This window comes from Pollicipes pollicipes, unplaced genomic scaffold (assembly GCF_011947565.3).
Source record: "Pollicipes pollicipes isolate AB1234 unplaced genomic scaffold, Ppol_2.1 Scaffold_4740;HRSCAF=5597_pilon_pilon_pilon, whole genome shotgun sequence".
Classification (NCBI taxonomy): Eukaryota; Metazoa; Arthropoda; class Thecostraca; order Pollicipedomorpha; family Pollicipedidae; genus Pollicipes; species Pollicipes pollicipes.
This window is the reverse complement of record NW_023596545.1, coordinates 20,570,273-20,642,019: the sequence shown is the minus strand read 5'-3', so window position 1 is coordinate 20,642,019 and position 71,747 is coordinate 20,570,273. Positions and strand designations below refer to the sequence as shown.

General features: G+C 50.7%; 3 protein-coding genes across 3 annotated transcripts in view; 1 reads left to right on the top strand and 2 right to left on the bottom strand.

Moving 5' to 3' along the window:
- Rcd5 (microspherule protein Rcd5) overlaps positions 1–73 on the top strand; it is a gene marked incomplete at its 5' end in the record, with an annotated part of 8,488 nt that extends 8,415 nt beyond the window's left edge. Inside the window, one exon of the mRNA XM_037220971.1 lies at positions 1–73. This exon is cut by the window's left edge and continues 395 nt beyond it.
- Positions 74–201: 128 nt separating this feature from the next.
- LOC119098641 (complement factor D) lies at positions 202–8,240 on the bottom strand. The gene is made up of 5 exons (XM_037221614.1): positions 8,075–8,240; positions 4,758–5,033; positions 4,229–4,356; positions 3,016–3,586; positions 202–1,398 (listed from the first exon to the last, which is right to left on the bottom strand). The coding sequence occupies exons 1-5, from the start codon at positions 8,154–8,156 to the stop codon at positions 1,067–1,069; spliced, it is 1,389 nt and encodes a 462-aa protein (XP_037077509.1). The 5' UTR covers positions 8,157–8,240; the 3' UTR covers positions 202–1,066.
- Positions 8,241–37,401: 29,161 nt separating this feature from the next.
- On the bottom strand, positions 37,402–60,182 carry LOC119098042 (uncharacterized). The gene is made up of 9 exons (XM_037220970.1): positions 59,957–60,182; positions 44,367–44,519; positions 43,156–43,305; positions 42,354–42,485; positions 41,356–41,517; positions 39,161–39,373; positions 38,705–38,770; positions 37,757–37,836; positions 37,402–37,663 (listed from the first exon to the last, which is right to left on the bottom strand). Exons 1-9 carry the CDS (start codon positions 59,981–59,983, stop codon positions 37,402–37,404), a joined length of 1,245 nt encoding a protein of 414 aa, XP_037076865.1. The 5' UTR covers positions 59,984–60,182.
- Between the last annotated feature and the right edge of the window lie 11,565 nt (positions 60,183–71,747).

The window sequence follows — 71,747 nt, the reverse complement described above, 5'->3', positions numbered from 1 at the left end:
TCCACGTCTTCGAAAACCGGCCTGGGCTGGCCTACTTGTGTCTGTTCCCACGCAAATGCATCTACAGAACTTATTCGTCGTTGCATACCTTTGCCCTGCACACTGGATGACAAAGCGAAGACGCAAGAGGTTGGCCGTGCTGTGTGGTGAGGACACCCGTGTGCGCGACGTATTATCCATGTGGCAGCTGTCGCTACGTCAAATCCAGGGCACTGACACGACACTGGACTGGGGTTCTCAGGGCATTCGCGCACCCCAGCAGTGCTGAAAACTTAGCGGCGAGGGTGCGAAAGTTTTTGAAAGGCAGGTTTTGGTCGTACCGCCAGACGAGGTACGATATAACCAGGAGCTTCTGACGACGCTGAAAAGTCAGACAACCCTTCATCATTTGATTCACTGGTGCTGAACGTGCACAAAATCGTGTGCAGTGACCATGGTATCCGCTAAAACCCACGTAGACGTGATATCTTGTCAGATAAGTGACGCGGCATATATTCCATGCGATATAAGGAGCATTGGCTTCATCGATCTTTTTTTAAACAGTCCTTCATCCACGGTGACTGAAAAACACGATGGAAACGGTCCATGGTCCACGTACTTCGAAACAGAAAGCTTCTCAGTAGTTGTATTGGTGTCGCTTAGATGAGGTTGTTTACGTTGCCAATTGCTTTCATGCCTTTTGATTGAGCTTGCTCGTTCCACCAGTTGTACTAATGCCGTTTGGTTGAGATTGAGCTCGTCTTTGTCCTGTCCACCGTTGGCGCTCCTAGTGGACATCGATTACACAGCTGCTTTGGACGGAACTAATACATGGAAAAGCCGTGGACACGCGGGGCACGTCAACATGAGGCCTGTTGAACAATGGACACCTTTGTCGAAGGCTAAACGAACGAACGGCGCTCAAGGTCTGGCAATGTCGCAGCACAACAAAACAAGCGTGGCAGTCACGCAGCACAGCTGGCATCTTGGTGCCATATTTGCTGACACCTTACGCCCAGCACCAGCTCCGTCTTCCCGCGCCCTCCACCAAAGCCCCAGTGCCTGTCCGCCCTAGTCCACCCCTAGTCTACGCATGACCCCCGAATACGACGCTATCGATCCAGTCGACGTAGTGCGCCACGCTCGTATACAACCCGGGTACCCCGCGCGTGGCGCAGCCGACGCCTGCCGACACAATTCCGGCCAGGCGCGTGCCGCGCTCCGTCAGCACGGTCATGGGCCCGCCGGAGTCGCCCTGGCAGGCGTCCTGCTCGGCGCCGCCGGCACACAGCAGGCCGTCCGTGATGCCGTCGGGCAGCAGGCGTCCGCTGCCCGGTTGGTCGGCGTACGCCCGCTGGCAGCGGTCGTGCGACCACACCGTCAGGTTGCCGCCCTGTAGCACGTCGCTGAAGTCGCCACCTGCCGGGGCACGGCGCCGGTCACGAGGTAGCGTTGACCGGATGGCCTGGTGGCCGCACACGGCGCTTGGCTGCGGCGGCCGTCTGCAGAGGGGAGGTAAGAGGATGCCTGAGCAGCGGTTCCGATACTGTGACAGGTTTTTTAAGCTGGGCCGATTGGTCTGTGAAGTTCAAGGTCTTATTTTGGGTCAATAGGCAGCGGGCCTAACTTACACGGACATTTGACATGCGCTCGGGTGGGAGTTCAAATTGACCCCCCGAAGGTTTATCCAGAATGGTTTCCGAACGGCCCGGCGTAGCCGCGCCAAATTTTGCATGGCTGTAGACAATTGAATAGCGGATTGCTTGGTAAAAAGTTGGATGTACCTTGTAAGGTCACTGACCTGTGGCAGGTCAAAGCCGGGCCACGGTCTCAGTGAAGTCAATTTCTAGGGAATCGTTCAATCTGATGCAACAACGGAGTGTTAGAGGAAGCCAAACATCTCTGCAATGCTTTCTTAGCCAATACAACAACTGAATGAGCAAACTGCATTGACATAAGGTCAGGTATGAGGGTCAGACCAAGGTCAATACCAACCTATCTTATTACTGTAGGACTTGCTCTATGGGATAGCTTCTGGCGCTCATTTCCAAGTTAATGATAGCAGGAACCGCACTCTACATCTTCAATGGACTTCTTGGAGGTCAGAATAGGTCATTGACCCAAAGTGACCCCGGTCAACATGTGGTTTTTAAGATAATACTGTCAAGCGTAAACTTTGTCGCTTATTGAAATGCAAAACTCAGGGCAGTCTTGTATGGTGTTGGTGACCACGACTTTCAAAAGGTTAAACAAGGTCACTGACCTTAAATGAGCATGCAACCTTTTGCTTAGAAACAGTTATCTGGGTTCGGGGACACTGGCGACGAACCTAGAATTTTACCTTGTTTGACCTCATTTGACCCGAAAGTCATGACCAAGGAACCCCAAACTTTGACCTAAGTGAGTTCACGTACAGGTCAACATAACCTGTGAATTTGGTGTTTCTAGCTCCCTCAGTTCTCGATCTCTCGGGGGGGGGGGGGGGTCAAATTGACCCAACCCCCACCCGAGCGAAGGGTATCCAGCCAGCCACCCGGGCGCGTGTTAAGGTTGTAGCCAACGTTCCACACTACTGAGACGACGCCTGTAGCGACCTTATACTAAGGTGTGGTTATGTTCAATGTTTTCATCACGTGCCTTGTTTCGGTGCAAACAAATTCCATGGAAAAGAGCCTGCACAAAATTAAAAAGCAGATAGAAAGTGCCCACTAGCAACTGCCATCCCTGCACCAAGGATGCCACCCACACCGCTCGTTTTCCGAAGTCCGGATTCACAAATAAGCCGCCCACAACTGCCTGCATCCGTCAGCAAATGCGCACGTGGCACTCTGTTCAGCTTCAGGCCCGCTCCGGAGCGCCTTGGCTCGCCCCGGGGCGTCTCGGTTAGCCCCAAAGCGCCCCGGTCCGCCCCAGACCGTCCCGCCCCGAACCAGAGCGTCCCGGCCAACCCAGCCAGCCACAGAGGGCCCCGACCCAGCATAGAGCGTCCTAGCCAGCCCCAGAACGCCCCAGAAACGGGACGCCCCAGAGCCTCACCGAACTCGGTGGCGCCCCAGCCGGACACGTGCGTGGTGATGTTCTCCAGGCTCCTGACACCGTCATACAGACAGAAGGGGCGCACGAATTCCCCGAACGCCACGTCGCGGTCCAAGTGTAGCAGGGCCAGGTCGTGGTACACGGCCGGCGACTGGTAGTCGGGGTGCGGTGTGACGCGCAGCACGCGGTACTCGGCCGGCGCGCCGTCCTCCGCCGACGCCAGGTCGCGGTCGCCGAGCCGCACCACCTCGGGCGTGCCGGCCATAAGGCAGTGCGCCGCCGTCAGCATGTGGCGCGACGAGATGAGCACGGCGCCACAGGTGAAGCGCGACGGTGGCGTCTCCGCCAGCACCTCCCGGAACGCTGCCAGCAGCTCGGCGCGCGTGACGCCGGGCGCGGCCGCACCCGTCGCCACATTCGCCAGGTACTCTTGCCAGATGGCCTCGAAGCCGGCCTCTTCGGCGGCGGACTGAGGGGAGCGACGGTGGCGCCGCGTGCCGTTCAGTCGACCCAGCACGTCGTTCAGAGGGGGTCGCGGCCGAGAGCTCGGCTCGCTTGGAGTGATCACTGTCTGGAAATCGGGTACACGCACTTGGTCGATGATACAGTCGAGTCTCGAGCGTTTGAGCACTGACCCTGAGACACGAGAGGATGAGCAGACGCGAACAGAACCATCAGCTTTGCTCTTGATATCGAGCGGGGGCGTCATATCCACGGACCATTCTTGAATACAAATGGCTAATTTTGGGGCCAAAGGAGTTGAAGTGTGCTTTTATTTTTGGTTCGGGTGGGATTGAAGCCTTTTCCGCCAGAAGCGACCATTGCAGAGCTTTAGATAGATGAGCAGAGGTGAGTGCCGGGTAATGCTGCGGCTATCTGGGGGTTCTACGATACCGAGACTAAGCTCGCGCAAGGAAACCTCTGGACTGGGTGCGGGCGCTCCGCCGGGGCTGCCGCCACGAGGCGCACTTGGGCCCGCCTATGTTGGCTACTGCAGGTAACTTGCCCCGATAAGATGGGGCTGCGGGTTCCAGCTGCGGTTTAGGAGCTGTCACTGGCCAAAAGCCACGAAGGGTAGGTTGTCATGGCCGCTTAACATTTTTATTTTCATCCTGCCGTGTATGTAAGAACACCATAACTAAGAGTGTTCTGTCAGTGCTACTGGGGCGGGGGGGGGGGGGGTCCAAAAGGCATTAACCAAACCATTCCTTACCATTCCCGTTATCACAGACGGCTTGGGTGCGCTCCCGGTAGCTGCGAAGATATCCGTTTGCGGCGCCTGCGTCGATTCCCTCACTTCGCGCCGCGTGCGACTACCTGGTGCCTTCTCCCCTCCGCACTCTGCCATACCAGCGAAGGGGACGCCAGAGAGGTTAGACATGTTCACATTAACGCGCTCTATTACACTACCGCTGTGAAGTGAACAGCAGTTGTGTCTCTGACGCACACTAATATTCCATGGGCCAAGGCAAAAGTTGTCACGCAGGCATCAGCCGGATGGGACCGTGCCTGTCATGCGTTGCACTAATTCATTAAGCACCCCTCTGCCCGGCCCGAAATTGCATTTCAAGGTAAATTACATGAAGATTATGTACAGCCCAAGCCACAGCTGTGAATAATACGTATTAGTAAAACAAATATTTACGCTGATTTATTATTAACTAGCACTACCAGTCGCCTTACGTTTGCACACCACACAGTGACCGCGGTCCGGCCCAGCCCGTGCCGCAGCACGCACGTACCGAACGGCGGGTCCAGGAGAGTGCGTCGTGTGGGCGACGGGAGCGTGTTCGGCGCAGAGGTGACGGCGGCGGACGGCGCGGAGGTCGCCGCCGGCGTAGAGGTGGCGGCGGCGGACGGCGCCGCCAGCGTTTGGACAGGACCCAGCCGCGAGGTGACACGTACACAGCAGACGCGGGTGCCGGGACAGCCGGGGCTGGGGCCGCCGGCGCATGAACCGGCCGGCCGGCAGTCGCCCTTGAACGAGTCCGGTGTGATGCAGTAGTCGGGATACAGACCTGGGCAGACGGGCGTGCCGGGTCAGGCACGCGCGTGAGACACGGCAGGCAGGTGTCAGGAGTCACGTGTGAGCGGGCAGGCAGGTGTCGGGAGACACGTGTGAGCGGGCAGGCAGGTGTCGGGAGACACGTGTGAGCGGGCAGGCAGGTGTCAGGAGACACACGTGAGCGGGAGGCAGGTGTCAGGAGACACGTGTGAGCGGGCAGGCAGGTGTCAGGAGACACACGTGAGCGGGAGGCAGGTGTCAGGAGACACACGTGAGCGGGAGGCAGGTGTCAGGAGACACGTGTGAGCGGGCAGGCAGGTGTCAGGAGACACACGTGAGCGGGAGGCAGGTGTCAGGAGACACACGTGAGCGGGAGGCAGGTGTCAGGAGACACGTGTGAGCGGGCAAGCGTACAGGACTGTTGTACAGGTGTCGGGAGACACCAAGACAGGAATCGGAGTGAGGTCATGTGTTTATTTGGAGCCACTTGCACAACAACATGTTCACTGTTATGGAGTCATAAGAAGTGGTGCGCGTGTCCAGAAAATGCTGCGACATATTCTAGCTTTGTGCAGGTGAACGTTCACGAATGACACTAATGCATGCAAAGGGGTAGTTGCATCAGTCGAGGGGCGAGGAACTGAGGGAGGTGAAAATTTCGAAAACTGCCTTTATTTTCCCGCAAAAATCAATGTTTCCCAGGATTCAACCCATTTAACTCCCGATTTTCGCAACTAACGACAAGGCTGGATCGTGGGTGGGGGAGGGGGGGAGGGGCAACCGGGTCATGCCCCCACAGGATGGCCGCCAAATTCGGGCGAAATGAAATTTTTGAACTATTAAATAAAAGGTGCGCAACGTTTTCTAAGGTGCACGTTTTAAGTCTGACGTTCTAGAACGCCCCTTTATTTAAAACAGCGGAATAGGTCAGTTTGGCAAAGTTAAGAGTTGCTCGACTTTATACCACAAGATGGCGTCAGGATTTCGTCCATTATAATCCAAACACATCCTCTTTGTCCCACCACTATTCTTCGGTCCTCACGGCAGTTTGAAGGTCTCACACCAGCATTTAATAATGTTCCACCTATATGACAATGCTTTCGCTTGATCACCATACATGCAAGAGAATGGTGGGTCACGGAAACGGTGTCAGGTATCATAACTACCAGATCATAAAAACTTGGGCGGAACAAATCAGAAAAAGTCATCAGGCGGAATTGAAAATAGTAGCTGAGAACAGCCCTCAATAAAAGGATAGAAACGGAAAGGCGATCGCAAAGTTAAGCATGGCTACTAAAAGTTAAAAGCTGATATCATCCCACCTATATTTTACCGGATCACAGGATGCGGTCCATGTGGCCCCCTGTCTGCACTACTGTATGCATGTCCTGTGTAAATGAGGTTTCCAGTTCGTCTCGTTGCGTGATATGCTGCGTGGCTCGGCAGCCGCCAGAATCGTTCACCCACACACTGGGTTAGTTTTGGTTTGGGTCCAAGCCTCAATTACATAACATGGATCCGTGCCAGTCTGCGGTCAGGGTGCAGGTCTGTTGGCCGCGAACGGAGACCGACATGCTAAAGCCGCAGAGAGATTACACAAGTAGACGGTGAAGACCCCCAACAGTCCCTCAGAATCGGAGTGGCCATAGCCCTCGGCTTAACCACGGGATAAGTAGAGAGTCGTTGGTGCTTTACGAGGCACTCAGATCCTCCCTTCTATCCTCTTTTTGGCTTAATCCTGCATCCTCGCGACGCCCCCCTGGCTGGTCCGAGGCAGGCTGCATGCACCATCCACGAGCGGGGCCAAGGGGCCCAATGTGGGGTTCCCGTCCGGGTGTTTCGTGCGCACTCCACAGAAGGGTCACTGCGCGGGCTTAGTCTTGGCTGTTGGGTCCCAGGCGTGTGTAGCCCTGCCCCACCATAATCCATTCTCCTTCATATCATAGCCCTGAAATGGTCACCACTGGTCGAAAGGGTTCTAATCCAAATACCCAGCCACCAACGGCGCATTTAGCTGGCATCGTTTGCCTCTCACCCTACTAAGAGGGGCGGGCGCCATAGGAAATCAAAGCCGTGCCCCTTGCTCCCCAGACACGCAGATTAACCACTACACTGTTGGTGCCCTGCAATAAGCATGATGGTGCACGCCCCCTCTCATTGCGTTTTAAGCAGCGATTCCAGCCGCGAAGTCCTGAGGTCGTTGCCGAACAGCGGACTAAACTATTCGTAGCGCGCAGTGTTGCCGGTGGGACGTCACGAAGGGAACACCGCAGTGTTGCCGGCGGATGTCACGAAGGGAACACCGCAGTGATGCCGGGGATGTCACGAAGGGAACACCGCAGTGTTGCCAGGGGATGTCACGAAGGGAACACCACAGTGTTGCCGGGGGATGTCACGAAGGGAACACCGCAGTGATGCCGGGGGATGTCACGAAGGGAACACCGCAGTGTTGCCGGCGGATGTCACGAAGGGAACACCGCAGTGATGCCGGGGATGTCACGAAGGGAACACCGCAGTGTTGCCGGAGGATGTCACGAAGAGAACACCACAGTGTTGCCGGGGGATGTCACGAAGGAAACACCACAGTGTTGCCGGGGGATGTCACGAAGGGAACGCCACAGTGTTGCCGGAGGGACATTGCGATGGGAACACCGGAGTGTTGCCAGGGGATGTCACGAAGGGAACACCACAGTGTTGCCGGGAGATGTCACGAAGGGAGCACCGCAGTGTTGCCGGGAGATGTCACGAAGGGAGCACGGCAGTGTTGCCGGAAGGACATCACGATGGGAACACCGCAGTGTTGCCGGGGGGACATCACGAAGGGAACACCGCAGTGTTGCCGGGGGACGTCACGAAGGGAACACCGCAGTGTTGCCGGAGGGACATCACGATGGGAACACCGCAGTGTTGCCGGGGGAACATCACGAAGGGAACACCGCAGTGTTGCCGGAGGACGTCGCGAAGGGAACACCGCAGTGTTGCCGGGGGACGTCACGAAGGAACACCGCAGTGATTCCCTATCACGATGGGAACACCGAGTGAAACCATTCTCACCTTGAACAATGCCGCTGTTTGCTTGCGCAAACCAGCCTGCAGACGCCAGCAACAGCGCGCCCAGCTGGAGCATGAGGGCCATGGTGCGGGCTCCGCCGTCGCGCAAGCGGCCCACCGCTCGGTGCCGGCCGTGTAAGTGAACTGACCGCCTCGCCGCCGTCTTGGAGAATCCCGTATCCGGGCCGCCGACTTCGACTCTATCCGATCTGCCGCGGCATGTCGTTTGCAGCGTGGCTGCCGCCGCTGGTGATCTTTTATTATTCAAGGACGGGGGCGACAAGGGAGTTCCCCGACAGTTCCCGGGTCTGTCTCCTGAACACAATGGCGCGGACAGAGCCGCCATTGGCGAGCTCAGCGCCGTGTTTTTGGTGAGGCTCTTTTCATGACATCTCTTTCCTGATTTTTTTTTTTTTGGCGAAATGCCCAAAGCTGTACTGCTTCCTTCAGAAACGTTTAGGGCCTTGCGTCAGCCCTCCCAAACCGCCGCCCCTCCCCATCCCCCCCCCATCCCCCGTCTTGTGGTGGCACGAATGGTGTGAAATAGCGAGATCCCGGGGTCCTAAACTTTAACTGATCGCCTTCCCTTGTCTTTTGCAGCAGTATATTCTGCCAAGTCTGACTGACTCAGGACAGCCCATTTAGCTGTGGCGATGACGTCTGCGCATCTGCTGAGTGGAAAACGTTACAGATGGGAGCCTGTTTTCGGTGCGGTAATGCATCCACTGCCGGGGGCCATTGTCGTATGCGCAGTTGCCGCGGACTGCAAACCCACGCAACGAGAAATGGGCGATGGAGAACAGTGAATCGCTTTGACAGTGAGCCGCACTCCTGGACAAAAGCGAGTTACTGGTGGGTGATGTGCCATGTGTGGTGTGATACAAACCATGTCATGACAGCAGCGGGACCCTTCATGACGTACCCAGGTGATAACAAAACATCAGCAATAAAACCCCTCGAGAGCCCATGTGGATAGGTCTCAACAATGCATTGAAAAGTCCATATTGCAGCAACAAATCCAAGATCTACAGTGCTTGCAAATTGCTTCACTGTAAGTGTGGCGAGAACCGCATCGATTTGAATTGACGAAGCGAGCGATTTGGGATGATTTAAGATAACGCGCGCTCGGGTGGGGGTCAACTTGATTCCCCACAGGGTTTTCCCGGAATGATTTCCGAACCGCGCGGCGTAGCCACGCCAAATTTTGCATAGCTGTGGACATTTGAATAGCGGATCGTGGGTTACTACAATTTGTTATGTACATTGTAATGCCGCTGACCTACGGTAAGTCGAAATCAGGTCTTGGATTCAGAGAAGTCGATTTTAGGGAATCGTTCAGTCTGATGGAACAACGGGGTGTTAGACGAAACCATGCATCTCTGAGATACTTTTTAGGCAACGCAACAATTTACTGACCAAATTCTTTCGCCTAGGGCCAGATAAGAAGGTCAGACCAAGGTAAAAACCAACCTGTTTCATTACTTTGCTTGGGTTAGTTTCTGGTGCTGATTTATAATTTATTAATCACAGGAACCGCATAAGACATCTTCCATGACTTTTTGCAGGTCAGGAAAGATCGCTGACCTAAAATGACCTACGTCAACATTTTATTTTTAGGAACACACTGCCTAGTGCAGTCTTTGTCTTTTATTGAGATGCAAAACTCAAAGCAGTCTTCTATGGTTTTGGTCACCATGATCTTCGAAGGGTAAACAAGGTCACTGACCTTGAATGAGCATGTGACCTTTTGCTAAGGACAGGTGTCTGGGTTCTGTGGACTCTTTGAAGACCGACTTGGAGTTTGACCTTGTTTGACCTTATTTGACCCGAAGGGCATGACCTAGGAGGGTTAAACTATGGCCTAAGTGAGTTCACGTGCAGGTCAACGTACCCTGTGAATTTGGTATATTTAGCCTTCTTAGTTCCTGAAATCTCGGAGGGGGTCAAATTGACACCCCACCCGAGCGGAGGATATCCAACCGGCCACCCGGGCGCGTGATAATGGTAAGCTTGAATAAAGCATTGCAAAGAAAGGCAAATATTTTAGATAAATGTTGACCTTAATGGGCTGAGATTCAAAACTGAGCATAGTTTGCGTGCCTCCGCCTCGCACGGCCAAGGCCCCAGTGTTAAGCTTGCGAAGTCATGTCTTTAAAAGTCGACACTAGCCGCTCCGCGGTTTTTATCTGGCCCACAGGCGGTGGGCGGTTTTCATATCGCACAGAAGGGGTGCCCTGCGCGGTCGGTGCCATGTTTTTACCAGCCCTATCCGCTAAAATCTGACACCCATCCTCAAAACGGATATGAATATTGATGTGAATATTTGTGTATATATATATATATATATATATATATATATATATGCGTTCATACATATGCATGTGTGTGTGATAAAAATGATATAAGTTTCGTGCTCTTCTTCAAAATGTTCGGATCTAGTGCCGCGGCAAAGCCATGACCACTAAGTCTGGACATGCCTTTGACCTGCTATCTTCAGTTTTTTGCAAGTTGCATGTTCCCATGTTAATTAAATAGACTAAATAAAGCTCTGGCGATATTGCAATGCTGCATCAAGCTCGCCTGATGGAACGGCTTGCGTGCAAATACCTTTATAGTATTACAAGACAATATCTCGCATATTGTGCTCTGCGCCGCGGACACGGTTCGGAAGAGCGACCAGCAGCCGCAAAGGTAGAGGACCGTCACAGTCGCGGTTGGCCGAGCCGGGTCACTGAAGCCACACAACCTCAGGCTGAAACTTTGGCGTGATGGCAATGACGGCAAGGCTCAGTCGCGGTCTGCAGTCTCGCCCCTGACAGAACCAGAACCAAAGCTATGATTTAGAGTTCAAAATGACCCAGTGTGGCCGTTTACGGCATTGCATGTCCTTCGACGCCATCTGAGGGAGCACCTACCTGGGTCTCACTCGACACCGGTGTGTGAACGAGCCGGCTGGGCACCTCCGCGGTTTCGTAATGCTGATGGTGTCCGTGAAGGTATGCCTTAACAGCCGTCTTGATCTCACAGGACCTGTGTGGATGGCCTTCGTGAAGCCAAGGGAACTGCTTCATGGAAAATCGCTTGCCGGTTCCTGTTCCGGCCTTATCCCTACAGCGTTTGCGAAACAACCTGAGCAGCGTGGTTGGGTTCAGAATGTTAAAACTCACAGATTTGTGAAAATCTTCATAACGGGTGATTGCGTCATATCGATGTCAGTCTACATTTTTAATGGTTTGCATGTGAATAAGTAACATGTGTTCTTAAAAAAGGTTGAGTATAAGGTGCTGATCCCCAAAACACCTCCCTTTTTGGCGGGCGCATTTGTTTTTATTTTGAAAACGGAGCACCAAGTACACCCGTGCTTGGCGCTTGCCCAGTGCTCTTGTGCAATGTAAGGCATTGGAGGCATGAAAAAGGAATCAAGGTGACCTTAAAACAGTTGAATATGCGATATTCATTAAAAATGTTGCACTTTGGAAATATGCACATATACACATATAATGCAGCTTATTTAACAGATATTACGTATGCTGTTATCGTGAGGAAGTCACCTTAATTCCCTTTCAATAGGACTTTCTTATATTAAACTTGCTTATTGAACGCTCTTTAGCTGTTTAATGCTTCCATGCTTGCAATGCTAGCGTAACAAAAGTTAAGGAACTGGCAGCCTTAGCCATAGCATACCTTGATCAGTAAATATGGTTTGAAATGAAGACTCGACAAGACAAGACAAGTCAGATATGCAACAATTACAGTGGAAGGCATGAGCATGGAAAGTGCGGCTCGTCATTCACTATCCGTCTGATTTATTTCTACCTATTATGTACGCTATGTAGGCAACACTACAAACGTATCTACGATACCACTCGGCGATACAATGAGTGAACAAACAAGTCGTAATCTGAAATCGCACAACCACGCCAAAACCGTGTTCACCGCAAACCGGCGTAGCGGCAAATGCCTTGATGCTGCACATTTAATACAAAACCTGATTTTTGTGCTGCAGACGCCAACCAACGTTGCTCTATTATCTCTAAACCTTCCATAACCTGTCAAGTTACATTTCGATGCATCGAGTCAGGGCAAAAGACATAACAAACTTTATTGCGCAGAATAGGAGCTACGCAGTACTGGTACAGCGTTGCAGCGGGGTAAGCACGTTGTTTGCAAGTTTGTTGTGCAATTTTACGATATTTTCTAAAATTGCTGCTTTGGGACGTTCTAGCTTTGGGTTCTAGCTTAGCAAAGAACATGGGAATGGTTCGAGGGCTCTATGGTGCTTTATTTTTCCGTAAATCACTCTTGCAACCTTCTGCAACTTTTTGCAACCGGCTGGAAAATTTGCACTCGGGATCTTTAATGCCTAGTGAGAACAATGAAAGTGGCTTTAGAACGCTATCTTAATTCGTTAAGCAGCAGACCGCTCTTGCGACATTCTGCAACTTTCGCCACATTTTCCCATATCCTGTTGTAAGGTCTCTGGTGTCTTGCAAGACTACTGAAAGTAGTTTGAGAACACTCCCTTTTCATTTGATGCTAGAAATGCCCCCCATATGTTAAGGCAACCTGGCCGTCTAGCAAGAAAACTGCGCTGAGTAAAGTAAAGTAAAGCTGCACCCCGCGCTCCTTCCAGATGATATACAAGTGTGAGGCTGGCCAATGCCGTGTGAGACACGCGGGTACTTCACTGCTCAGGATGGAGGATGAGGTTGAGTTAGGGACATAATGATATCGCGAGGAGTCCGTGGAATGGCGCATCCCCTGCTACCCCTACTTGACGAGACTTGGGTTACGAACGCCCTGTCGGGCATCTCGCCTACTCCACCAGTCTGTCTTCGATTTCAATATCAGCTGACTTTAAATTCAATTCTAGTTCGTCCATCCCTACCCTATGCTGAGCGGCCGTTGCTTCCACTGGTGCTTAAAAGTTATAACCTTGCATGCAATTTCATACATTGCCCTCCCCCCTATCATCATACGCTGCGCTTCCCCGTCGTATCGCTAATCAACCTCGGCCCCACATATTTGCCCTACTAGTCTCCCTATGTGGCACACAGGGTCGGGATGGAGTACTGTTGCCCAATATAGTGCCAAATTTGGGGGTTTGGGAACCTTGAGCCCACGTTTGCAACCTTCATTCCTGCTAATCTCGGATGTTGGGCTCTCCCACGCAAGGCGTTCGGGTTCATTCGGGTGAGGGATGAAAGCGTATAGCTAAACGTCTCTTCCGCTAATCCAAGAGGCTCTTATCCTTAGTGTCGCTTAGGTAGCGTCCTTGCCCCTAAGGAGGGCCTGCCCCTCACGCAGGAATTACCTGTCTGGGATCTTACGCCGTCTTCGCCGAGCACGACATCTTTCGTAAACGTCTTTACGAGAACCTCGTGACGACCACGCCGAGTCGCGCCTTCCACAGATTCTAGTGGGCACCGTCCCGGTTTTGTAAGAGCCAAGCGGACTGTTTATGCCAGTTTCAGCTGGCAAAGGGAGTGACAACAGCGCACAGCTAATACGCTGTTGTCCTGTGGCCCGGAGTGGCTCTTCATCCGTAGTATCGCCCAAGCTACGTGCTGCCCCTAAGGAGAGCCTGCCTTTCCCAATCCCAGCCACAAAACGGCTTACTGGCAGGGATTTTATACCGTCTTTGCCGAGTGCGACATCTTTCGTAAACGTCTTTGCGAGAAACCTGTGACGTCCATGGGCCGCACCTTCCATAAAGTCTTACGGGCACCGTCCCTGTATAATGAGAGCTCCTCTGACTGGCATCCTCTCCCTTTTGAATGAGGTCAGTCTTCCGACGTGATCACTTTTGCTCTGACGGTCAAAGTCCCACATCCTTTTCCTGCAAGGTCGCCAACGTCGGCAAATATTATGGGCATGGAAGCCCTGCATACATAGTTGTCTTTGGCCTCACGCGCCCGCTAGGCTGTTGAAAGCATGTCCAGATTGTGTCTTTGGCTTATCCACGGTAGCCTGACGCCATCGAGAGGATGCTTATTTCCTACAATCACTTCCGAAGATCGTGACCATTACATTGCATTCGAATCCAAGTTATAACGGGGCTAGTTACAGGATAATTATTTCGGGTTAAAAAAGCCCAGTTAATAATTTCTAGTGTCATTGACATGACTCGCGTCCACTGACGTGCGTGTCACGCCATAATTATGTCACGTCTTGTCATGTTGAAAGGGTGTCATGTCCGCAGTTTCTACATGAAAAAAGCTCTCAAAGAATTTAATGCTACATTTCGCCGATAACGTAAAAAGGCCGTTAGCAATCAGTGCAAAACAGCCTACAGAAGCCAGAGGAAACAATTTTAGGTCCGGCCAGGTTTTGAACGCACGACTCTTAAATTTGGCACTTGACGCGTTACCGTCTCTGTCACAGAAGCCGCAACAGATTCGGTTTTTGTGATTGTAGGCACGTTGATCTGGATTTTTTTGTCATATAGTGGTTGTCGACAAGATAAGACACTTCAAGGCTGCTTGCATATGTCTTGAGCTAATCTCCCATGGTGAAATGCTCAGCCCTCAAATCGGCAATAACGTGCAAGGTGGTTCAGATGCTTTTATGCTTAATGTCCAACATTTCGAAGTTACTGGCTTCAGTTTAGTATGGAAGTTGGCCCTTTTCTAGCGTAAAACGGAAATAGGGGCGGGGGATATGAAGGAATGTGGGAAAACATCACCGTTCGCCATATTTGAAGCCACTCAAGGGAGCCAGTGACCTCCATGTGTCACTCATTCTATACCTTTAGATGACGGAAAGCGTTTTGATTTCGTTGGAGTCCATCACAAGTTAGTCCTTCATGTTAAATGACCTGCTAATTGTCCTTGTAGGCTGGTATATTCTGTCCTCGTGGCAGCTGTGGACAAATGCCACATGACATTGACCCAAGTTTTAGGAGTTATTACATGCTTGGTCCCAGTCCACCTGACCTGAGTGTGATTTGTTACTGTTGTGACCATCAACAAGTAAGCACATGATATCTGATCAGACTGTTGCCTTAAATATAGCAAAATTGAGTCCTATGACTTGACGGAAAATCAACTGTCCTTCCTTATGACTGGTTGGAAAGACTTACGCCTACTCGTTAAGTCAGCTACAATGGATTCAACACAGCGTATGACTCATGAAATCCCTCATAGTCTACCTCTCACATGATGACCGCTTCTGGACAGGTAAAGCTCAGGAATCTCTTTAAAAACAGTGCACATTGCAAGAAACAGTGCCATGTTTCATCCAAATTCATGGCTCCAGTTATCCACAATGATGCATGCTATTGCCGAAATTACGGACTGATAATATCAGAACAGCGTGCAATATCCGTCATTTCTCTCACCAAGTTAGGTTAAGAGCTTTGCGTATCGGAGGTAACCAGCTCCTTGTCAACTGAAGTAAGTCCGTCATTCTTGACCCTAGTTTTCTGCAAACCTTGGCTAGCCAATTAATTTCTGGCGAATCCGAGTATACGTTTAACGGCAGATTTACGCTAGAACTGCTTGCGCCGCAAACAAAGTACTGTGTTCGAACTAGCAAAGTCCATCTTCAAACCTATGTTGGCGTGAAGACTCGCACTGGCTATGAAGTTAACTGGTGCATGCCAACTAGATCTTGACGCAAGACTTAAATGCGGTTTGTTTACGCCACGTCCATGCCTTGTTTGAATTCCTTGCTTTCTTCCTTAAAATCACGAACTGCTCATGAACCTGCATTAAATCTAATTCGCATTCACGCATCTATGCACTCGAACGCTCGTCGACATGCACGTAGTACATTTCCTGTCCGCGATAGTTCCTATGACATGATCTTGTATGTAATGCGACCCGAACCGGTTTCGTACCACTGGTCAACTCTATTATAACCTGCCCCTCCCCCCACCCCTTCCCGGCTCTCTAACGCGCGCCCATGCCGTCGCCGAAACAACCTACAAGTAGGTAATTTACATAGTGTCACGCGCCGGGCTCATATTCTTGTAGAATACGCCACAGAAGAAGGGGTGCAAATGGGAGGGGGGGGGGGGTTAGTCAGTAGTTAGCTGGTTGGTAACAGAATACGGACACAAGAGGGCAGACGTTTACTGTTCAAAGTTTCTGCTCTCCGACTTGCATTATGAGGTCTTGTGCCGACTGTAGAGGGTCGGGTGCTGCCGGAAGCCCACAGAAGTGCGCCGGTCAGGAGCACGTGTCCAGCTGGTCTCTTCGTTGAGCTGCTCTCCTCCGTCGAGCTGGTCCCTCCGACGAACTTCTCTCCTCCATCGAATCCCCTCTGACACGCTACGATCCCGCCGCTTTTCCTCTCCTCTAGCGACCGCCTTCTCGACTCCGCCACCGGCGGCCGTTCGCCTCCCCGAAGCCCCTCCCATTCTTCTCCTATTGCCTTCAAGGCGCTGAGTTAATCGCTGAAGCCCCTCCCATTCTTCTCCTGTTGCCTTCAAGGCGCTGAGTTTATCGCTAACGTTACTTTCGTCAGCAGTTGCATGTCGACGCTGTGCCAGCAGCAGCAGCAGCAGGTGCTAGCGCCCTGGCATCCAGAGCATCGACCTCTCGGCCCGCAGCCAGATGTTAACCGGGAATGGATACGCTAATGTTGCCCGGCTGTGTCGTGGTGAATGCTCTCCTACGATTCGCGTCGGTCATCCTCCTGTTTTTCGTTTTCTCCCCAAGCCGCGGCGGCCTACCGAACCTTTGCGATCCCTGGCGTCTGGGCCTGATTTCTGAGCGTCGGCTAACTTTTCTGCGGATGTAGCAGGGAGGTTGGATATATAGGTATATACATGCATAGGTATTTTGAATAAGGACATCTTTTCTGTGTTTTGGCGCGCAATTTTATAAGCAAAAAAGTAAGCTCCACCTTACACTTGCAGTGCTGTGGATCAGCGATCGCGAGAACCCTTGTTTGGCAGTTGAATGCTAATTGAGATGTGAGGTAAAAATTTATGGAATCTATTTCCGGTGCAATGTATTTTGTCAGCATTTGGGTCTGAGATGTCCTGAATTGGTCACTGTGTTTTTTTATTGCATCCGGTTATCTGTACCGTCTACTTTCGTTCAAAAGTGGTATATCATAATTTTGGGTAAGCGTTATAGGTTCCTATATAGGCAAACATGACCCAAAATACTTGTACTGATCCGCAGGGTTCATGTATGGATGTGGCATGTGTTGCGTGCGATCTAGTTTGTTAACCAGGCATGTTATCTTGATTGTGTAAATGTAGTCTAAAAACGCATTCCATCGGATGTTGATGGCCAAATCCTTCGGAGTATAGTATGCCTTAAAACGTCATAACAGTCAGCTTGTTGGCTTGCTTGTTGTTTTTTGTTGGCTTCTGAAAGAGCATGTCCGCCATCGGCATTAAACACTTGAGCTGTTATATTTGTATGTTGTACATAATACACGTTATGCTATATACATTGATGGCAATGCTTACAATGCTCAGCCTGCTGCTTGACCGGAGGAAATATGCTCGGTTTTGGACGTGGTGATTGGTGGTGGGCCATATCTTGTTATCTGAGTTTCCTAGCTCTTGCTGTAAACTCCAATTTTTCCTGTAAAGAAATAGTCTTTTAGTACGCGTCCGAGTGGCCGGTTGAATACCCCTCGCTCGAGTGGGGGGTCAGTATGACCCCTGAGATCTAAAAAACGCCAAGTAGCTAGGGACACCAAATTCCCAGGGTGAGTTTGCCTGTATATAAACCCACTTGTGGCAAACTTTAAGGTCCATAGGTCATGGCCTTGGGGTCAAATAATGTTAAACGAGGTCAGTCTCTAGACTAGTGTCCAAAGTGCCCCCAGATCTCATGCAACCGCCGTGAATCTAGACACCTGTTTTGAGCAAAAGGTCAATGACGTTTATTAAAGTCATTGACCTTGTTTGACGTTACTAAGGTCAAGATAACCAGAAACCTGCGGGATTGCTCCTATTTTGCCATTAAACTAAGCGGCAGGGAATACGATAGGCGGTATGTTCCCCGGTCATTGTGGTCCCTCCAGTTCTTGGGGCCTCCTCGGACACTGCCTCTCACCGACCCGGAACCCCTTGCCAACGGGGTCCCCCGTTAGGTGTTGTCAGGCCCTCACAGACGCTGGGGCCCGGCTTATGTAAATCGCCGGCTCCGGCGTTTTCCCTGCTTGGGAAGTGGCCCATCAGGCCCGTGCCAATACGGAGCCTGTTGTGCATTACTGGTGGTATCTGACCAACATATAGGCCCTTATCGACTGACGGGCCCCTGATCAGCGCACAGGGTCCTCCGCCTGACATTGAAGTAACCGGCCCTGCAAGCCGAAGCCACTGAAAACGACCTCCGGCCGGCCTATTGGCTTCTTAATCGTAGGCCCCGACCGTCCCTTAATCGTAGGCCCTTCGCGTCCCTCGGAACCTGAAGGGAGGCACGCACTCTCTGTGCACCCCCTGCCTGCGTCACTGACCCTTGGCACTGCACGATGTCTCGCGCGCACGAGCACCGCACCAAACCTCTACCCTTCAGCGACGCGCAGTTTGGCACGATGTGACTGACCGAATACCGATTGGTTTACACCGGTTTTCGCTGAACCGCGATAGCTGGTGTTCTGTTTGGCGCGGCATGAGTCGAATGCTGATAGGGACGAGTGTTCTTCATGCGGATCATGCTAAAAACTAAGCCAACGGAGGCGCAGCTTTGAAAAACATTAGTGTATGGTAAGCCGTATGCATCTTAGGATGTATATATTATATATCCATGTGTCATACAGCTGCATATATATATATATATATATATATATATATATATATATATATATACATTGCATGTATGTATTGGTGTATTGGTGGAGTATGTCCAAATTGGCCGCGCATTTCAGCAGAGGGAGGTCACTATCGTTTATTTACATTCCCGCCATATCCGTCAGGTTTTTGCGACGTTGGACTTGTAAAAGAACAGCAGTCTCGACTGGTCCTTAACGTCATCGTGCTTAGCACTCAGCTGGTCATTTTAAAGCCGGTTGTCATCACATTGCGGGAATCTATTGCGGGAATCAAAATGACTGCACACAGCTCTGAAAGAGAATGACCCGACGCGCAGGATCCCAAGCCGTGTGAGCGGCCTCTCCCGGCAGGCCTAAAACGCACTCCCTCCATTATACTCGGCCCCAGCGTGCCCAGCTTCCGTTGGAGTGATCCGTCCGACCTTGAACCGCTGAACCTCCACAGCCGCTGCCGAGGTCATGGCACGGGTAACCGCGAGCAGCGGCGAGGCCAGGTGGGACATGGGGGCGCACGAAAAGCCGCACAACCACCTTACGCCCTTACCGACAAGCAAAATAATGTTTCTGACAAAAATGACAGACTGCATTGCAGTGATTCGTTATGCGGTATTTGTGACCACAACCTGATGAAAAGAAAACAATAAGTAAAAAAAAACAGACCAGATCATTATGTGAATACGAATAACCGCAAAGCAACCAGCTCTACTGGCCTTAATCATTTCAAAGCGAACGCTATCCACTAAGATATGGCAGGATATGCCAGATCCCCGCCGCCGCCTCAGCTGGTTCGGCATCAACCGTATGCAGCAACCTCCCGGACACCTGGCTGCTGGCCGCCGGCATCCTAAAAATGCGCGTATGATTCTCCACCACCGCCTCTTCCTGCCGGCCTGTCGTGCTGTCTTCGTAAAGTTGTTTGCCATCAACAGGGTGAATATGTTCAGGCCGGGCGTCTCTGTTCGTTTGGGAGGGAAGCACTCGTACATTGCATGCAGTGTTCGAGTGCCCGCTTGGAGAACTGCGTGTGAGTGATAGAACGGTTCGTCATGTCAGACAGGTAGAACACTGCCTGCTTCAACCCTGCCAGTGAGCCATTTATCAGCAGCGGTGGTGGTGATTTGGTGTTTAAGGGCGCGTCGGCATCGGGGCCATTTTGCGCCCACTCGATGACGGTTATCCACCTCTGAGACGACGCTATAAGTGTGTTGTCAACTAATAACAGGCAGCATCACCGGCACACACTGAGGGATAAGTGAAAATAATATCAAAGTCAATGTGTGCTAAAAATGCGAGTATATATCCAAGTTCACTACATGGGCCTCGACCCAGTAACCGATGAAAGGGCGCTAGAGGAAACAATCGTCGCCTCTCCGTCTCAAGGCGCCAGCATGAGACGAGTTCTACCGACAACCGATCCCCATCATCTATCACACCGTCACACGTCCTTACGCCTCAAGTAAAACGAGTGTGTTCCATACGTATGACCCAACCAAAGCCTTTAAAGGGCGACCGCCTGGAAACGGCTTCGGCGATGGGAAGATTCCCAATCACCCACTTGGGGCTTGATTTCCCTGAAAGCGTGACGATGTTGGTCGAACTTGTTTTGCCACGTATTGCGGACGCATTTGGAAACGACCGGCTTGAGATCTCGAGCGGGTACATAAATTGGCATTGGTTTTCTCTCACACGCCGCAGCTTTCGCTGCGGCGTCTGCTTTCTCATTTCCCATTATCCCTATGTGGCTGGGAATCCACATAAATGTGATATGGCAGGAAGTGTTGCCCAGCTATTCCAGCTCCTCTCAAACTGAACGCATCAGAAATGAGTGGTCACGCGACATCGCCATCGGGTCTAATGATAAAAGTGCACTAAGTGAGTCGGTCAAAATGACTACATCCATTCCAGGACGACAAGTAACGTACTAAAGCGCTGCTAAAATAACGAGCAGTTCCGAAAAAAACTGACATGTGATCCGGGAGGCAGACGCCTACGGTGTGACACCACAAAGAAATGCGCAACCCGCTTCCTGCTGAGCCCTTGGACCCATCAGTAACTATTTGTAATGAGTTCATGTATTGTGAAATCCGTTCCATGGACCCATCAGTAAATATTTGTAATGAGTTCATGTATTGTGAGATCCGTTCCAACAAATAGCTGAGGAACTCTCGTGGTGTAGTGACATTTTTATGACGCTGACAAAGTTCCAAGTCATACTTAAGACTCAGACGTCTCCACGGAGCTGGGACCGAAGAGTATGCTGGGCAATGTCATCCAGCGTAACACCCGCCTCGTCCAGCCAATCCCGGACGCGCAGACACATCGGCCGCGCTAACGTGGGCCGCTCCCTCAAGAAAGAACGGATTAACGTCTGAGAAAAGACGAGCTTGAAGGCTGGGTGATCCGGAAATTGTGAGACCTTTGTAGCTTATTTCAAAGTCAGTCAGTGTTCAAAGTGTTCTTTAAACGTGAGCCGACGGTCAAACGTGAGGCCCAGGAAACAGACGTCGTTACAAACTGGAATAGCGACATTATGGAGTCGCAATGCCGCGTCTCTACAGCCTGTAATTCGTGAGCAGAAGCGCATACACGTAGTCTTGGTGGTCCAAAATTTGAAGCCATTCTTAAGGCTGCACACAGTTAGTCGAATGAGGCATAACTGAAGCTGCCTCTCTGCAGACGTCATTGTGGATGCTGCACACCAGATGGCAAAGTCGTCCACAGACAGTGACCGACTGATGGTAGGTGGCAGACAGTCGGCGATATCATTGATCATCAGCACAAGCAGGGTTACGCTAAGGACGCTCCCTTGGGGAAACCGTTCTCTTGTTCGTAGCGATCACATAGCATGCCACCCACCGGGGCGCGGAAAAATCGACGACGTAAAAAGTTTTCGGTGAAGAGTGCCATGTGACCTCGGAGTCCGCATTTGTAGACTTTGCTTAGAATGTCATGGTGCCAGGCTGTATCATAAGACCCCTCAATGTCAAATAAGATGGCTATCGTGTGACGTCTTTGTTTAAAAGAATGTCGTATAGCTGTGTCTAAAATCGTTAGGTGGTCAACAGTGCATCAGTTCTTCCGAAAACCGCATTACACTTTGGAAAGAGAGCCGTGAGTTGCGAGATACCACATGAGACGATCATTCACCATCCTTTCTAGCACCTTGCATAGGGCTGAAGTCGGCGAAATTGGGCGGTGGTACAGTGGGTCGGAACCATCCTTTCCGGGATTCTGTATCGGGACTATAACTGCCTCCCGTCACGTCTCCGGGAAGTCGTCATGAAACCACATGTAGTTGAAAAGATCAAGTAAGGCATGGAAGGACTCCTTCTTTGGGTGATTTAACATATCGTTGTGGACTTAATCCAATTCAGGTGATACGATACACTCTTATTTCTTTTAAGAGCAGTGCAAAGCTCTATGACAGTGAATGGTTGGATGTACTCAAATCTCCGAGTAAGGAATTCTAAAATTGATTGCCGTCTTCTCACTTTGTTCCTTGTAACGAATACAGCGTGGTTCGTCTGTCCCGTGTTGGCACTTTTCTGCAAATGCAAGACCTATTTTGTTGGAAACTTCCTGTGTGTTCAATATCGTGGTTCCCGCCACTCGCAACACCCGAACTGCAGTAGAAATGCTCCTGCCGGAAATGCGACTAACTCGCTGCCACACTGCACTCAGTGGGGTGTGACGATTTAAACCAGTTACATATTATTTCCATGATGCACGCCTTGCCTCGCGTATTGTGGGTCTCGCCAATGCCCTGTCCTTTTTAAATGCGATGAGGTTGTTGGTCGTTGCAGAACGCCTTGAATGCTCGCTTCCGCTTAAGAATTGCCGCCTTGCAATCCTCTGACCACCAGGGGACAGGGATCTTGCGCGGCTCAGGGGATGTCAAGGGAATGCAAGACCTTGCAGTGTCGACAATTTTGGATATCACTTCATTTGTAAGGAACGTTGCATTGTCGTCGTCGGTCGGCTGCATTCTGAAATGACACTCGTCGGTAAACCTTCGCCAGTTAGCACGTCGCACGTTCCAGCAGGAAGGCCTCCTGCCTGGGTGTCCAGCATTCATCCCAAGCCATATTGGGAAATGGTTGCTCCCACACGTACTGTTCTCAACGAACCAAGGCAACCAACGGAAAACGGACGAGGAGCAGATAGAAAGATCTGTCGCTAAAGTGGTGCTGAACGGCAGAGATATATGGGTATCCCGACCGGTGCTAACAACATAAAGATTATTTGAATTCAGCAAACGTTCGAGATGTCGGCGTCGGCGGATTGTGTGACTGCAGCTCCACGAAGACCTATGGAAGTTGAAGTCACCTAGCAACAAGAACGGCGATGGAAGCTGATCGAAGATGACTGCAGTATCGAATACGGTACTTCCTCAGCGGGAGGGAGATAGACAGAACAGAATTTTTTGCCTCGGCGACCCAAGGTCGGCGACGACAGCAACAGCTTGAAGGTCAGTGTAAAGACTTACAGGAGAACACGATATAATGTGATGAACTAAAACCTCCACCCCACCATGGGTGATCGTGTCAGTTCTCACGTCCTTCCGAAAGATGCTGTAACATTTGATGTTAAAGTGAGTGTCATTAGATACCTTTGTCTCTTGTAAGCATGCCTCAACCGGGTTACGATTAGATAGGAGTGTGTGTAGGCCCGACATGTTGGCCCTCAAGCCACGCATGTTCCATTGTAAAAACGTCAGTGGCGTGTTAGGTATGCTTGTATGTGGGGTCGGTACGGTTAAGATCCATCGGTATAGCTTACATGTGCTTTAAACGTTCACCTAGGATTTCGCACTAAACAAATCTCCCTGGCGACGCTCTACTTCAGTGGAGCCAAGCCGGACCCTCGGCCGAGCCTTGGGACTTCCAACCTCCGTAGGCGATGTCGGCCAAGGAGGGGCACGCTTTGTTGCGCGACCTGCCGCTGGGGGCTGCTGGTTAGGCCGACCCGAAACCCCGTCTCCAAGTGGAGGAATGGGAGGCGAACCCATTGACCCTCCCGGCGAGTGAGGCGGAGTCGACAGCGGAAGCCGGCCCCCGATCCGCGGTGCAGACGCTGACCTGGGGCGCGCCCTGCAGGTCCAAAGTCCAGAGAACCCGGACGAACAACAGTTTCAGAAGGGCGGCTCCGGGAGGGAGCGACGACTGGGGATGCCGAACCTTATCCGGCTCCCGTGAGCCGGGAGGACCGGCGCTCCCGGCAGGGCCAATAGCTGAGGGGCCAGACGGGGTCAGCTCTCGTAGCGCTCCTGTCCCAGCGAAGACAGATCCTGTCGTAGCTGGTATGGATGGAGGCGGAGATGGAGCTTGGGAGGGCATGTCTTCAGCACGGGCTGGGCTGGGGTGTGATGATGGGGGGACGAAGTCCACGGCCTCGCTGGACCGCGATCCATCCCCCGTTCCCGGGCCACACCCCAGTCCCGGGTTCCCTGGCAGCTCCACCACGGGGCCCAGCCCCATAGGTTGAGCTTCTCTAGCGGCGGGCAATGCCGCAGCTGGATCCTTTTTCGGAGGATCCGACTTCCGGGACGGCGGAGCAGCAGGGCCAGTTGATACAAGTGTGCTTAAAATCAGCTGTACAAACTCGCTTTCAGTCATGCCTTCGAGATCATCAAGTCCACTCAGTTTCAGTACCTCGTTGGCTTCGGGTGTCACTTGGGCTAAATTTCTTGCCGGGTTAGTAAGGGCGTCTTTGTATGTCTTTGTAGTGGTCACATCGTCGTGTCGGCGTTGAGCCTCCAGAAACGAGACTCCTTACTTCACTTTGATGTTCAGGACAGCTTTCTGTGACAAGAATGATTGACAGCTACGATATGACGCCACATGACCCTGACCACGTTTGACGCATTTCACGGTTTCTGACTTACACTCGAGTGTTGGTGACCTATTTCTGCACACCTTCCGCATCTAACTTCTTTCCAGCACTTGTCCGTGAAGTGACCATACGTCTGGCATCTGTAGCACCGGACTGGATCGGGTACATAGACCATAACAGGGACCGACTGATATCCCACGCGGACCCTATCTGGCACTCTCGCAGAGCAAAACGTCAGAAAAATCGAATCAGTATCGGTTTGCTCTCCTCTCTCTCCTCTTGATACGTCTCACCGCCGTTACCCCTTCCTCCCACAAGCCCTCGTCAACATCCTCATCTCTCACATCGCGAAGGTCCTGGCAAGTAATCACACCCTTGGAGCAGTTTTTAGAGGGGTGAGGATGCACCGATACGTGTACCCTAACCTCTCCCTGTCCTCATACTTCGTAGATGGGTGTGGTCGTCTCGAGCATACGCTGGATCTCGCGTTCGTCTGTTAAGTGCATTTCTATGCCTCCATCCGTATACGAAGACATCCTTGGGTGTTCCAATCTTGGAAAATGCTTGTTGGCGCTGAAATAGGTTCAGTCAGAGCGGTACTGTTTTTCCTTGGTCATCTACCTTGGCGGATCTTACGACCAGAAACTGGGCCAGTGGCACAGGACGACGGTCGGGGTTTGGGGTGTTGGTTGATGATATAGTGTCCATGAGTATGTGTTTATATTCGGCGCGCTGATTCCCCGCCCATCATGGAGCCCAACACGAGGACGGCCCGCTTACACGAGAGGAGCCGCCAGGGCTACCAGCACGCTACACGCAGACCAGTGTGCCAAAAAAGTTACTGCGAGAGACGCCGGGCACGAGTCTGCGGGCGCGAGTACCTCGGTTCGCAGGGGCTAACCAGGCACCCTGGTAACAAACCGAGGTGCGGCCCCTGAAGAGCGTCAGGAGGCAGACACTGCACCCGGCAGCTCCCCCCTCAACACCCGTCACATGACCTGCTTGCCTCCAAGCCAGTGTCACGAAAACACGACGCCTGATCAGCCGATTTCCTCGTGTGGAGACTTCACGAGGCATCGCAGGATCACAAATTCGGGCCAAAGCCACGTGTTGGTAAGCTGCCCCGACTGACCCGCAGGGCAACTCCCTCAGTGACCAGGATCCCTTCATCGCTACCTGCGGATCCAACGGGGTACGGCGAGACCCAGATAAGACTGAAAAACTGAGGTCGAGAGGTTGCTAATCCCTACTCTGAACGAGTCGGAGCCCTTGCGGTAGGCACGTTTCGTCTGGCCCTCCCCTTTTGTCAGCACTTTCCTCCCCCTCCCCGTTTATCAGCATTTTCGTATTCTGCGCTCCTTAACCTGAGAGCACGGCAACATGCGGAGCTTGATTTTGATACGAACAGTTGGCCTTCTGAAGCTTATTGATAAGCAGGTTGACGCCATGAAGACCATGGGCTACATCTCCCGGCCACTTGTCATCATGGCATGATTTCAGACATTGGCATTCAATTAGGATAATCCAATGTGACAATTGCATTTTGTTCATATCCGGTGCGACATTTGTGTCCTAGCCCATAATCCAATGGGCAAATTGTTCTCTTGCCGGCCTTTTTTTGCTACGGCTGCCCTAACTCTCCAAGGGGCCCTTGCCGGTGAAAGAGGGCGGCATTTTTTAGACAACAGATAATTCTATCCACAAATCGAGGTCTGATACTCCACCACGACTGGCAGGCCTAAAACATATGCGAGAGCTTAAAGGCAATGTTCCACATTGGAAGATCTTGAGTTAGGCATCAGATGTAATGGTAAATGCTTCCTTGTAACTATTGGTAAGCTTTCAAAGTCCAAAAACGACGCAAGAGGCAAAATCTCAAAGCTTATAAAAGTGGGTTCCATTACGTCATTGTTTGATGGCGTCATGAAATGGGTTTGTGACGACAGCAAAACCTGGCAGTCTCTGGCAGCCAGACCTAAAGAATACCCCGAAACACACGAAAGCTGACGCCAAACGGCCATTCTTGCCGCGGGGGCCGTGTCGGAGGGCGGATTAGTGGGTGGTTTGTTTGTGGATTTTTTGTATTGGTGCTGGCCGTATGAAAAGTTTTCGTGGACTGTTTGATAGCGATCGCCAATGTTTGTGGCAGATAATTAATATCAAGGCACGATATGCTGTGCTGCTGCTGTTGCTGCTTTGCTGTTACTGGTTTTGTCAATAATTTATCGTCAACCGATCGTTGGGCGGAGTGCTGTAGTCCTTGTGGCGGTCAACGCACGGCAGCGTTTTAAGCCTGTGCCTACCGCGTCGTGTTTGTATGTAAGTTCGTTTGCGCCAGACCTTGAAAGTATGTGAAATGTTTCATGCGGGTTATTTTCTGTCTTTGTAATTACCCACTTAATTCGTGTCGATTGTAGATAGGGATGCTATTATTATTAGTTGTGAAGTTCAATTGTTATTTAACAGTATCCTCTCAGTAGTCGTTCTCGATCATGTAACACAATCTAATAGTTTTTAGTTACGGTGCGCGACGGCGCCGCACCGGCCTTGACGTCCCACGCTGCGACGCCGGGAGTACTTGCGCGATCTTCATACGAGGTCAACTCGGCCACCTGCACAGAATATACATATATATCGCGCATCCACCGGTTGTGTCGTTTGCCGGAGATCGCGGACGGCCAGTGCTGCGATATCCTGACATTGATATTATGTGATGTGTACAGTAGTCACTGTCCTTATTGTTTGTAACTGGAAATGGTGTGTCGTGCCAAAATCAAGAAATCTGTAGCACCGTCTTTATTGTTTTAACTGGAAATGTGATGTCATGCGAAAATTAATAAATTTGTAGCGTCATGCATCGGCTGTCAAAGCATTGCTATTGCCATGGTAAAGATGGTGAGGTTGGGCCATAGGCGTAGGAACGTTTCAAAAAGTGGGGGGGGGGAGGTTAAGCTCAGGGTGTACTTCAGGAACTTTTTCTGGAAAGCAGGCCCGATGACCGGGGGGGAGGGGGGGGGGAGAGAGTTGGGTTGGAGACTGTTACCGCTCTTCTTCATTCAAATGTCATGACTGCTATGCCAGAGATGCATCTAGAGCTGTATAGGCTCCTGTATGTATAGGCTCCTCGGGGCAAGTGAAAAACCGCAAGACCCCTAAACCACCGGCTATGCCCCAACAGGGTGCTATGTGAGGCCCCGGGCAGAGCACAGGACAAGCAGGGAGGAATTATGCAAGACTATGAGCTGACACTCTGTGCGATGGAAAGTGCCCCAGCAGGTTAATAAAAGGGGCCCGATAGATGTGAAGAGTCCCCCGCAAATGAGATCAAAGGGAAAACCCTGCGATCAAAGAAGAGGGGCCCTGAGCATCGAGCGTCTCGGTGACTTATCTTGCATGAGCCCCAGCAACAGCACAAGGGCCTCCGAGCAAGCGGAAACAGCCCAAGAACAATATGAAGGGCTCCTGAACAGCCGAGCGTACCCTGACGAATGAGGCCCCGGAAAAAGCGCATAGAGCTTTTCGGTGAATGGGAAGAATCGGTTGAAGGCCCCTGATCGACCAAAAGCGCCCAGGCATGGAAGCAGATAGTGTCCCAACAGCAGCGTTGAGATCATGTATGGAAAATGGAAAATTGTTAAGAGTTCAAGGGTAATGTGGAAGGCTACTTGGCGACCAGATTGACTAAGCACGTGGACATATTTGACCCGAGCAACAGGGTAGGGCCTCTGGAGGGCAAATGAGCTCACAATTTCCCTCAGTCACCACCCTTTCTATCAGTAAAGTAAACTTGCTTGCTTATAACCTCTTTACTTTCGTTTGCGAGCGTTCCATGTCGTCTGTAGGCCCAAACACGTCCAATTTCGTCGTATTTTTATTATAAATATGTGTCCGTTCAGCCTGTTATCAGCCAGTTCAAAGTCTATGGGTTGCCTCTGCATGGTCCATGGGGCATGGTCCGGTTCTCCCGCCCTCCCCCCCCCCCTCCCCCCTCTGTATCCGCCAGCGGCCCGAGCAGCTTAATAGATGGAGCCTGCCAAGGACATGGGGCCATCCATTAAAGTAAGAAGCACTCAAGTCAATGTGGAGGGCCCCGAATGACGGAGTGCGCCAGACCAGGTTAACAGATAGGACCCCCTCAAGGCGGAGGGCCGTCCATTCCAATAAGAAGCACCCAAGACACAATGTAAATGGCCCCCGATCGATTGGATGTGCCCGAGCAGCTTATCAGAAGAGGCTCGACAAGGGCGTAGGGCCCTTCATTCCAATAAGAGGTACTCAAAACCCAGTGCGGAGGGCCCCCGAAAGATGGAATGCACCCGGGCAGATTGTCAGATGGCCCCCGACAAGCGCTAAGGGCCCTCCATTCAAAAAGGAAGCACCCAAGACCCAATATAAAGGGCCCCCGAACGATCGGATATGCCCGAGCAGGTCATCAAATAGGTCACCGACAAGACCGTAGGGCCCCCCATTCGAGTACAAAATACCTAAGACCCAGTGTAAAGGGCCCGCGAAGGATCGAGTATACCCGAGCACGCTGTCAGATGGTCCCCGACAGGACCGTAGGGCCCTGCATTAAAACGCCCAATGTGCGGCGCCCCCGAACAATCCAGTGTGCTCGAGCAAGTTAACAGATGGGGCCCCGACAAGTATGTAAGGCCCTCCATTCAAATATAAAACATCCAAGACTCAATTTAATGTGCCCCGAACGACCGATGTGCCCAAAAAGATTTACAGATGGGCGCCTGACAAGAGTGAAAGGCTCTAAGCAAGTGGCAGAGAACTGGAAGCGCCCTAGACCAATGTAGAGGGCCCGTGAGCATATCATGAGTGTGTTGATAGGTTAGCCAAGACCGACGTAAACGGCGTCTGAGCAACCGAGAATACCCCGGCAGGTTAACATATAGGGCCCCAGCTAAAGCGTACAGAGCCTTTCCTGTGAATGGAAAGAGTCTGTGGAAGGCCCCTGATTGACAACAGTGCCCCGGCACGCTAGCAGGAGGGACCAAGCAACAGTGCGGGGCCCCTCGAGCAAATGTTAAAAATCAAGGAACCCTGCAAGTAAGCATATAAGTGTGCCGGGAACGGCATGGCCCGCTCAACAGCGTAATAAAGCTAAAAATTCCCAACTAAAGTTTTTCAACCATTGGCGTTTTGTTTTTATCGATTAGTGGGCCCTTTACTTTCGTTTGCGACTGTTCCTGGTCGCCTGCAAGTCCAAAAACGCACAATTTGGGTGCGATTTATGTTAAAAACCTGCACCTGTTTGGCCGGCCATGGGTCCATTCGCAGGCAATAGGCCCCTTCGGGGCCCAGGAGGGTATGGCCCCGTCCCCCCTCTGGATTTGCCTCTGGTGGTGGCGTAATGACAGGGATGCTAATTTGTTATGCATGATCAGCGGGAGGCAGCAGCTCATGGATCATAGTCATTAAATAAAGTCCAGAGAGGATGGTTTTGGGTTATCGTTAGCTTTTTCCTAGTATCTCTTTGTAATTTTCCAGCTAGAAATGTTGTTTGGGGGAGGAATGGGTATTGAGGGGGCCCAACCCAACATGCATATTCTATAGACCCCCAGCAATTAATTTGAATTGATTTCCTGCATTAAACATGGGAACCATCACAGATAACCCTAAATTTACATGCTTCTTGCATACAAAGGGCAATTTTGGCTTGCTCAAGGAATTTCTATCATTGTTTGGATGCTGGTAAGGAAACGCGTCATTCTGCTGTAGTAGGTGAATTTTTCATGTTCTGAAATGCAGATTTTTAGACCAGTTCATACAAGGTTAAAAAGGAGAGGAGCCAGCAATTTTAACCCTTACCCTGATTCGCTGGTTTTCGTAACGTAGACCGGTCGCGGCGGGGGAGGATTCCCTGACGTTTGCAAATTAAAGAGTAAAGCCCCGCAAAAGGCATCAAACAAACAGTGAATTGTCTTTAACGAGATCTCGTGATTGGTAAGATGTCTCGTCTCCCGTTGTTAACTGACCCCGCTAGACCAATCCAAAGGTCAAATTTTTCTGAAAGTCAAACAACAGCTTTGCATGTTCATATATACGACACCATGCAGTGTAGTGGCATGGAACATATAGAGGCGTGAACCTTGATTAAATACTAGTACAGTGGTATGTAGTTTTATCTGTTTGGAGCCTCTATAACGTACGGTCTCGTTCATGTAGCAGTGCCAGCCTGCCACGCGCGGTCTCCAGAATCGTCGCTTGCCGCCCGCCACACCAGGGAGCTAGAATTGCTTTTGAACTAAGGTTGGAGTGAAAAATTTAATCGCAAAAAGACCGTGCAGGAGTGAAAAAATCAATTCACAAGAAAATGGAACTTATGAGCTCGTGACTGATGCTTCAGCAAATAAAGACAGCTATTTCAAGTAGGCATGGACGTAATATCATAAGCCTGACAAAACCTTTTGTTTTTTAACATCGTAAGCCGTTAAAGTGAAACAGAATGCACTAAAGCATAACAATTTCATGACAGTGTAATGAGGAAAAACAATGATTAACATCAATAATTTGGTGCTGTACATTGCACTTTCCTTCCACAGCACCTTAACACAAAACAAAGCAAAGGAGTTCAATAACAAAATGACAGAAAACTCAACAATCATAAAACACTCAAGCAAAAAAAAAAACCTTGGACCCCTACACATCAGCTCACCACCAAGTCAAACACAATAGACATACCTCTGGCTTTTGTTAAGATGGGGTCAGAGAAAAACAACCATTTTGTCACCGTTTCTTACAAAATACCAATGCTTATTCCATGAAAGTAGCCTAACTATGCCTAACGTAAAGAGGCCTTACCTCATCTCATCCTGTCTAACCTGTTTGTATCACAGCAGCAGTTGTGAGTCACTGATTCTTGCACAATTCCTATTGCCACTTGCCATGTACTTAACTAGCTTAACCTAACTTAGAGTAGCCCATATGTTGAACATCATCTCAACTCACTTATCTGTTGACAGCAGCACTTGTGATAAAAAAACATGATAAAGCTAATCTTTGGCTGGTTTCAACTTGCATTTTTATTCAGTTCATTTGTGTACGCTTGTTGACATCAGACAAAGTTGACAAAATACAAATCGTAATGCTTGAAATCACTTTTGAACAACTTATTTTGATTGCCATGGTTAACCTATGTCAAGGGCAATAATGGGTATGCTTCACAAAACAATCTCTCTTCTCCAAAAGTAACATAACCCTTAGATGACCATGCTAGTATTGCTGCTTGCCTTTTCAGCTGCAGCAAAGGCATCTATTTAGGCTTGTTTATTCATACCTAATGACGAAGTTTGACATGTTGGCTTCACATTTTAAATGGCATGGTCTATTTGTTGCAAATTAATATTTAACTCACTTTATAATTGCTATGCAGCTTAGGACTATCCCTGTGTTAAAAATATAGTGCATATATACAGTACAGTCATTTGCCAGCCAGCAAACCATGGCAACTATAGAAAACATCTGGTTAAAGCAACCATGAGGGACCATTTTAAGAAATTTTGGGAAAATAATCAAGAATATGGAACAAGGGAAGCCCATTGAATGCCTTGTGGCATCATAATTTGTCTTATGACAAAACACGATTGATTGAAACAGAAAATGGCTAACTCTCGTTCCCAATCATGTCTTGACAGCAGGTAAGGTAAGCAATTACTTGGTTCACAAGAGGCTTACTGGCTTCTTCCTGTTCCCCGCAAGACAAAAAGTTAGTACCTTTTGCATGGTCTGCTGGTCAGAGTCATCCCACTCAACCCTCAAATGTAAATATCAATCATGCCCACCAACCTACGAGATTAAAATGCTAAACAGGTATAAGGTGTGCATGATAAACATCTCCAGAGGGCAGAATTTCGCCATCAAATACTTCTGTATTGGCTGCGTCAGGTCTGTCTCAAACCTTTGTATCGCAGCATTAGGATGGCCTTGTCAGGTAGCCTGGTGAGTTAGACACACGAAAGGCTTATATTTATCATTATTGAGCACCGCCATGAACCAAGAAAACGGTTCAACGAGGGTTTAACGGGGCAAAAATGGCGGTAAAAGTAAGTTCCGTGCTTCAAATTGTCCCCTTCACTCCCTGTGAATTGTTCACTGTTGGGTGCATATCAAGCATGTTTGGGCGGGCTGGCGAATTAATCCAGTTTATGTATGAAATACGTACAAGCTTGCAGTTGAAGCATCTTGCAGAGATATTGGTCAACATTTTAAGCAACAGATGGTACATCTAAGGCAATCCAAAAGAAAGGAGGGATAAAGTGGTATTACACTTGTATGATACCAAGAGAGATAAAAGTAGTTAAACAAATACAAAGGCTGATACTTTTCCGGCAAAATTTTGTAATCAGCTGATTTGACTTAAATTATATCAAAAGAAGTGCTCAAATGGTGATATTCATCGCGTAAATTTAATTTGGAAGACATTTCTTGAATCTTTCACTCCTGCATTTCGGGAGTGATGGAATTTAATGGTCAAGTTTCCTCGGGGAAAAAGAAACACGTGGAGTAAAATTATCTACCAGGCCTTGCTGGTGTTTGCACCAGGCTCTGCTTTCGTGATGTGGTGGCGAGACGAAAAATAGGGGATGCGTGAAAACCTTGCATTTGGCACACAGCTGCCGACTGTAATGCATTTTGCAAACCAACCAAACTTAATGGGTGTAAGCGGCTGGCGTCGCTGGGGTTCTTGGGCTTGGAGGTACCTGGCGCCCTTGCTCTGTGCATACATATATATGCTTCAGGTGTAGGTGAGGTAGGACATAGCCATAGGTGTCCAGGTTCTGTGGAGCCTCGTTTCTGCTTGGTGGTTTCAAGTGAGCTCGGTTTTGGAAGACAGTTGAAAACCTCAGAAAGGGAAATAGGGGTTCGGCATGTGCGATTAGACAATGTCCGGCGTGAGTGAAAAATTCACATACAATATGGGGAAAAGGGGTAAAAAGTTCCTCCTCATAGGGTGTTGCTTTACACGCAAAGCCGGCAATTGTAGGACACTGCGCCACACCCGCCGGCCTTGAACCGTTTTGCAGCGCGCGTAAAAACTTCCCTGAAATCAGAATAACTAGAGACACTTTTTGTGTCAACACGCGCAAAGTGGATGTCCCAGAGGCTACCAAAGATTTAAACGAGATGCATAGTGAGCCACATTAGTATCCGCCGAAAACCGTAAGGAGGGGGGGGGGGGGGGGTCGTAGCGTCCGGTTCCTGTCCGGGCGAGGAACTTATTCAGAAAAAAACTAGCCGCCTGATGTGAAGTTGCTGACAAATTTCGACACAATTCACTTGTTGGGGCACGGCAAAAGGCGCCCACCAGTCAAAACATGTCGCGCCAGGCTTGAAGCATGCGTAAGGTGTAGCGGACATTTTGATCGCGATTGAGATCGGGCTCGTAACGCGCACGTGATTTTTATAAGGCACGTTCTCGTGTAGGCCCCATATTTGACGTCATTCCCAGTGCCGCTTGTCACTGGTTCGAAATCGCCAATGCATTCTGCTGTACTGGCTATCGAGGTCCTTTGTTGTTGTTTTTTGCGGTCGAGGAAAGCACAACCAGCGGTAGATCGTGTTAATACGCGAACCCTGGCAAGTCCCGGGGGTGGAAGAAAGCTCCCGTTGTCATTGGGCTATCTCATTGGTCTACGGCAGGTGTGCCTGCTTTCCTAGCAGCAGCACTTATCCTGATATTTGTTGAAGGACAGCGCATGATTGAACGTTTCGGTTGTGTGCATGATATTGAAAATAACAGCGATGAGACAGACTTTCAGTGATAGCCTGATTACTCATGACGTTACTGGGCTTGAAGATATTGACCATTTTGTCATACGATATCGCATAAAGCTACTGGCGACAATTGTTACTCCAGAAATTTGATCGGTGACGAAAAGTACACTTTTACCATCCCTGATTAAGGCTGCGGGCCGGAGCTTGGGAAGACAGTCCGGTGTGAGGCATAACAAAGTCCGACTCGGCGTGTGGGTAGGCGCACCTGCTCCGGTGAGAGGCATGACAAAGTCCGACTCGGCGTGTGGGTAGGCGCACCTGCTCCGGTGAGAGGTATGACAAAGTCCGACTCGGCGTGTGGGTAGGCGCACCTGCTCCGGTGAGAGGCATGACAAAGTCCGAATCGGCGTGTGGGTAGGCGCACCTGCTCCGATGTGAGGCATGACATAGCCTGGGCCGGACGTGGGTAGGCGCACCTGTTTCGGTGTGAGGCATGCTATGACCCGGGCCGGAGCGTCGGTAGCCCCGCCTGCTCCGGTGTGAGGGATGACGTAGCCCGGGCCGGAGCGTCGGTAGGCCCACCTGCTCCGGTGTGAGGTATGACGTAGTCCGGGCCGAAGCGTGGGGGGGGGGGACTTAACTGGTCCGGCCGATAGGCGGGCGCGCTCACGCTCCATGACACTTATGGCGCCCGGCTCACTTTGCGTATCTTACGCCTGCGGGTGCATGTCGTGACGCGGCCGTATGTGTTATCATTTTCGTCGCATCTGATGTGAATAACTCCAAGCTTCTACATATCGGAGCTCTCGGCCTCAGTCCTGCAGTTGCGCGCGATAGTGCATCTCTTATCACGTTTTATGTCACAAACGCTTCATTTCATTAAGTGCAAATGAATGAAACCCAGACGTGCAGCACGCGACTTGCTTCGCCCGACACAGCTTCTATCGGCATGAGTAGCCGGATCCATGCACACTGTAATCGACATTCAAGTACCACTTACCGGAATGCATTGCTATAACGCTTCATATGCTATCTGAAAAATAAACACGATCATTCACATTACCTACAAGTGCTAACGCTGCTTATCACGCAAATACCAATGCTCGATATCCGAAAGAGGACGGCGACCACTTCACCACAACATTGAAATGGCGGCACATTATGGGATAATGACTTGACGAGCATTGCACTCAATTCTCCTGGAATGATATGAAGTAGTGAACTCGCACTAGGGAGCCTTCTCCCCCTCCCCGCCGCGCCTCGCCAGGAAGGCAGCCTGTCTCTTCCGCTGCGTTTTCCACGGTCAGACAACACATTAATCCCGAGGACTGCGCTAAGCCCGTGCAGCGGTGGCGGGCGGGCGAGACGGAGGGAACGCTCGGCGAGGCGGAGGGGACGCCAGGCCAGGCGGAGGGGGCGCTCGGCGAGGCAGGGGGACGCCTGGCGAGGCAGAAGGGACGCGAGGCGAGGCGGAGGGAATGCTCGGCGAGGCGGAGGGGACGCCTGGCGACGCGGAGGGGACGCCAGGCGAGGCGGAGGGGATTCCAGGCGAGACGGAGGGAACGCTCAGCGAGGCGAAGAGGACGCCAGCCGACGCGGAGGGGACGCCAGGCGAGGCGCAGGGGGCGCTCGGCGAGACGGTGGGGACGCGCTGAGCAGCATTAAGCAAAGGAACCCTGCCACAAAGTTGTCGGGAATTCGGGTGGAGCCATTCCTCACGCACCATGATGACGTCACTGGGCTGCACCAATAGTTCGTGCTTCCTCAGACGCGCGTAACATCAGAAATGCAAGCGGCACAAACGCAACGTCCCGAGGCAATTAGTTGTCAAACCACTCTTCCCCACGGCTGTAAACGTGCAAAAAGAAGCCCTCGGGAACCAAGAGCAATCAACACATCCTTCACAGTGCTAAGGCAGAGCGGCATTGTGATCGCAAACAGCGCTGATGTATGTCTACCCGATGGCTATCATAGTGGGGACGGCCCAGCGTTTAGGCACAATTGACGATATATCATGATTTACGACTATCAAAGACCAGCAATAGATCCATCAGCTACGAATTTCGAAGCCAAATCTGAACGGAAGGTATCGCAAGCACATACAACTTTCCAGCTGGGGAAGCGGTATGATGCTAAACATTACTGCAATAAGTCATTCCAAACAGGACTGCCACACAAGAAACTTAATCAACGTGGATCCACCAAAAGCAGTCAACCCAGCTCGTCCCCTGCACCTGGCTCTCCAGCCCTCACTTCACTCTGCCCTATCTGGCAACAACGGAGGGGGAGCTGAACCTTATGCATCAAAAAGAGGCTATAATAACCTCACCATTCCCATAGGTCTTTCAAAGATTTCATGAGGCTTCCAAGGCTCTCGTCAGGTTTCCGAGGCTTTCAAGAGGCTTTCGAGGCTCTCATGACGTATGTTATTTGTAATAGGCACGCCCATACCGATGGCCTATTACGCCAGGGCTCATGTTGTTTAGGGTCGTTTTAACTTCTTTCATGATATTGTGCTTCAAAAAAATTGTTGCACGGGCAAATCTCGCCTTGCACGGACGACTTAAGGTTTTCAGAATGTGTCCCAGCAGCCAACAACGTATGCACAATTAAGACAGAAGTTACAGGAGGGCGGAACATATGTCAACACACGTACAAAATGGTATCGTCGAGATTGTCAGGCAAACAGAGAATAATGAGACAGCTGTTCACGTGGATGATTGGGAACATCCCACTTGGAGGGCAACAGTTTAATGATGACAGGTGCCATTACTGTCACGCCGTTTCCAGCTACATGAATCAAAGGCTGATCAGGCATCTCCAAGCGATGCATACACTTGTCGCCACCCTACGAAGCAGCTCATGTACTCCACGTAAACGACAACGCCCCCAACGAGAGAAGACACACCCACTGGTGCTAACGCAGCCACATACCGCGGCAAGTTGTCAGCGGCACTGCCATTCCTCCGCGACTGGGCACCGCCCATCGCATCTTGCGTCTCCTGCAGCGCCCCAGCTGCCAACGGCGCCTTTCAGTTGGGCGTGCGTCCTTGCGGGCGCTGCCGCCGCCGCGGACACTCCTCCACGTGGTTCAGATACAGCAGGTGCTCCGTGCACGTGAACACGACACCGCAGTGCGGGCACGTCACGTCGTGGCGCGTGTTCGTGGCTGTGTAGTCGTCGGACGCGACGCCGCCGAGCGTGGGTCGACACCAAGAGCCGCTGTCGGCGTCCGCCTCAGCCCGCTCGCCGTTGGGGGCCGGGCCGGCGCGCAGCAGCAGCTCCGAGTAGCCGCTATCGCGCGGCATCAGCGGCGGTCGCCGGCGCTCGTCGCACTGCACCGGCGGCGTGCGCCACTGCGACGCCGGCGGCGGCGGCGGCGAGCACACGGCCTCGTAAGGCGCAGCGAGCACCTCGTCCACCGAACGCGAGGTGCCTCTCGGTGGAGGTCGCGGCGGGCCGCGCGGCTGTCGGTGGCGCGGGGCTGGTCAGAGGGGGCTGCACGCCGACGGGAGGGCACGCTGTACGAAGCACCGAGGGTGCACGGGTGCCAGAAGCGTGGGAGTGACGCAAAAGGGTGTACAGGTTTCAGCGGGATTGGGACGTTTGGGGAATGCAATTTTGGGGGGAAGGGCAGACCATAGAGGGGCACACAGTCACAAAAACGCACACAGTCACAGAAGGGCACACAGCCCTTGAAGGGTGCACAGTCACAAGGAGGCGCGTAGTCACAGAAAGGCGCACAGCTCCAGAGGGGTCGTGGGATGAGGGGCGACAACGTAGGCATTACCAGTCATGGATATCAGCGACAGTTGCGATTCGCAGAAGAGTGAGATGGGTTAGAGGTCACAAAGCAACGTAAAGGTCATCAATGGCCATAAATGTCACGCATTGGCAAAACAAACATCAATACAATTACGGATGGGAAATGATGACACTCACAACTAAGACTTGCAGCCACTAGTGCACTCATATCCACACAGATGGCTGCGCTGTTGAGCCATAGAGCGCAGTTATAACAAAAATATGTGCATTGCATACAGTGACAGTTAAGCTCACGGTCAAAAGCTCGCGTCAGAACTTCGTGCCATCCACTCACAGCTAAAATGACCAATTTCATCCCAAAGCCAACGCATGAACATCCCAGATCATTGATCGCCTCCACTGTGGAAGTCAGGTCTGGCGCTACTGCAGCAGGCCGTGTCATCGACTGTCCTGCCCACCACGATATATTTGCAGTCACATAGGACACTAATCACCACCCTCGCTCCTCGCTCCTCGCTCCTCGCTCCCCCCCCCCCCCCCCCCCCCAGCATGGCGCAGAGCACTACTCACACTGGGCAGCGAGCCGCCGCTTCGTTGCGTGCGAAAATAGGCGGGCGGCGGCAGCGGACACCGTGTCTGAAACACATAGGGATAGAGGTGGCCTGTAGTGGGAGGCAATGATTCTGAGAAACTACAGCCGCCGAAATGGCCGCAGGAGTCATGTGATCCAAGAGAGATAGCGATTCGCTACGGGCTCTATTGAGAGCTGTCCCACTAACTTTGCAAGCTGTGCTGTCAGTTTCAAAGGCCAAGATCTAAAATAATGCGACCCGGTGCCAGTGATGTCATGATGGCCTAACAAAGCAGCGCTCAAAATTCGATCAAGCCCAAGGACGCTGATCGTTCTAACACACTCCAATCAACCTGTTCGTATCTCCGAGGTGCTGGCACACAACGGAAGCCCCTCCCCTGGGCAACCGAGCGCGCGCCCACTCCTCCTCGGAGAGGGGCGTCTCGCAGGCGTACCTGAGCCGGCCGCCGCCACTCGCTCTCGCTGACGATGGGTGGTTCCCACGGCTCGAGCGTCTCGAACGAGTCGTAGGGGCACGGCTCGACGCGACGCCGCTCGGCCAGCTGCTGCTGCAGGTGCTCCACCTTCTGGTAAAGCTGGGCATTAAGAGCGAGCGCTCGCTCCTTCTCCTCCCGCTCCTCCCGCCAGTCGTCTGTGACCGCCGCCATCTGGCGGGAAGACAAGGGCGAAACCACGGCCACTTATCACTGAAAGTCCTCCTCGGTCGCAATTATTTGCTGTGAGAACAAGGGTGAATCCTCGGCCATACAAAACTAAGTTCTCCCCGGCGATCGCAGCAATCCAGGGGAGGACCAGGGTGTAAGCCTGGCCACTCATTATTTGAAGTTTTCGTGTGCTACCGACACCTCACTGGGTGACGCCGAAATCACACAAGCTGATTCTCGGCCCTCACGCTAGTGGGAGCAGACGTGACCATGGTTATTCACTCTTGCCAGTCCGCCTCGTCGTCTCTGTGCGAGGATGGCTGCATGAGGCGTCATCAGCCCTGTGCGAGGACACGGGCGATAACATGACGAAAAATTCCTCTTCACAGCAGACACCCTAGATGGCCATCTGTTACTGTTGGTCACTGTTCCTCGGATCCTCCCCAACAAGTTCCCGGTTTATGGGAATCCCGCAGGTTTGAGCTTTACGTAACAAACATCTGGCCGCCACCGTATGGTTGTCTGGCGCAATGGGTTACATAATTTGTGTCGGCACCACAAGGATGAAATAACTCCGGATTAATGGGCAGCACCATGCATGCCTTGTTAGCACAATCGAAGCAGTTGAATTCCCGCGTACCACACATTTGTGGAGCAATGGAACGTGCTGAAAACATGACAGTGCTTGTCTGATTCGTGTTGAAATCATTCGGGTTGACCATTTCATTTGGAGAGGGTACCACGCCTGTTGAGTTTCATCGGCATGTCATCACATTTTCCCCGGAGTTCTTGCGGCCCAAAGGCCTCTCTGAAGAAAGTGTCTGTTTTTTTAATTTTCCGACCTGGATGTCGCAAATGTACATTCCCTGCACGTTCAAATCGAAGGTCTTATTCTGCTCTCAGGCCTCACACCTCTAGTGCAAGCACGTCTCTTGATTTCTGCTCCGATGTCTCGGTACTTTAAGCAAAGCCGGCTTACGTTCCGGTTTAGATACGGGTATCACACAATTATTGGCATCAGCTGCAGAAAATGGCAGCAGATTAGGTCACTTTACTCCGTATGTCCAAAATGGCAGCGGTCTTCGCACTGCAACTCTCACCACTAGACACGGAAGCCAGCATGCCCACCGAACAGTCTGGAGCGTTCTGCGCCCATTCCGTATCGCCGGCAGAGGCGCGGGCAGCCCCACATCCTTGTCAGTTGCGACGCAGCTTACGATTCAGATGTGAAATTCATGTAGCGACGAAGGAACGCCGGACATCCTGGGACTGGGCGACATTTTTAGATTTGAGAATGCATGTTCTGGAGGAATCGCATGAAAACGTAGGATGACTCCTTGGGTGCATTTGCCGCGGACCAAGAATATTCTTTATACGTAACATCAAACACTATCTTTGCGATGCATTCAGAGCGTGACACGACTTCTGTTTATATCTTCGTAATTTTTGTGAAAAGAACCGCGCATGGGACATAACTGCATTTACGTTCGCACGTACCACGCTATTCCTTACAATGCAAGCTGGTAATTATGGTGTTTGCGACGCATAACACACCTTTTTATCATCCGTGATAGGTATGTGGCGCTTAAATTGACTGGTTTGTAATTGAACTTGTAACGCCATTTGCGTCTCACTTTGATCAGGTAGCGGAACAAAATTGTGCGTCCCGCAAAGGTTCTACGTGACGTCACGTAAAATCTCTGCCGTCCGGGCCGCCACAAACACCAAACGGTAAAAAATCTATGGGGTGTGCCACCGGCAGTGACGTCGACTGCATACATTCTTTGTCGTCCGGGTCGCTGCGAATGAACCCCGTATGTTCTCGTCGTGGGTGATGCTTGTCATAGGTGTGCCATGCAATTAGCCATCCGTACATGAAGCATTTTGCATTATCAGAACCTTAAATGGCATGACCAACTTCGGGGATCACATAGACGCAAACGCGTGCACGGCACCCGAAACAACACGCAAGGGCTCATCCCCACCTGCATGTTGACCAAGGCGCTGTACTCGCTCAGCCGTTTCTCAGAACCTTCTTCGGGATACAGCGAAGCCCGGCGATTAGCGGCTGCCAACGCCTGTTCCAGCCGATAAGTCTCCTTGACCAGGGCTTCGTACTTCTTATACAGCTCAGTTTGCTCGATATCCTGTCACACGTGCGTCACAGGAAGCTCAGCGTCCGACCCGGGTGACGCAAGCTTAGTGTGGGCAAGAAGTTCACGGCGTGACGGGGATCTCCGGCGCCAGACGTCGGTACTTGCGCCGCCGTGACATCTCCAGCATGCGACATACGTGGAAATCGTCCTGAGACATGCCGAGTAATGGCCGGGCCTCGCACCAGGTTAGCGAACATCAGCCTTAAACACTTGCAGTCTTATTCCAAGGGCAATGGGAGGGTGGAGGGCAGAGATGAAAGGGGCAACCGCGTCATGCTGCGCAAGATACAACTTAAATATTTCAACAATTTTTATTATTTTCACGGCAAGTCATTGATTACGATATTTCAGAATTGTACCACAACATCCGGAGTGATGTAGCCAATCACGACAAGAACCTAGTCCGAACGGTGACGCCAGGGCCTACTGGAGACATGATGTCCTGGCGCCACGAGGCCTACGGTACTGCAGCTTGAAATGATCGGCTGTTGCAGGTTCGAAGCGATGTTATCTTGCACGGAATGCGATGAAGGTCGTTCTACGTGCCGGTGCGAGCGCATATTTTTTCGTTTGGCAACGGGAATGTTTAGCAGCTCAGAGTTCCTGGCAGCACGGCATAAATATGTACGCCTACTGGTCGAGCGCAGGACCAGGACCACGCAGGACGTTTAGGCTGGTACGTATGCTGGTGCTGTTTCGCTTTTGTAAAGATGCTGCACGCCGAGTGCGCCCCTGCTACAGTCTGGTGGGTGCGGCGACACCGCCCGGCCGCCACCGCCGCTCGCCGCCGTGGGCCGTCCCAGCCCCACTGGCGGCGCTTCGCTCACCTGCGCGCCATCCGAGCCGTGCGGCTGCTGCGCCTCCTGCTGCGCCGGCCGCTGCCGCAGCTCCAGCAGTCGCTCCAGCAGCCGGCTGCGCAGGCTATTCTCGTTGGTCAGCTGCTGCAGACGCTCCAGAGTCTGATGGCGCGTCGCCCTGCACTGTTAATGATCGACGCTCCGACGCAACACGACGCTCCGACGCAACACGACGCTCCGGCGCAACACGACGCTCCGACGCAACACGACGCCCCGACGCAACACGACGCTCCGGCGCAACACGACGCTCCGGCACAACACGACGCTCCCACGTAGCACGACACGAGAACATAGCGCCGCGACGCTCCCACGCAACACGGCACTCCCACATAACATGACACTGCAAGGCAGCCACAGCTGGAGCAGGACCAAGAGCCGGTCCTACGCTTATGGTAGATTAGTTGTCTTGCCGACGTGATCACATTTAATTATACATTCGGGAAACACAATATCATGGCCACCAGCAACTTACCCCGCCGGTCGCCGCGATGCAGCTGGTGAAAAGTTTCGCGACACAAGGGGCTCGAATCAGGCTCTACAGACTTGACAGACACGCGCCACTGACGGCCGCTCACGCTTGGCGCGGGACGCGTGGACGCAAGGACGGAAAGCTGTGAAGGTGGTACGGCTAAGGGCTACTCGGCCTAAACATTCATGCAAGGTCAGCGTGGTACGACGGGACAGGACGGGGCGGGGCGGGGCGGGGCGGGCTAAAGCCGAGTGGAACCGGACCAAATTGAGCTGACTTGGAATATCAGGCGGCCCAATTTACCCTGATAAGAGCCGACTTGAGCCGATGATTCTGCATGATCCAAAAGCGCTCTTTGGCGTCGAACGACGACTTGAGACTGCAGCTTGCACCGACGTCCGTCAGGTCGGAACTTGATGGAGTCTTGTTGGCAGCCTCCCCATCCTGCCTCGGCTGCCGGGTCAGCGGCATGCTGGAGATCATCCAGACGCAGGGACACAGAGCACGGAACAGAACACAGACGAAGCAACGATACTAGCAATTTTTCGATTTTGTTCAATGACCAATTGACAATGACCAAGGACAAATGCCCAGACTGATTAGCCATAAGAGCAAATACGCTTATATTATCGTAAATGCTATTCAGTGATCTGTTCCGTTCCAGATTCGAAGTACACATATTTACGATCCTGAGGCCCGAATTATGCGAGGGTGCTGTTTTGGTGGATGAGCGGATTTGCTGATTCCTTAAAAAGGTACGAACCCTTCAACAACTACTTAACAACGCCTAGTGATGCGCAGAATCCAGGTGAGCTTATTTGCTGCTCGGCTTTATCGCAAACTTCCACGCTGCATAGAGTTTATCTGATTTAGCATTCATTCACCCATCAATAAGTGCCACGGAAAATACACGCAATATTTCGGATAGCTCAAGCAGTCAATACCTCATATATCAAAACGCATCATCATCACGAGCTAGCGTGGCCCATCTGCCCGCAGCAATATGAAAGCACACACGACCAACTGCTGTATCGACAGAGCGGCATCAGCGCGCAGCCGTGCCGCGCGTGCGTGCGACGGCGCAGCGTCGGCGGGCCAGCGGACCTAACGCTCACCTGACGCTCACCCAATGCTCACCTAGCGCTCATCTGATGCTCACCTGACGCTTACCTGACGCTCACCTGGCGCTCACCCAACGCTCACCCGACGCTTACCTGACGCTTACCTGACGCTCACCCGACGCTTACCTGACGCTCACCCGACGCTTACGTGACGCTCACCCGACGCTTACCTGACGCTCACCCGACGCTCACCTGGCGCTCATCTGACGCTTACCTGACGCTCACTCGACGCTCACCTGACGCTTACCTAACGCTCACCCGACACTTACCTAACGCTCACCCGACACTCACTTGACGCTCACCAGACGCTCACCTGAAGCGTGGAAGTTGACGACAAAGCCAAGCAGCAGATAAGTTCATCTGGATTCTGCGCATCACAGGTGTTGTGCTCACCTGACGCTGCGGGTCGGGCGGCGGTGGGACTAGCACGGCGTCCGAGCAGTAGGTGAAGCCGGGCACGCAGCGCGGCACTGGTCCCGGTGCGGCTCCCTGGTCCATGGCCGAACTTATCAAGTTTGCTGTCGACTGGCCGAGAACGCACATTACCTGCCGACCGCGCACTGCGTTACTCGTGACCTTGACCTGGGCCGGGTGGCCTTGACCGGGGACGGGCCAGACGGCTGCTGCGCGGTTGAGCGGGGGTCAGGTCGACATGCGAAACGCGTTCGCTTGGCTCAAGGCAGCGCAGGGCTAGTCCCGGGTGCATGGCACAAGGCGGCGCAGGGACTGGTCTCGGTTACGTGGAACAAGGCGGCGCAGGGACTGGTCCCGAACGCACCAGCGTCTAGAGTGAGTCAAATGGATCTCGCACGGCACGAGGTTGAGCCTCCCACAAGTCAAAACACAGTCAGAGCTGTTCGAATTCGGCGCGGACTCACTGCCTGCATTGCGTCACGTGTCCCAGAGGAGAGTGAAACGGCGTGTGAGTCAAACGGCCGTCCCCCACGCGCCTGATGCGCGGCAGAGCATGTAGGCCACGACAGGTGGCCCGGCCCGCCAGCTGATCCATGCTGCGTTTGTCACGCAAGCATTCTATTGAACATCGCTCTGAAGCGCGCGGAGATATCCCACGACATCACGGCGAAGTAAGCTGAAGTTGTGCACTGTAAGCACGCACTCCAGCATAAACCTGAAACGCAAACGCAATCCTTCTGAACATGAGGGTCCCATCTCCTCCAACAGGTAATACGAAAACCTCGGGGGGACAGGGGGGGGGGGGGGGTGAACTGCAATGTAGCTAACATATATGACTCCAGACAGATAGCCATCTAGGCAGCCCCAACAGATAGGCGTTACCTGAAGGGTGTATATCATTGTGTATATTGCAGGTATCAGGCTGAAAATATCTGATAACGTGACCAAACACAGCGACAGGGTTACCGTTAGTATGGCGTGTTCGGGTACCAGCAAGATACCGAGTGTACAATTGCGACTTTTGATTTGCGCTCCCCAAATACGACTAATCTGCAGAGCACTTCTGCGGGCAAATCAGAAGCTCATATGATACTGTTCACAATAAAATGCGACACAATAATGCGCATGGGTTACGCTCCTTGAAGTTTGCTTATTTTGGGCAGTCATAACTCGACCAATCGTCATGGCAAAGTGAGCCTGAAAAGATTGAGCAGCACTGTGCTAGCCGGTTGCGAGGACTCGTCCGAACATGCATGCCTCCCAATGGATATATATATATATATATATATATATATATATATATATATATATGCGTGTCCTTGGGAAGCAGGTTCTCTTTTAAGTAAAAGCTGTAGGTGACAGCATATTCGCTGTGCGGGATCTTCATCAAAGTCTTGATCTTATGCACACACTTTCTCTTACGTGGCTCGATAAGATGTATTCAAGATCCCCGAGCGACGCTCAGGAAGGAGAATCATCCCATGTTGGCTGCAGGTGGAGGACCGCCAAGAAAGCAAACAGAGAGTGCTCCTTGCGTTGACTTGGCGGTTGATCACAGACACATTCAGGGTCACTGGATCCACTTAACTTCTATTCGCATTGGTCCGCCCTAACCAACAAGATATTCCAGGATGCGCGTGGTCGCCGTAAGTGCTGTGTGGTCGAAATGTTCCCACTGCCTACGATAACTGCCATTGAATGGCTCTGAAAACATTCGTAGTAGATCCGCCGCCGTCGAAAGTCGCTCACAACAGGACAGTGTGTAGCGTACGTTGAGCATTCAGTGCTGCTATGCCATTTACGGATATTTCTCTTGAAGTTTCATTGATTCAGTGTTTTGTGAAATTTCCGTGTTTCCTCAAAACAAGCAGACACCTACGTTCTCGGGCCTTGGGAACGCACAACAAACAGCTGTTTGACGAGTACGTGTGAGCCACCGCATTTGGACCACCGCATGAGCGGCCACCGCACGAGCGGCCACCGTGTGCGGGCCACGGCACGGGCGGTCACCGTATGCGGGCCACGGCACGGGCGGCCATCGTATGCGGGCCACCGCACGAACGGCCACCCGCATGTGGGCTACCGTACGAGCGGTCACCCGCATGTGGGCCACCGTACGAGCGGCCACCCGCATGTGGGCCACCGTACGAGCGGCCACCCGCATGTGGGCCACCGTACGAGCGGCCACCCGCATGTAGGCCACCGTACGAGCGGCCACCCGCATGTAGGCCACCATACGAGCGGTCACCTGCCATCAGGAGCACACGCCGCGCATCAGCCGGCGCCCACACTGTGCAGCTTGGCGTCGCTGGCCCAATAACCCGCTTCATTTTTGCACAGTTTACGCTTCGGCGAAAGAACAGACCATACCCACTACGCATCCGTGCTGCCCTAATTTAGTGACGGCAATACCGCAAGGTGCTTAAGACAATATTTACGTTCATTCGAGTTTTTAACCGCCGCTTGGTCGCGCATCGAGCATGCATGTCCTTTGTGTGCGTGGTAGTGATGGTAGCAGCATACATCATATTTCCGTGATTGCTGTGAACTACTAATAACAGTACAAATTGATTTGAAATCGCTGCGAAACGTACAGCTCGCACATCCTTACACCAAGACCATGTCGCGTTCAGAAAGGCTAAAACCACCTGCTACCGCATTTAATTTGAGCCGCGACCGAAAAACTCTGCACTACAATAACCGTCCTGGAATTAAAGAATACAGTTCGCCTCATAATAATTGTTTAGGGTTGTCAGATCACTGTCACAGGCGGTACCACGGGTCAAAGGTTCGGGGGAGGGCATCTAGGATCTTCACGGCTTTGCTCTCCGCCCAACGCCCACAGACGTCCGGTCGGGTTGGGTCAGGTCAGGTCAGGTCAGGTCGGCTCGGGTGGGGCACGGGCCATGTTAGGTCGGGTCAGGTCGGGTCGGATCGGGTAACGTCGGATGGGGCACGGGCCGTGTTAGGTTGGGTCGGGTCCGGTCGGGCACGGGCCATGTTAAGCCGGCATAGGTCGGGTCAAGCCATGCTCTTAAGCTTGTGAAAATAGGGCCCACCTTGCCCGCACTTCACATTGTTGAAGTGGTACACTTCCAACGTGTTACAAAACACGGAATACGAAATACGGAATTATTGAGTCCAAGCATCATAATTCCGGATGAACTGATTGTTGGCGAATCGTGGTCGGCTCCTGAGTTGTGCGCACACAACGTTTCACTTCATTCTCCGGCCGTGGTCAGGTTATATTGAGAAGGACTGGATGATCTTTAACTTTAGGCCATGTACGAGACACAACACGAGCTTTAATCCTCAGCATTGCTGGGATTGGAACTGGAATCTTGTAATTACGAGTTCAGCGTTCTACCGCAGGTCTAACCGGGAAGGCCTTCCAGCTTGGAAGGACCCCGGTTATCCTTCCTAGTAAACTCAGTTCAACTCACCTGATCTAAACATCACTAAACTAACAAGAAATAACTCCCAATCAGGAATGAACCCCTTGTCTTTCCCGGATAGCCAAGCGGAAGCATTGCGGATTGGTAATGAGAACATTATAGATTGGATTCCAGCAATCCCAAGTAGAGAATATTCGGGATGCGACGTGTGCATGGCCGTAGAACCACACCGTGAGCGCTGTCCAGGGCTCAGTAAATTCCACCCACAGCGGGAAAATGAACTGGTTGGAATGTTTTATACAAATTCACAAATAAGACGAGGATGGCAGTGCGAACAATTACCCATTAGTAATTCCAGCGTGTTGTGTGTTAGACTGAGCGTGCTTTGGTCACCCTTTGGCTATGCTGGTGCACTCGTGTTTTGATCACCATTTTGCCACAGAGCGATGACATGGGGGCGGCGTCTTTTTCCAGGGAGCGACGAGCTAGCTGCGAAAAGGTACAAAGGCGTCAAATATACATCCTTGGCGGGCAGACAAGACGTACCGCAAAATGTACCGCACTGAAACTAGGCGTTTCAACATGCAACAGCACCTGTAGTCATCAATTCAGAGCGCGCCCGTGAAGAGAAACGCAGTCATCCGCGGTGACGCCCTTCTGGTGGACGGGTTTGCAGGCGCCGCTCACGCATGCTGCACTGGTGCACGGTGCAGCGCTGCCGGCGGCGCGGCCACTCCCTTGAGAGCCCGCGGCATCGCGGACGTTACGTAACGTGCTGGGTGGGAATTTGGAGTCGATCGCAATCGGCGAGCTGACCCCGACCCTCAACAGGCACGCAGCGGTCGTCCCACAGACCGGGCCTCGGTCGCAGGCGACGCTAGCGCAGCGCCGCGTCTCACCCGTCCGGTCCGGAGCTGTCCCAGCTTTGAGCAGTGTGCATTGGCTGTGCGCAGCACGCAGCCGTCGTTTCCTCACCGCTGGCCAATACTCGAGGAGCGGACGAGAAGGGACGCGGAGACTCGCACATGCACGCACTCTCTCTCTCTCTCTCTCTCCCACTCGGCCACCGGCGGCCACCCGCGCACCCCGCCGACCGCACACCGGAACTGACATAGTCCGACAGGGACGAGAGCGGAACGAGGCCAGAGCCGCTGGCCCCTGATTGGCTGACGCAGCGAGGCGTCCAGCCAGTCAGACCGCGCTGTTGGATTAAATGCCGGGACGCGGTAAGTGCGGTCGTTCGGGACTCGATGACCCCGGCGTGTTACGCGCTGGGGTCACCGGGTACGCGGTACTCTACGCCGTAATTACGCTTCGAGACTGCGTTTCGTTTGAGCTTTTCAGAGACGAAGTCAGTAGGGCGGCCGATTCGTCATGAAGAGACGCGTATGTTCCAATATCGTGCGGTTAAAACCTACCCATGCCAGCGATGTGAGAGGCCGCAATGCTTGTGGTTGCAGAAGTTTTACTCGAAGTGCCTGGCAAAGCAATTCATGTTTTTAAATGCTTGAGGCTATGGTTGGTTCTGGCTCTGGATTGGCGCTGTGCCTTCATATTCCAGAGATGCCCTGTCGATCCCCTGCCTGTGCTACCATTTAGTGATCATTTTCATCTGCACCACCACTGACGCAGACCCATACGAAGCTGAGTAGATACCTGAACCGTAAATAAGTTCACGCTTGCAAAAAAAAAAACAGCCCAGTAGGAACGACAACACCAGTGAACCGGCAAATGTTAAGAAGTGTCGTTTTTCATCGGACGGGCATCATTATACCAGATCTGAGCATTGCAACCATGGATCGCTTTTGCAACATTGTTCGATCCTGCATTCGTAGATAAACTGAAACTACAGGGCGCAGTGCAGTTTAGCAAAACCACCTGGGAGGGATTCCGCCCTATGGGAAGAGAGGGCTTGAAGGCCGTTGGTCGATGTTGATATATTTGTTACCAACTTATGAGAAGTCAAAGGTTCTTTGTATGTTGATCATGCGTTCAGTAAAAACAGTTAAGATATGTCTCAGTGTGCTTTATTTGTGTACGCAAATATGCACCACTGCTTTTCTGCCGAACTGGATCACATTATTTGTTCCAATCACCGAATCTTTATTGACGAACTCATTCAGTGAATCTTGCTACATATGCAACAAACGATATCAGATTGCTCTTTTCTCATCATATAATTTGTTTCTTTGCAAGCGGAAACAAATGTCCTGGCAGCCTTCGTAGGAGAAATACAATGTTTCTCAACGCAGCGCAAGCATACATGCCGCGAAATATCGACCAAGACTCGTATGAGGGCGATCAATGTCTGGTCCTACTGCAATCCCAAGGTCCAAGTCACGGTGAAGTTGGTGTCAGCTCGCACCGGTATTTTGCTCCAAAATATTCGTCAGCGCCCGGAAGCTATGGTCCATGTGTTCCATGAGTTTGTTTAACTGGAGGACAACAGACAACACGCGAACTTAGTGCCGCCTGCTGCATAGCCATACCCATTTCACGCCACACGTCCACTTTATGAACGCATTGTCGTCAAAACTGCCTTCGGGCATAGCCTGGATGTACTTATCATCCAATAGCGTTGCGAAAAACGCAAACAGGTAAAAATGTATAGGCAGCACAATCCGAGCATACAACATGAAGGGAGAGGGCAAAATCCTTCCCAAGTTGTTTGTAAATGTGTCAATAATACCGAAGTGGTACATCTGATTACGCTGTCTTACTCTAGCGCGTCGCTTACAAAAACCACATTCCGTTCATTCAGGACGGCGATGGCCTTGCTCTTTGCAGCCATCCCGCCTGTGTTAGCGTCTGTTTTGATGTTGACTGAATGATACGACGGAAGCATGTGTGTCAGTTGCGTGGTGTCTGAAGTCATCGTCTCAGTTTTCCGGCGAGGGTTTCATAGACTGCCGTCGTGAGTTGCCGGCGGGTTAGGATGAAAGCTACAGAGGGACACCGCTGCGAAGGGGACACCTTTCTGGGTGTAGCACACTCAGTTCCATGATTGGTTACATCAAAATGCTCATAAAATTAGTGATTTAAAAGTTATTCCGTTGCACTTAATGGCAAACAACACTTGGACCTGCCGGTACTCCCGTGAGAAAAAACTCGCAACACACAGTGTTTTGAAAGTGCGCGTCTATGCTGCTGCAGCACGCGGAGACCAATTTCCGGCGTCAGAGTTCTCTTTGTTTTGACCGCATTGGAATTATATCCCACCTTCCTCGTACCCTTCATGTATCATCAGACCAGACGGGTACGATTTTATCAGTAATACCATTTTTTCCAAATCCTTCTGAACGGCTCAAAATTTCGATATGACGTAGCCGCTCCTGCGGGAGAAATCTCATTGGACTCCCTGCTCACCACTTTGAAAGTAATACATTTAATTTGCTTTACTTTTTCCAACGCACGTGTTTTGCAATGCTTGCAGCACACAACACAATATGTTTGACACGGCATATGTCAAAGTTTTTGCATAACAAGTGCTACCAACACTTGGAACACTTTGTTTAGATTAACAGGCGTGGAAACATGAAGTTTTATCCCACGAATTCAACGAAACCTCAACTACGACTCTGATTCCTTTCCTGTGGCGTTTATCAAAGTAGCCCTCTTCGAGGGGCTTTTGGCTTTAGGAGTAGCAAGCATCAGATGGTCCATAATGACGCGTTGGTTCAAACTTCAACCAGTGCGCTACGCGGTAACAGGCCCTTGCCGCTCACTGGGTCAATCACAAACGTTCTTTTATTTCCACCAGTAGTGGTGCCACGGCGGTTGCTATGACGACGGTGGTAGTGACTGCAGGACAGAGGTGTAGGGCTGTTATCGATAGTTGACAGGGCAAGTTGAACTCAAAAATAATTAAAATTGACATCCTTTTTCCCCTTTGATATCCTTTGCGACATCCATTGACGGTGCTGTAATGGCGTTACCGAGTGTTACCGTAAAACGTGACTACTCCAAAGGTTTCATTCCAATATGCTTTTTTAAAGATGCCCTAAAGGTGATACATTCCCTTTAACGCTGTTTGACCATGGAGGAAAGTCAACGACATCTTCCAGCATGACACCTTGTGAGACGCAGATCTGGTGAGACCATGACAAATGTGAGAGCTGCCACCTGTTGTCATGTAGATCATGCCAGAAATGATCTTACGGGGTTTATTTATATTACCTTAGGGTCACACCTGACAACCGACACAAGCCAATCGTGTCTACGCATCCGGAAGGGGTGCCGGCAGTGAAGTGGTTAACGCGTAAGCGTTAACCACTGCGCGTTTTGGAAACCAGAGGTACGGAGCTCGATTCCCCACGGTACCCACCCTTCCTGCCAGGGTGAGAGGTAGGCCACGCCATATAGCCTCAGCAGCTGGGTGCGTCGTAAAGCCCCTATGACATGACATACGCATCCAGAAATTTATACTCCATAATAAGTTAACACCCAGATGTCCCATAACGTCACATACTCGCGGCACTGCACAGAACAAAACATGAATGTTGAAGCTCTTGGTATTTGTATTGATGAAGTCTTTTTTGTCGCGTGCTCCAGTTTTGATGGGGCAGAACAACTCGGCCACTTTGCAGCCTGACGATATTGTTCGCCAGATAAAGCAGAAAATTCGGTTTCGCCCACCGTGAACACTAAATTTGGTGCTTCCTTCCCATGGAAAAGATCAATAAAAAACAGCTTCATACGCACATTAGGGTTCCCAGCTAAAGGAGTCCGCTTAGGAAAAAAGGCTTAATCGCAAATTACCTGGCTGATAGTCCGGTCAGGCTTCACGGTTATAATCAAAGTGACGAGTGAATTTGTATTTGTGAATTTTTATACGGTGCGCAGTAATTTCTCTAGAGCAACAGACATCCCGGGGACGGCGATTGATAGTCCGGTAATATTCAGGTTCAACGTCATGATGAACCGCCGTTTCCTGTCAAACAATCTGTAAAAGAAGCAAATACCTGCAAAGGAATTTACAGTGACAACCAAACAGGCCTGATTTTCCTTTGTATTCTCGGCATGGAATCTCAGAGGTGCGACGAATTTATTAGTTCCCTTAAAGGGAACGCTCGACACTTGAAGATATTAATGCAAGCACCACACGACCTGAAATATGCTCACTAGTGACTACTGATGTGGTTTGAAATGCAAGAGACGGCTCTAAACAATACAATTTAACTATTTAGTAAATATGCCACCCAATACGTCACCATTTGATTGCGTCATGAAGCTTCTGTATGAAATCAGAGTGGCTGCCGAGCCGTCCGTGTGAAATTGCCACCGTAGCGGGCGGGCTGGCTCACTTGCAATACTCTAACTTGTCGAGAGATGTCGTGATGATCGATGCGTTATTCGCAGAAATCAAATATCGCTATGTGTACGCGCTTTGGCCCTTTCTCGTGGCATTCTTGCATATTTGTTCGTGATATTACATTGCAAATTTTGATTGATATACTCGGTTATGACGCCGTTCTTAAATTATTCGATTTCAAGTGATTCAACCTCTAGGCTTATTTCCGTCATAATTCGTACCACTGCTCAAGTTCCTGTAGCTAGCATAAAGCACAACACGTGATTCGTGTTTGAAAGTTGCAGGAAACCCAACACACAGGAACAGGGCCGATGGAAGTCTGTTGATGCCAGACATCGGGCTGACGTCCACCGAACACGAATATCTCGATGACAATACTTTCATGTCCTTGAGCATTACAAAGCCAATGAGGTGGCAACATTCGTATGCTGATTCTATCGCGTCGTGCATGCCTGGGTGACTTAAAATACTCCACACAAAATGGCCTGCACAAGTTCGCGGGCATCAAGCTCAGGACCCCCAGATTAAAGTTGTATAATGGCAGAGCTTTAAACTGCACTAAATGGTCTTTAAGATGGCTACCACAGTTCGAAGCCCCATACAAATATGGAAAACTTCCTACAAGTTATTATGAAACCATTTTGGTAGGTTTGGCACATAGAAGCAGGATAGCATATATATATATATATATATATATATATATATATATATATATGTATATATATATATATATACGTGTGTTTTTGTCACATCCTTTGCAATGCTGGACTTCCAACCGCAAAAGCAGTTTGGAAATTTTCGGGGTACCCATTCTTTCGCCACTGTCCGTTAGTTTATTTGCGCCTTGAGAAATTAATCATTTCTCCATTTCCTGTGCAATATTTCCAAGGACCTCCTTGTTGCATCTCAGTGGCCACATCATTGTCACTCGCAAAAATGTATTTCCCAGGAAATACACCCAGCGCACCGGTTCTTTGGCATTGAGATGGCTGGCGGGAAAAGAAATGTGGAATCTCAGTTAACATTTAGGAATTAAACAACTAAATTTGTTCCATCTATTGTGTTCAAATTGCAAGTGTCTCTGCCCGGCACTTATCCTCTAGGTAGGTTATGTCCAGTCTCAGTAAACCGGCCAGAGTTAATGCCTATAAGCATGTGTGCAAAATGGGTCGGGTATTGACAATGTCCAAGCTATGCTTGGGTGGGGGCAGACAACAGCCGTGGGACATACCGCAACAGACGTATAACTCAACCCCCAAAACGATCCTGGATGTGAAAAATATTTTGACAAACTTTTATCGAGCATTCTAGAAGCAAATAACGGACCCAGACCCCTTTGTCAGCTTGGACCCGGACTGCAAGATGCATTCTGAAATGAACTGGAATGGACTCTGGGCCCGAATTCTTTCAACAACAAAAAATTCCAAACGTATTCTGGATGTAGGAGGATCTATGATCCCGGACCCAAAAATGCGATCACGGAACCATTTCCGCAACTACATACGTACATTTCATGTCATACTAAAAAGCTAAGCAGAATACGTTGCGTATGACTGAGCTTGATAAGCCTGAGCGAGGTCGCGGGCCGAGTGAATCTCACTTAAACTGCAAGAACATTTTCAACGCGAGTGGCATCTTTTCGAAATTTGTTTTGTAACAAATGTTTGACATTTGCATGCATACCATTCGATCAGGTGGATTTTCCCATCTCATTGCGATATTACCGCCAGTTCACTTGCCCCATTTCATTAACATGAATGGGTACCATCTCCACTGCGAAAAACCTGAGAAACGTTTCGCGAAACTGGGTCCCGACCCCGATTGCCCACAGTCACTGCGACAAAAAACAAACTCATCTTGTCAAAGAGAACCCACACAATCGCGTTGGCAAAAGGGTTGGTCGATGTATGCCTACCAGTGGGCGCATTTCGTGCAGAAACCATGGAACCGCCCGTTGTCGGCTATCAAACATGCTATCAAACCGGCAGGCCATGGATTGGCCGATACCCTACGTTCTCAGCCGAGAGATTGGGTCATAGAAACTATACAGGCATGCATCGATGTCCATCGCGACCGACGTCCACCAAAAACACCTACGTTATTGGAAACACTTTGGTGGTCATAAATAACAAGACCGTGTACTGTTGCAGTCATCGATCTTTTTATTAAAATTGCTAGCCAGACCGATCTAATAAAAGGGCAGTGTTCAATGCTATTTGTAGATTAGCGCTCGCTTCTTAGCTGTCACGAAAGAAGCATCAAAACCCAAAGATCAAGGGCTCCATTAGCTTACTTGGTGGCACCATCTACATGATAACAACTGACAACTCCACATAACTAACACATTCTCTGGCTCCACGTCGCACAGCGCGTCATATCGGTGTATCGGGGTGCATGCACAAGTGATACTCGTTTACTTGAAATCATTTACAGGTATGAGTGATGGTTTATGCGTGACGCATGTGTACCTGAATTCTTTCACATGCACCGCATTTTTGCACGCATTATTAATTTCAATACTGAGATACCCATTCCGGCAAGTGCTGGCAATTGCTTCTTGTTTAATCCCCTGAACATTTCTGGCCGGTAAAAACTGAAAGTCGCTGTTTCCGCCCGCGCCATTACAAGTGCGCGCCAATTTTCTGGCGCGCGTGGTGATCTAGCGGTTGATTCGATACCAACAAGTCACGTCTGTCAGTCTGTCAGTCTCCAGCAGACCAGGTGTCCAAAACAGGTGAGATATTCGCTGCTCTCGCAGTTCCGGTGATCATTTTGGTATCAATAGCTATCACTTTTGCACTATTTTCTTCGTTTGGGCGGTTGCTTGGGAGCAAATGGCCAAAAGCGGGAGTTCGTGCATAGTGTAAGGGTGAACAAGTCACCCTCACCTCACCCCACCTTTTAATTTTGAAAGGAAGTTAAGCCGAGAGTCTGCTAGGTGAACTTAAACAACATAACAACCCTCACAGTGGCAATACTTGACGCACCAGTCCGGTTTGGATTGGAATGTGCAATGATTCCAGGAATATTCATGGACACTTGAGGCTAACGTGTGTTTGCTTGCGCAAGCATATCTCAAAGACGTTTTCTGAGTGAGGTCGTTGAGACTTAACGACTTAGCTATATGTTTTAGTCGGATTGATTGTGAGGCGACTGCGCGCACTGACTTTGAGTTAAACTTTGCTTTGTTCCCATGATAACGATAAGATGAGCACCTCAGCGATAAGATTAGCACCTTCGAAAAAAGATCAGCAACATCAAACAAGGCATCCCTATACGATGGCAGGCCATTTCGCAAACACTTCCATCGAATCCGCTTGTTGGTTGTTCCAATACTCCTCAGAGCAGCAGAAAGTTTAGGCGAGTTGCCGGGGTCACACGGCGATTGTACGCATATCGTACGCACACGCCACCGCACACACGAGGAGGGGAATGCGAGGTGGCACGGTCCATCCCCCGCTCAGTCGTCGCCAGCGCACACACGAGGAGGGGAACGCGAGGTAGCACCGTCCATCCCCCGCTCAGCCGTCGCCAGCGCATACACGAGGAGGGGAATGCGAGATAGCACGGTCCATCCCCCGCTCAGTCGTCGCCAGCGCACACACAGTGAGGGGAATTCGAGGTAGCACCGTCCGTCCCTGGCTCAGCCGTCGCCAGCGCACACACGGTGAGGGGAATTCGAGGTAGCACCGTCCATCCCCCGCTCAGACGTCGCCAGCGCACACACGGTGAGGGGAATGCGAGGTAGCACCGTCCGTCCCTCGCTCAGCCGTCGCCAGCGCACACACGGTGAGGGGAATGCGAGGTAGCACCGTCCGTCCCTGGCTCAGCCGTCGCCAGCGCACACACGGTAAGGGGAATGCGAGGTAGCACCGTCCGTCCCTGGCTCAGCCGTCGCCAGCGCTTCAGCCGCGCAAGGACAGACAGACGTGCCCTGCTGATTCGGGCGACCCGTGCATGCGCGGTTGAGCCGAGGGGCGCGGCTGCCACTCGATTCAGGCTCCTTGGCAGACGTGGACGCGGACTCCCTGGTCTTTCCAGTGGATAATGATTACACGCTTGATGGAGACATGCAGACCTGGACGGGGTGGTTAACTTTAGACAATATTCCTGAAATCACGAAACTCCTGGATGCCTCTCAGCCAAGGTGTCTGACAGGTGATGCACACTGATCAGAGCGGGAGGCATGTGCTAGTTGGTAAGGCCGTTCCACACGGGGAACCACGCGCCATACTCCTCGGCGGGTCTTCAAGCTTCATGGACAGCCTCTAGTCGGTGCAAAGTACCTCAAAATAGTTTCCAGGACAGTAATTTGTGCCGCCTTTCTTCCAAACGCACGCACAAGTTGATAAGCGCAAACCCTCGTGGGCACAAGTTTTTAAGAAAACATTTCAACGCCAAGCGTCTGATCCGAAAAACGCCGTATACGTATTCCTTCGTATAGCTTCTCCTCACAGATACCATAATTCGTAAACACGATCATTCACATTACAATACTTCCTCTAAATAATGTTCCGGGCTTCGGCAGTGCAATGGTTAAGCTGCGTGTCAGAAACTTGAGGTGCGGGGTTCGATTCTCCTCTGTGCTCGCCCTTCCGGCCCGGGTGAGCGGCAGGCGCCAAGATACAGTCTCAGGAACTGAAAACATTGATTAAGTCCCACTAAAACAAAAGTAACTCTAAGCAACGCTCCGCAACACGTTTCGTCGAATTCGCCTTTCGGCAACGCCTGTCTAACTTGTAAATCCGCCTTTATTCGTTTATACAACATTTCGTACCGCGTTTCATCGTACACGCCGTTTGTCGTATAACTTGTTCTCAGATGTCTGTGGCACTTAGACCGAATGTGCGACATTTGACCAGTTGAGCTGCAGGAAAAGAGGACAGGCATCAGAGGACAGTCAGATCATTCGCGAACTATGCAGGGTCACATGTGTACGCAAAACATTGGATACACACGCCGCGGTGATAGAACGGCCCTTTCAGGCAAGAGGGATTGTTATTACTTCACGGCTTGAAGACTTCTAACTTGACTGAGAACATTTTGTGATTTTATGATATTGCACCTACACCTGACCTTACACCACTTTGCCGCAACGCCAGCATTAGACATAACATTTCCATGACTACCAAGCAACTGAAATTCTTACTCAAATTTCCCGTCTCTGTCCTCAGACTTTCATTTCACGGGGAACCTCAAACATCAGACAATATTTCTTGCGATGACAGCACATATAAACCGACCAGAGTGGAACAATTTGCAAGACTAGAAAAATACGCCGGACAAGCGCCCGCCCTATTGCCTAGATACCAGCGGAACGGTATGTGTATTCTCGAGACGGCCTGGGCTAAATGGAGCCTTCGTGTGGTTTAGTCGCATCCATGTCAACACACAACGACTAAGCCCACCAATACAGAAAGGCTGCAACGCCCTGGTCACCGTGTCAGTCCGCGCCCGTGCCGCAGATGAATAGCGCCTGGCGACGCAACCCATGGGTGAGAGCATGGCTTGACAGAACTCGGGCCAAAACTGCTGTGCAAATGTCTCTTGATCTGGATTCCCCTGCTGGGAATTACGGCCGCGACAGGTCTGCAGTAACTGACCTTTGCTCAGTATCAGTTGCTGTGAAGTCTTTATATGTCGGACATGACAAGCGCCCAACAACGGCTGAGTTTTAATTTCGGGCGCACCTCGCACAAATAACATGAAGTAACGCCGAATCCAATAATCCGGCACATGGACCCAGACAAAGTTCATTTGGTTGACAATGCCGCTCAGTAACGTATATACTGAAGTATTGGTTTGAGCCGTTACAATGGCCACTAGATAAGACGTTCTCAATTCAGAAGTTCTCAGAAGTTCTCAATTCAATCATATTGACAGCATAAGCATGCTTACCGCTCACTTTCAATTAATTCGCTTAACATTTCAACCACATGCTTTTTACAACAAATGCCTGAAACGTCACAGTATAGCGGTCCATGGGTTCGGCACCTAAAAGAAGAAAAGAATATGCACCCATGGAAGCAAGGTTACAGCACGTTACTTCGAAATCTGGGGTCGTTTACCTGAGAACAACGAATCTATCGCAAGCATGGCAGCTGCACCGCAACAGCAGATGTCGCAGGCGTGGTAGCACGGCTGCAGTGACTGTACAGGATGCTGGCATACCTACATCAGCGATAATGAGCCCATGGTGTGATATTCTTCGACACAGGGCGTGGCACACCAAGTCGATATAACCGCGACCTGCTAATTCCAGGCGAGAATGGCACAACAATCGCCGCAGTTCGATGTCCTCACTTATCGCCGAGCCATCTGCTTACAGACGTGAGTGCGCCTGATAACCTCGGCCACACGTGTTTTCTGGGTAGCCGGGTGGAGGGAATAAAAACACAAGGCGTCGCGCCGTTCTTCCGACAATGAGCCAGAGCTTTACACACTGAGCGGGAGCCAAGTCCCCCCCCCCCCCCCTGCCAGACTGGCAGAACATGACGATATAGATCCTACGGGGGTTGATGGGAATAAGGCAGCCTAATGCTTAATGCTCTCCGTTCCCATCCATGATGTGGACGAGAGAACATCAGTAGCAAATACATGGAATGAGCCCAACGATTTGTCATCGCAATTACCTCAAGTTCGTCGCGTTGGCAGCAGCTTCCAGCTCTTCTTAAAAACCGCGTCTCTTCCTGCTTTATATATCCGCACGGTCGCACAACACACCCCCACCACTTTCGATTTGCCGCAGTTAACCGCAGTCAGACCCAGCGCAGCCCACCAGGCCGCCGGTCAGACAACCAGATACCGCGCTCACAAGCCACGTCGACCCGCCGCCGGCCCGTATGATTCCGCCGCACTCTCACCGTTTCTGGTCCGTGCCGCCTGCCCATGGCCGTTCGGCGACCACTTAACAGCTTTCTTCCTCGCAATGCTCACGATTCTTCGCACCACTGCGTTGTCCATGGTGTCGCTGGCTCTGTTACTGACGTCCCTTACGACCACTGGGCGCTGATCTGCACGTGCCGAGCTTCAGAAAAGCCCTGCGAAGGTCGTGAGGCGCGGCGCGCACACCCTCCCCGCTTCAGCCCGCTGCCGGGCTCCGACTGCCGGTGGCTAGTTTGCTTAGGGTTTCACAGATGGCGACACCGTAGCGGCGTTCCCCGCCGTTTACGGCGCCGGAGGCATGCGTGCGTCACCGCTGAGCGGGGGGGGGGGGGGGGGAGGCCGAAGGCGACGCGAAACTCCCACGGGCGGGCGCGGCGCACGGCAGGCGGGGGACGGGCAGACGATGCAGCACGGGTACCGAAAGTAATAAAGAGAAGATGGACGTTTTCGGCACGGCACAGTTCGCTGAGGACTGCATCATCTTCGGTGTCTGGCTGGAATGACGTGGCTCTGTGGAGACCGCCGGAAAACGCCACGCAATTCCCCGAGTGCCTATTGAAGCCACCGGCGCGTGGGCGACGTGTCGCCTGGAAGACTGCGTCAGGTGAACTATGAGGCGATGGGAAGAGCGTGCTTCGGGTGGGCAGGCGCCGTTAGAAACGTGGAGGAAATCCAGATGAACGTCCCCGGCTTTACACAAGTCAATGTTATCACCACAAATTAAATAATTGTGCTAGCTATTGCTCCCGACTGGCGTGTTGCCATGCTTACAGTAACACACCAATACGAGGACCACAGCCCGAATATTGTTCCATCCGCAGTAATTATAGCTCATCTTAATCATGCCAAAGTGGATATAATATATTTGACCGTCGGATGGCTTCCCATTCAGCTGGGATATTAGGCCTACGGGCCCAACTTGGACGCCATCCGCCCCAAACGTTAAGATGGGCGTGGACCAAACCCGTGGAAAAATTGAAAAATGGAAAAATCATTGGCTTTTTTTAGTGCATGTTTCGTCATTTTGCAATGTCTTTCTCCCAATCTCGTTTGGCGAAACTACGCCCCTGCCTATATGCAAAGCATACCCTACGCTAGAAGAACCGAGGCCAAATGTCGTTGCACTGTTGAGGTTCACGTTTCGGAGCAGGCGGCTGGCCCAAAGCCACGGCCCACCGAACCGGAGGCGAACAGAGCAAGGTCGAGCTGCCGGCTAAATGGGCACGTGGTGTAGGAGCGCCGACTGCTGGCCTCTGCCTCTATTTCAATAAAATCCGAATGAGCCGACGGATTGTTTTGAAAGAAGAATAGGAAAGACGCTGAGCAAATTATTGATCAGTATCCATACGAACTTGTTTCTCAGCCTAGTCCTCTTCAGCTGCAATACATCCCTGATCTCGAATTTGCAGAGGCCGTCAGCAGGGAAGCCAGGGTGCGATTGTTATCTACACTGGCGTCCTGCTAAATTTGCCTCTTCATCAGAGATACACTTGTTCGCCATCCTGATAGTGTTCCAGGTCGGAAACAAATGACAGTCGGTTGGAGCGATGTCACGGAATCACCAAGGACGCAGTAGCGGGGAGAACATGGCTGTTGTGGAGCGGCAGCTGCGTCTCATTTGGTGTTTCATCTGGCGCTGTCGTGCTGGGTGGTTTTCACACGGGAGTTCCCCCTTTCCTTCTGGCACAATTATTTCAATTTTGTTTGATGCTGCATGTAGCGCCCAGAGGTCACGTCATCACTCTTCTCCAAGAAGAAGCCTTGGCAATTCCAATTCAACCGGCATGACTTTCTCCGCTGAAGCTTACAATCTGATATTTTTCAGTCGGCATAAATCATGATGGCATGTTTGGGTTACGGCTTGATTGAGCGTGATATGTTTTTGTATTTCTGCATGCAATTTCCGTCTGATCACCGGCCACACTCCTCGTCTAAAAATCTTCAGCTTCGTTTTCCACATGGCCTGAGAATACTTGTGAAAACCGGAAATATCCAGCCTGTACCTTTTCAGTCAGTCTTCACGACACTCAACCGGCGCAGGTCGCACGAGAGAACATGAATGTCGTGACCAGCCCTTCCTTTAGAACTTCCCAATTCGCCGCATCGTATTTGTACTTGATTCAACAATTTCTATGAATTGATTCGTCGACAGGTTGTTGGCTATTCTCGTCCGTCACCGCCGCGCACTTCCTCATACGCTGAGTGACACGCAGACTTATATTCTCGCTGTCATATTTTCTCATCCTCTCCACTCAACGCTTTACAAAGCATGCGCGATTTGGTTGTCTTCGATGGATGTCGACGGGAGGAACTCAATCATTTGTGAAAAGTTAAATAACAGCACGCTTCTTCAACAGTACATCCGCGCCGGCCCACGTGGTGATGGCGTTGATGTGAATGCAGGTGACATGGGTGACAAACTTCGAGATGCATCTCACTTTTTATCGCGCTAGGAAAGTATGAAGAATCATATCTTCTATTTGGCTGTGAAAAAACACCCATTTTATAACCCAAAACCATTTTCTTAACATGCCTAACCCAGCATTATCAATCTAACACTTTCATCCTAATATCATCAGCCCAACATTATCAACCGCAGCCAGAATAAACGAGGGGAGGCCAGAGTGTTCAACCCGCCCTCGTACGTCTGTCAAGCTATGCTGTTAGACTATATACCAAACGATCCGCTGTTTAATCGTCTACAGTTATGCAAAATTTGGCGCAGCTACGTTGCGCCGTTCGGAAACCATTTCGAAAAACCCTTGGGGGGGGGGGTCATGTTGACCTCAACCCGAGCGCGTGTTAAGGCTTAAAACCCTCCTGTTTCTGAGCTTGACACCGCGTGACCTTATACACACTTTCTCGTGCAGACCATTTCAAGGTTACCCTTACATTCATGGCTGCATACAAACGTCACGCAAATGCTCCCACCTCAAATGTCATGCAGTGCTCAACGCCAAGAACAAAGACGGGCACCAAATTATTCATGTCTGGCGCACGTCAGCACGATTCTGAGCATCAGCGGTCATCACTTGACCCTCGACCAATTTCATGTGTTGAATGCGTGCTTCCAAGATACATCTAGTTGCGTGCTATATCATACAGGACTTTGGGCAGCGGTATTAGTTATGGCTTAACTGAGACTGGTAATCAAACAAGTTAAGAATAGCGGAATAACCGGGCATGTGAATGCAAGTAAACACTATAAAATCGAGTACAAATACATAAAAACATCGCGAGAAAGGGCCAGACCTCGCGCACTAACGATATTAGGGTTTTGCTAGAAGTGCCGGGACACGGGCCATCTCTTGGCAGCTTAAAGCACTACAGTGATTCAGACCGTTCGATACAGTTGCAAATCTGTCATAACCATCCAACAGCGACTCTGATATACCAACGTTCCGCGACACAATCAAACGATGTCGTACTGAGCAGGCTGCTTACCAAATAGTGAAATTTCGTTGACTGGAGTCGTCTTTTGCACTTCAAAACAAGCCAATGCTTGCAAGTGGGCTTGTTTCGTCACATGTGATGTCTTCTAAGTCGTCAGGTGTGTAATATCCCTTGAAAAGTCCACCTTTTCCAAAGGTCAATCCACCTTTGCGTAAGTTTCAACCAAAACCCCCATCTTGCAGGTCATTCTACGCAGTTCACAGCCTGCCATTCTTAAGACTTAAAACCCTCTAGATGCCTCTAGTATCTGAGCTCCACGCCAACAAAGATCAGCAGACCATTTCGTGCAGACTATTTCAAGGTCATCCAGGCGTCTATGATGCGATGCCAATATTTTTCAAATGCTGCTATTTCATGGGTCATGCGGCATTCAAGACAAAAAGCATAATTATTGAGTCTTTCATATTTGGCGTTTGTGAGCACGGTTTCCATGTGTGATGGCCGCCAATGGGCACTCAAATCATGTTGTGCAAGCTATTCAAGTTTTCAACACAAATCACCTGTTGTGTTTCATAATGCAAGCAGCTGTACAGTATTCTTAGCGTGGAAATAGTATATGTAATAGAAGAACTTCAGAATGGCGCTGTAGCCCAGCATGTGAACACAAGTTGCCACCTTAAGCTCACGGACAAATATGCAAGACCACCACAAGAAAGAACCAAAACAAGAGAACCTAACGACGTCTGGTTCAGCACACATCCAGCACTGCCGAGGCTTCCTCTCGGGAGATTGAGTGAGTGCTGTCATACAGGCGTTCCATGACACAAACAGTGACGCAGTGTGGAGCACATTTACCAACTAGAGAAATTTTGTTGTCTTGAGCAGTCTTTTTCACCTCAAAGCACGCCAAGAGTTATAAGTTAGTTTATTTCACCCTATCTGATGTTTGCTTTAATATGTTCAAATGGAGCCCCATTCATTCCCGTGAAGGATGCGGTATCCAAACTTCCTTACATAAGGCAATAACCCTGTGGATGTCATGACGCACTTTTTCGGACAGTCGGACTTTCTGTGACTGGACGCTCGGGGCAGAGTCGAGGGTTCGTTGAGGGAGCTGGCGCAGGACATAAAGTTGCGAGTTGAGTTTCTCTTCGTTTATCCTTTTTCTGGTGCAAAGCCTGTCACAAATGCTTGCAATAAACGCACGTACAGGCCTTGAGTTCATAACCTCCTTCTAGTCCAAAGTCGGAGCATTTTTGCAACTCAACAGGAAAGGAAACAACGGAAATGTAAGGAATCCTTTTCTGTTTATCAAACAGCTCGTTCCGACAGCTTTGATCAGTTCGAGGTAACCAGATGAAGGACAGGAGCTTCGTCAACATTTGCAACAACAAGCAAACGATTTGTAACGAGTCGGTCTTCCAAAGCGCATTCTTAAATAGCTCCGAGGCTGAACTGTTTGAATAGTGTGCATTTATATGCAGCCGGGCAAGCCGTTGCTAAAAATCACTTGCTAGTGTCACTCCGATAACACTGTTAAAATCAGCAATTCAACTTCTCAATTCATACAAACTGCCAAGCACAAACTGTGCATCGGCGGACATCACATATTCAGCATATGAAAAGCACATCAAGGTGTGTAATGAGATTACTGCAATCGATGCGTTATGAGCTTTTGTAGATATTTGGATGTACGATGCATAAATATAATGTTTATCACAAGTAGATGCCTTTAAGTGGTCCAAAAATTTCCGGTTTGGGCAACGAGAGCGTAATGACCAAACATGCTCAGACATGTCGGTTTATGCGCGAAAAAACACGCTTCAATAAAGTTGTGATGAAAATGGAATGAGCTACACATGGCACGTGAACACTAACACACGTATATATCGTCTACACTTACCGATACGCACGAGAGTCGCAACAACCTCAAATATCATACGTGATCCACGAATGCCATTTAATGTGACCTACGGGACCAGATTTGATTGCGTGGATGGTGTCCTCACGAGTTCAAACGCTGCCCACGGGTCGGGTACGAGCCTCGGGTTTTGACCCAAAAGTCCAGACTAAGGATGCCACTTTTTCCAAAATATCAGCCCGCAGCCCGGCCCGTCCGGCCAGCTGGTGATCCAAACCGCAAAAGCCCGCTGTGCTACAATGCCAATCCGCCATTAACCCGCAAGTGCTAAGTTATTAAAGGCTGCATATTGTCAGTTCTACTTCATCTTAGTCCAATACATTATGTGTACATGTAATGCCATATCGGTGATATCTTATTCAGAACAATGTTAGGCTAACACCAGTGGTATTGCATAGAGGATAATGCACAAAGCACTTGAAAAATGAAATCGCTATTGCACCAAAGTCAATCTTGAACACTGTGATACCAGTTTTCAGCCACGTATGTGAAGGAAAAGGAAGAAATTTAAATTGGTATTTCATCAAAATGTACTAGAGAGTCCATCCCTTCATCTCATCTCAAAAGGCCACAGGACAGGCTTCTAAAATTGCATACATCGACCGATGGTCTCGCACTGACAGAGTGAAAATGCGGAATATTTCAAGTCATGAGAAGTCTCCTCATTTCATTACACTGCAAAAAAGTGCAACCACCATTGGAATGTGTCACAATGGTCATATTGTCCAAACCCGCATTCAGGAACCAGAGACTGCCTCGCATATGTTGTTTCTTGGCAGTTGGCACCTACGGTGGCTCAAACCGGGCCGCTGCTGCTATCATCAACGCCTTTGAGCGAGACAGCAAAGACGGACTGGCTACTTGAAATTAAATATCGTAGATCCTAAGAAAATCTGCCACGCAAGAGACAGAACGAGAAAGGAGAGGGCCCATTAAAATTTTGAAGCAATCCACGAGTCAGGTTTGATCATCCTCTACTCCGACAGACGCGACGGCAAGAGCTACATGAGCCACACGGAGCCAGACGAATGCCGTCGAAAAACACCTGGCTGTCATCACTGAGCCAGGCAGCCGCTATGTGACTCATTTTACGTCCGAGTTCGGCCGCGCCCTGCACTTGTTCAACGAGCTATACTCCGTGAGCCCGCGGTGCGACGGTCACATCAATGTGCTCGGCTGCTATGGCGCAGCCGTCAACACCGAAACGATGGACGCCGTGTTCCGGCTGTTTGAGCTGGTCACTGAGTCACCCGTACACTGGTTCATCTGCCAGATGCACGGCAACAAGCTGAGCCTCCACAATCTGCTGCCGAGCTTGGACGGTACGACCACGGGATCGAATTTTTTCTGGACACATCGGCAAGACCTGTGCCGGAGAGGTCTGGGAGACGGACGTTGTGGCATTCAAGCCTAGGTCGGGGTATGTGCCAAACCTGCCGGTCGACCTGATTCAGCAGCTGAGCACCAACCAGGAGTTGCTGTACCTTCTAGCCTCCGGTGTTCAAAACGGCTCTGTCCGAAACGTGGCAGCCCAGCGGCGAATCGGACTATCAAACCATGTCAGGCAAATATGAAAACGCATTATCTTCGAATTTATAGCAATGAGTGTTTAAAGCTCATCAAGTATCAATCGATGTTTCATGTGCTCACTGTTGAGCATTTACTGATCATCATACCTTGTGCCGTAGTATGTCGCATCATTTGATGGTTGGTTCATGCTTACTAGCATATTTGTTGATATGTATTCCGTTATATTTAAGGACCCTGGATATCGGCATGATTACATACACTAAAGAGGCGCAATAATTTTTGTATGATGTAATGATAAGTTCGTGGCGAATGGTTCTAATATATTCGCTTTTGTTTTCAGATTGCTGACACTGGCCGCTCATCTGCTCCTAGTTCACATCTCTACCGAGACCTCCAACAGCGCTCTCAAGAACCTCGTCCAGTGCGTGGTCGGCCACCATGTGTCGATACGGTTCGCCATCCGGCAAAACAGCGGCTGCGGCTTTGGCTTACGCAACTTGTTCCTGAGCATCGTGCCGCTCCGCGACCTGCCGCAGCACACACAGGCCACGGTGCAGCCCGTCCCCCAGCGTAACGGGTACTGAGTCCGTCCGGGACAGCTGCTGCTGGACGTGGTGTGGGATGAGAACCGCATGGTCCGCGAACAGGTACAGGCGGTTCCGATCGTCGCGCCGTACGTGAGCAGCAAACCGAACGTTTCCTTCAGCCCAGGGTCTTCGCCATCTCAGCGGTAAACTTCGAGGCCGTGAGGTACACCGAACTGATTCCATGGCACGGACCAGTCACACAGCCTCCACTGCGGGACCTCACCGATTGCGAGCTGCGGAACAAAGTGCAGGCGCCGCTGGGCATCTTGCCCTATCTGGTTCACACTAGGAGTGTGACGCAGTGCCGCACTACCGAAGATGTCCGGCTGGAGCTGAACCTTTGGCAAGATGTGGAGCCCAGCTGCGAAGGTATTTCTGCTACCGTGCGATCTCTGCCAACACGCGTTTTGGGTTTCCAGTCTGTGAGCAATTGCTGTTTGGGTCGGTGCATCGAATACACAGGCTCGGCAACGAGCAAGATGTGCATGGGGTCGCCCTACTTTCCCCTTCCTCTCTACGCCCTTGGTACAGGCTGCAGAACTTGCTGCATGTATTAAGCTGCACACCAGACAATAGGTTCCGAGTCATATGCTATACATAGTTTTGTCTGCATCACGTGAGTTGTCTTAGAGGAGTGAAAGTCTAAAGCAACGCTAACCAGCATGCTCGTATAACGAGCTCATACTCAACAGCACAAAAAGTTTCCACCAAATGACGATCAATCGGGCAATGTCTGATACGCATAGACATTGGACCGGCACATTCGCTTGCGACAGCATAACGAGCGCTCTGTAGCATCGTTTCTATACGCAAAGGTATTTTGTGACGCTTGCCGCCCACGGCTTGATGTTACCTGCGGCGGCGGACGCAGCCCAGCATGAAGTAGCTGCAGCGCCGGGCGTCGATTTACGACGATATTTCGATCGACTCGTGCCTCACGAATTTAAGTTATTGGGAAAAAACTTTTGCTATGCAGTGTTCTTTTGGACTCCTGCGCCAAAAATGTCTTTGTCTCACATGGTTTTGTTACTGATGACACAGCCCGCTGCTCGGTTCGCTGGGACTGAGTGGAGTGAGTTGAGGTGAATATGAATTGAAGGCCCCAACTCACTTAGCATCTTTGACCACTTACCAATGGTGCAGCACTCAAAATGATATGCTAGAATTATTATCATTGTCATAAACTAAGCGAAGCATTATGATTCATTGCATGCCAATGGTTGTATTTTGAACATCAAAACGTGGTAGGTGACAACTTGAAGGCAACCAGTGCATGGGTTAATGCTGAAAGCTCACGGTATGTTTCACCTTATTATGTCTGAAACTGTATTGTTGGCATGAAATCTCACGTACACCTCCTGACTACAATGTCTATAAAGAGATACACCTGGACTCACACACAGATTGACCTTCCAAAACAAATTTGAATGCAACACCGGTGCAGAGTGCAAAAATTAGAGGTTTTTTTATCTGTAGGCTACCTCAGGACACGATTTCGGGAAGATGATTACATACACGTCAGGATAGTGTCATTGTAGTTACTCTTTCGAAAATGTTCACCGATATTGCCGAGCACTGAACGGCGGAAATGCCTGTGCTGCCCTGCATGCTGCCAGCAGAACCAGTGCAGTTTTGTTATGTCGCCGGAACACCATACTTGTAACATTGCCAGATTTAGTCAGTTTTAGGCTATCAAGGATGCATGCACATCTTTGCACGCACCGGCTTATCTATACACTGCTGATTCATGCACTTCTTCACCATTTTTCTGAATCATAAAGGTAGAAACCTATATAACCAAACCTACATATTTTCTTTAACAGATTGTAGTCCTTAGCCAGATAATATGTGTTTGCCAATTTTTATCTAAATGGCAATATTGCAACAGCAATGGATACAGAGCAGCATGAGATCGCTGTGCCGGTACCAATTTGAAATCTAGTATATTCTGGTGTTATCCCGCCGCCCGACCTGTTGTTTTAGGGCCTTGCTTAAGTCCATCACACTCGCAAAAAGTCCCGCGATGTGACTCATGATTGTTGTCATGTCACTGGCCATGTCTTTTTCAAAGGATTGGTGTTAACACGTGGAGATCTGGCAAGATGTTTTCCTATTGTGCATGAACAATTTAAGAGGCGCACAAAACTTAGTATAGGTTTGTAACTTTGTGATTCAGAAAAATGGTGAAGGAGGGCATGAATCAGCAGCGCGTAGACAAGCCGGTGTGGCCGGGAAGTTCCTGCAATTAAATCCATTCATGAATCTGCGGTCTCTTTCCAGAGGTCACCTTCGAGGAATGACCTCCACGCCGGAGAAGGAGCTCATCGCGGCTCTGATTCAGGTATCGTTTGGGGATCCTAACATCATCCGTGATTGTTAAATACCAGACAACCCTGTACCCAAGACTTGCTTGCCGCAGTGAAAACCAATAGAAAATAGAAAGTGTTTCTAGTTGGCCTCCTGCACGGAATTGCATTGAAAACCTCGTGCATGAAATTGGAGTGTGCAAGGCGTATTAAAATTTTCATGAAATACACAGGAACAAACCTACATTAAAGAAAAATGTCAAAGACTACTTTCGTAAAACAGAGGTACAAAACGCACGCTAACCTCAAACGTGCTTGAACTTTTCATGCAACTTCAACTCGTGGCTTCGCTTTTTTGCAAATTTGATGTTCTTCGCTCTCTTTCTGTCATGGTGTGTTGCTGTTGTTTTCATTTTGTTCGTCAGTATAGATCCAATATGTTTGTGGCAATCAAATATAGTGCTGTGCATGCAGTATATAGTCAAATATACATAGCAATGTGTTAGCGGTTTGTCCGTTGTCAATCTAGTGCTTGGCTAAAAAGAAAACACTGCGACTGAGATATTACGTTATCCATGACAAGCAAAGGACACCACGGGCATCTGGTTTTTTTCCAACGTATGCCCATAAACTGACAAACACCAGTTGGAGCCGGTGGAAATGCCAGCCGTGGTGCGAGCATTTGTATTATAACGTCTCAAGGGTTTGCTACCTCTTCTTACTTTGCCGCACTCTTGAGAACGCCGCATGTTTGATGCGCATTTGGATCGGTTACTCGAAAACTGCGCTTGCTATATGCATTGTCCTCCATGGTCAGCTGGCAGCCGGCCAAGAGAGCCAGTCTGAAACGCTAGGGTGGTGGGCCAGTGGGGCCCCGGTGTTCACAGCAAGCTACGCTCAACATCTCTGATCACAAATATTCTCTCCCCAGCCAAATGCGTTCTGGCAGCTGACGAGTCCCGAAGGACCTAGCTGGCGAACGTCGGCCGGGGAGCGCGGGTACGTCGGCTGAAGTGTGGACGAACGTCGGGCTGACAGCTGGCCGACGTCGGCCTAACGTGCATGTCGGCTGGACGTCGGCTAGACATCGGCATAGCGTCGGCAGGACATCGGTCATCAGCATCGCTCGGGCCGACGGCGGCCTGATGTGCATGTCGGCTGGACGTCGGCTAGACATCGCCATAGCGTCGGCAGGACATCGCCATAGGCGTCGGCAGGACATCGGCATAGCGTCGGCAGGACATTGCCATAGCGTCGGCAGGACATCGGCATAGCGTCGGCAGGACATCGGCATAGCGTCGGCAGGACATTGCCATAGCGTCGGCAGGATATCGCCATAGCGTCGGCTAGACATCGCCATAGCGTCGGCAGGACATCGGCATAGCGTCGGCAGGACATCGCCATAGCGTCGGCAGGACATCGGCATAGCGTCGGCAGGACATCGCCATAGCGTCGGCAGGACATCGGCATAGCGTCGGCAGGACGTCGGACATCAGCATCGCTGGGGCCGACGTCGGCATGCTCATTACGTTCCAGCAGCTGCCTTATGGCGCCAGCAAAAAGTTGTATGACACGTGTGGAGGCGCAAATACCTTTGCCATGCAGTGTTCCTTTGTAACCCATAGGTATACTCTACTTTTTCTGAGGTGTTGGAACGCAAACTAAGGACACCATTGCACCCATATATAGTGCTACCTTAGTATTAAGTTGACTTGTAATGACCCAGATCATTGCATGAGTCGTACGATGGCACAAACTGTCCTTCGCCTTTGTCATGGAAGTCCTGCAAGTCAGGACCCTGACAGCAGTGATGACTTCAGCAGACTTGATGGCTTTCCTCCTTCCAACTGGATAGGAAACTAGACATTTTCTTCGTGCAGCAAGTGAATATGTACTATATGAACATACAGCATACAGTACTATATGAACATCAGAGGATCATCATCAGGTAGATCAAACAGTCTATGCCCAAGCTATGGGAGTAGTCTGAAAAGAGAGCGAACATAGTTCGTTTTGCAAAGCCAAGCGAAGT

Coding starts and splice junctions, on each gene's coding strand:
- LOC119098641 (XM_037221614.1), bottom strand. CDS start 8,156: ATGGCCCTCATGCTCCAGCTGGGCGCGCTGTTGCTGGCGTCTGCAGGC. Junction 5,034..8,074: donor AAACAGCGGCATTGTTCAAG/GTGAGAATGGTT, acceptor CCGTCTGCCCAG/GTCTGTATCCCGACTACTGC. Junction 1,399..3,015: donor CTGGGGCGCCACCGAGTTCG/GTGAGGCTCTGG, acceptor GTGCCCCGGCAG/GTGGCGACTTCAGCGACGTG.
- LOC119098042 (XM_037220970.1), bottom strand. CDS start 59,983: ATGGGCAGGCGGCACGGACCAGAAACG. Junction 44,520..59,956: donor GGCGGCACGGACCAGAAACG/GTGAGAGTGCGG, acceptor CGCGGTCGGCAG/GTAATGTGCGTTCTCGGCCA. Junction 43,306..44,366: donor CGCCCGACCCGCAGCGTCAG/GTGAGCACAACA, acceptor CTGACCCGGCAG/CCGAGGCAGGATGGGGAGGC.